This window comes from Otolemur garnettii, unplaced genomic scaffold (genome assembly GCF_000181295.1).
Source record: "Otolemur garnettii isolate 467f Iridium unplaced genomic scaffold, OtoGar3 scaffold00010, whole genome shotgun sequence".
Classification (NCBI taxonomy): domain Eukaryota; kingdom Metazoa; phylum Chordata; class Mammalia; order Primates; family Galagidae; genus Otolemur; species Otolemur garnettii.
This window is the reverse complement of record NW_003852405.1, coordinates 21,770,252-21,834,211: the sequence shown is the minus strand read 5'-3', so window position 1 is coordinate 21,834,211 and position 63,960 is coordinate 21,770,252. Positions and strand designations below refer to the sequence as shown.

General features: G+C 36.2%; 1 protein-coding gene across 3 annotated transcripts; it reads right to left on the bottom strand.

Moving 5' to 3' along the window:
- Positions 1-8,394: 8,394 nt before the first annotated feature.
- Positions 8,395-55,453, bottom strand: ODF2L (outer dense fiber of sperm tails 2 like). 3 transcript variants are annotated; one of them, XM_023509826.1, is made up of 16 exons: positions 55,340-55,453; positions 43,355-43,520; positions 41,183-41,315; positions 40,411-40,539; positions 37,489-37,551; positions 37,276-37,353; positions 36,629-36,745; positions 33,173-33,358; positions 30,296-30,405; positions 29,459-29,594; positions 19,337-19,447; positions 18,012-18,116; positions 14,074-14,159; positions 13,829-13,991; positions 10,819-10,944; positions 8,507-8,648 (listed from the first exon to the last, which is right to left on the bottom strand). In XM_023509826.1, the coding sequence occupies exons 2-16, from the start codon at positions 43,465-43,467 to the stop codon at positions 8,520-8,522; spliced, it is 1,785 nt and encodes a 594-aa protein (XP_023365594.1). In that variant the 5' UTR covers positions 43,468-43,520; positions 55,340-55,453; the 3' UTR covers positions 8,507-8,519. The 3 variants fall into 3 exon arrangements, with proteins under 3 accessions (XP_023365595.1, XP_023365594.1, XP_023365596.1); XM_023509828.1 differs by lacking the exon at positions 55,340-55,453 and adding an exon at positions 15,632-15,790 and having other exon boundaries at positions 43,355-43,518; XM_023509827.1 differs by lacking the exon at positions 10,819-10,944 and having other exon boundaries at positions 8,395-8,648.
- Positions 55,454-63,960: the final 8,507 nt, after the last annotated feature.

Genomic DNA, 63,960 nt, shown 5'->3' with positions numbered 1-63,960 from the left:
TTTTTGGTTGCAGCCGTCATTGTTGTTTGGCGGGTCCGGGCTGGGGATTTGAACCCTCCACCTTAGGTGTACGTGGCTGGCGCCTTAGCCAGCTGAGCTATAGGCGCCAAGCCCAGTTAACAATTCTTAATAGCTATACAAACTCTATCATTGCCTTAAAAATCATTAATCATTTAGTGTTTACCTATTTTACAATACACTTTGATTACTTTCTTACAATCTATTAATCAATAACATGTTTTAGGCAATTAACTATTAGTTTATTTTAGTAAAAAATCCTAAAATCATATACCCAAGTTTACAGAATTGCCTCATTATAAGAAGCTGGAGGATCTTAATTGGATCCTTTTGCCTTTAACGATTTAAGGGATGCTAATTCATTTCTGACTGTTTTGGGTTAGGAAGTTGTTGTAGCCTCATAAAGTTTTATTATGGGGGACACATCCTTTACCATTTCCTATGGCCTCGCATCATTAAACACCATTCTGCTTGGTTAATGCCAATAATGCCCGCTACACTCGCCCCCACCACCTGCAGCATTCTGATGACTGCAAACTAGCCTACATCTTGTTGTTCTGGCTGTTCCAGTTACTCCAAGCTGAGTGTTTATGTGATTATATGGTCTAATTATAATCTAGTCTTAGCAAGAATTAATGTTATAAGCAAGGCCATTGCTCTCTCTATGTATTTCTCATACCATAAAAGGATATCACAGCGAATCAATTAAACTCTCATTTGTGAATATATTCTAATACTCTTCCACACCATCCCTCCGCTAGATATCACAGTTAACCCCCTAATTTATTAGATCAACACTATACAAATTAGTTTAAATAAAACCTTTATTTGTGAACTAGACATGTTTACATTTTTTACAACCCAAAAGATTTTTCAGAGATTTATACAGAGAATTTGCATTCATCACCTGTAAAGACCTTAGAAAATTATCTAGACTTAGAACTGAAAAAATTAATAAATTTTTAAATAAGCAGAAATTCAACTATTACATATAACTTTCTGAAATGCTTACGTATCATTTTGCTTCAGCCATTTTCCCATTGCAGATGATAACTTTATCTGTTATTTCAAAGCCAATCTATACTGAGTTCCATATCATGGAAATCACGTGTTCCCCTGGATGAGGAAAATATGGAATACATGGAAAAAGAACAGAAAAACAAAAACTGAGGCAGAAAACAGGCAAACAAAACCCTAATATCTGCTTCCATGCAAGTTGTGAGTGGTCTGGAAGAATCATGGAATAGAGGCCCAGACTGAGGAAGGCTCTAGGGAACATGGCTCACCTATGTATTATCTCAGCCCTAAAGGTATCTGGAGTTGGTACCTGCTGGGGACAGGAGATGTGCACAGAATTTTTCCACACAAGAAAGGCAAGAACATAAGAGAAACGGCTAGCAAAGGATTTCTTAAGGTGCGAATGGGCCACAAACAAAGAGATATTGATCTCTACTCATAAAGTGGTGTGGCCTGGACAATACCCAGGTTGGCTAGAGCCTTGGGCCAGTAACTTCTAGCTATAAGCAACAACCTCTTCTTACCAGTTTGACATAAAATATTATTTTCTGTTTGTGTCATGGTTTTCAAAAGGGTAGGAAGCACTGCCGTAAGGAAAGAAAAGAGGTCTTCGTATCCAATATGAAGCACAGTACCTAGTACATAATAGATGCCCACCTATAAAGTGGGAATACGAATGTGCTTTGAAAGCTGTAGGAAGTTCTGAAGTCATAAATTCTCCATATTTTGTTTATACTAACATTTTGTACATAATTTTATAAGGGCTACATTTTTATTTCTCACTAATAGTTGCTGACAGTTCAAGTGTTAGTAATACCTGAAGTTGATGTTTATTCCCCTATGCTCAATTATCCATTCATATTAAGATTGTCCTAGGTTGTTAAAAATCAAAAGTTAAGGCCCAGTTAGTATAAAATAAATTCTGGATATGTGTCTTTGCTGGAGATATATAGTCTGTGTGTGTGTGCGTGTATATATGTCATATACAAACACATTATATATCTATATATAGGATGTACACACATAATTTTCTGGAGATATATATACACACACAGATACATGCATACATGTACATATAGCATGTACATACATAACACACACATATATGTATCCCCAATATTTATAGATATTTTTCTACCCCTCTGTGGGTTGTATTTTTACTTTCCTAATTTTAATTTTGATGAATGGAAGCTCTCAGTTTTAATGAAATTCAGTTATTCCCTTTATGATTGGTGCCTTTTGTATCCTGTTTAAGAAGTCTTTGCCTACTACAAGCTATTGAAGATGAGATCCTATATTTTCTTTCTTTTTTTTTTTTTTTGCAGTTTTTGGCTGGGGCTGGGTTTAAATCTGCCACCTCCAGCATATGGAGCTGGCGCCCTACTCCTTTGAGCCACAGGCGCTGCCCTGAGATCCTATATTTTCTTCTAAAAACCTTATTATTTCACTTTTCATATTATATTCTGCAATCCATCTTGAATAGGTTTTGTATATAGTTTGAACTAGGAATTAATTTTTTTCATATTTACCTGGCACCATTTAATGCAAATACAATTCATTCTCAACATACTACATTGTCATCTTTATCAAGACTTATGTAAATTAGGTGTCATAAAGCAAATGAGAGAGTTTTCCTTTGTAGTATTTATTGTTTCATTGTTCTGTTTGTCTATCTTTGCATCACAACTATTCTAAATTAAAAACTAGCTTTATAGTAAGTCTTGATGTCTTACAGTCTAAGTGCTTAACCTTGTTCTTCAAGATTGCCTAGTCATTCTTAAAGTGCCTTTTTTTTGTTTGTTTGTTTGGGGGGTTTTTTTTGCAGTTTTTGGCTGGGGCCAGGTTTGAACTCACCAACTCTGGTATATGGGACCAGTGTCCTACTCCTTTGAGCCACAGGCACCACCCTGCCTAGCCATTCTTAGTCCTTTACATTTCAATGTAAATTTTAGAACTGGGTTTTGTGTCCACCTAAAAAAAATAAAACTGTTGGATCTTTTATTCTCATAGATCTATAAATCAATATGGGTGTGCTAACATCTTTATAATTCATGAATATCGTATGTCCTTCCATTTAGATTTTAAAAAATTTCTCAGTGTTTTGTAATTTTCGGTGTAAATGCCTTGCACGTATTTTGCTAGTCTTAGGTATTTGATATAATATTACTTAAATGTGTTTGGTTGGTCAACTGTTTTAATGCTAATATCAGTAGTATTACTTTTTCAAATTCATTTTCTCTATGCTTATTTCTGTGATACAGAAATAGAATGAATTTTTGGCATACTGACCTATTCAGACATATTTATAAATTCATTTCCAACAGTTTACAAATTCTTTTAGATTTTCTCTATATATAATTATCTCATTGCAAATAATATTTTATTTATTCTTTCTATTTTGCTTTTTTTTTTTTTTTTTGGCAGAATATTACTGGGGTACCTGCGTTTTGGTTTCCTAATTTGCTGTTATACATTTTGAATCAAAATTGTAAGTGTGCCCTTCACCTAGAATGTGTGCATTGTACAACTTAGGTGTGGGTTAACCCAACCCCTGCAAACTCCCCCCAACCTACTTGATTCCTATTGAGTTTTACTTCCATACATGCACATAAGTGTTGATTTATTAGTTCCTAGTTCCAATTTAGCATGGAGTACATGTGGTGTTTATTTTCCCCTGCTTCAGACACTTCACTTAGAAAAATGGTCTCTAGTTCCATTCAGGTTGTTACAAAAGATACCAGATCACCCTGTTCTATGAGGTCTGAGTAGTACTCCATGATATACACACATCCCATTTTATTAACCCATTTCATGATCAAGTGGGCTTCATCCCAGAGATGCAAGGATGGTTTGACATATGCAAATCTCTAAATGTAATCCACCACACAAACAGATGCAAAAACAAAAACCATATGATCCTTTAATAGACATGGAAAACTCATTTGATAAAATTCAGTACTCTTTTATGGTAAGAATGCTTAACAAAACAGGCCTGGGTGGGAGTTACCTCAAAATTATAAAGGCCATATACAACAAACCTATGGCCAAAATCATATTTAATGGGGAAAGACTGAAAGCATTCCAAAGACATATTCTTCTAGAATTCTTATACTTTTGTGTATAAACTTAAGTCTGTTATCCACTGTAGGACATTGATCTAGAGTCTTTTTCCTTTTCATATATTCACAAGAATTTCCCTATAAGCACTCATTAGATTGGGCGTACAAACTACAGCTGGCAGGGAGCATGCTAATTTTGTGAGGACATTTTTTGCTTATCTGTTGTGTTAGATATCATGAAAAGTATGCACAGACTTTTTTTTGCTAATCAGCTTTAGTTAGTGCATGTCATGTGTGGGTCAAGAGAACTCTTATTCTTCCAAAGTAGGGCAGGAAACAAACAAAAAAAGGCTGGACACCCCTGGATTAGATGTATCTTACAAGTCTTAATATGTCATACCTTCATTACCATTCAGTTCAAAATATTTTTAGATTTGTTCCGATTTATAATTTGTACCATGAAATATTTTTAAGTTTATTTTAAATTTCTAGTTAGTTGGGTTTTTTCAAATTTTATCCTCCTAATTTCCAAACATTTGGAAATTTGTTTAGCTATCTTGGACTATCATGTTAGTCCAAGTTTATGGGGGCAATGCCATGAAGAAAATGGCAGAGTATAAATGGATTGAACATATTTCTGAGGGGAGAAAAAGTGTCACTAATGAAGGGAGGTCAGGGGCCAGTAATAAGCAGAACTAACAAAAATGTTGCAAAAATTCATGGAATTGTACATCAAAATCATCAGCGGACTGTGAGAAGCATAGAAGATTATGTAAACATCAGTAGAGAAACAAGAAAAGCTTAACTGAAAATCTTGCATTGAGAAAGGTGTGTGGCCCTTGCGTTTCAACAATGCATCAGCTCACATGGCACTGTCTCTAAGGGACTTTTTAAGACAGTTGGAAATACCCTCCCTATCCACCTGATCTGGGCTCCAATGACTTTTTCTTTACCTAAAGATAAAAGAAATATCAAAAGGAAGACATTTTGATGACATAGGATATCAAGGGTATAGTATGACGACAGTTCTGATGGCCATTCCAGAAAGAAAGTTCCAAAATTGCTTTGTAGGGCAGACTAGGCACTGGCATACAGTGCATAGCTTCCCAAGGGGAGTACTTTGAAGGTGACCATAGTGATATTCAGCAATAGTTTGCAAACTTTACTGTCAGAACTTGTATATGGGAAAATGAGTGGAATTTGGGCAAGAATACGGGAAACAGCATTCCAAGACGAAAAACAGAAAGAAAGAATGAGCTTGGCTTTGAAGGAAGCCAAGTGCAACTTGGTGTGGGGGGTGGTGAGTCATAAGGGAGAAGGTGAGAGGCTGGGCAGGCTTAGATCACCCAGGTCTTGAGGGCTTTGAATTTTATTCTCAGTGCAAACCCAAATTTCAACAGAGTTCATTCTTTATCACTGTCATCTAGTCCTCTGCTCACATTTAACCAGGATGCTTGGTCTTCAGCTTTACCCAAATTCCTGGCTCGTCCCAGAGTGCTTCACCATCCACAGCTCCTCAATTACTAAACATCCGGGACCCCGGGGACTCCATCTCCACCTCTAGAAGGCTGCTCTTCACCTTTTCTTGTCTACAACTACTCCATCTCTGAAACCAAATTCTAGTATTTCATTCTTGGACTAAAATCTCTCACTAATCCCACTCTCCCACTACCTAACATCTATCATGCCTGTCCTCCTTTAGAATTTTGTATTTATCTGATTAGAAAAAAAAATCAAAAGTAATAAAATCTCATTAGAATAGGTGAAACAAAATAAAAGCACACACCAGAAAAGTTGTTACTATTTTCCCCACCCCTACCAGGGCAGGTAGGTTTCCATACCTTTGTCCATGTGTATAACAATGTATGTGAACTCAAATATAAAAACTTTTTAATAACCAAAAATACTAAACATAATTTTATGGCTTTTTCTTAGCTAAAAGTCATGAATAAATGGCAAGCCAACAGAGATAGATCAAATTCACTCTGTAAACTGCTGCTCATTTTCCCAACCACAGACCCTCCAGTGGCTCACCTCCAAAGAGAACTTTACTTGCTGTTTGCTGCAAAGGATCTGTTGGCCTCAGAAAACCTTGATGAGGGCTCTCTAGTGAAGGGCTTCCAATCTTCGTAGTTGGCAAAGAGCTGCTGCTTCCAACTGAAAAAATGTGGGAGCAAAAATAGTTCCTCAAAGAAACTCATCAGATGGTCACAGGTCTCCTAGGCCCATGAGAACTGAGGCCATCACTTCTTTCACCACTTGGTTTGCTACTGCCTTGGAGATGTGGACAACAGGCTGCTGGCAGATGCTGAGGAAACTACAGCTGCGAGTAGGCAAGGAAAATTAAAAATCACTCATGGGGACATGGAAAGAAAGATGGCCAGCAGAACAAAAATAAGAGATGTCTACTGAAGTAGAACCAATGGAAGAGACAGAAGAGAATTTTAATGAAAATAGAAGGAAAATAGAGAACTTAAGAATAGTTTTAAGCATCAAAGAAGCATGACTTCTTAATTAAAAATTCAATGCCCAATAGAAAAAAGTCAGTGACTAACCCTGAAAATCACAATAGTCACAATGATCAGAAAAATCAGTACAAGGAATACCTCACAAGAAACCCAGTGACAGATAACCCTGGAGGAAAGGCCAAGTTGCGTGGAGGTCAGAGCCAGGAGACCAAATAAGAAGCACAGGAAAAAAATCCAGGGCTACAAAAGTTAAGTATGGTTTTTAGCATCTCAAATAACTATGATTTTTTTAAAAGCCAGCACTATTTTTGTTAGCAATTGTTGGATAAAAACTGTGGTCAATTTCTGACATTCTATATTCTGCTATTAAAATACTACAAAACAGTTGAAAGTCTTACCAGGAAGTTAAGACCTTGTGGATGATACGATGGTCTTAGGAATGAGGGACTCCTGGAGGGGGGGTTCCTATTTCTGATCAGAAAAGAGAATGAAACATTTAAGAAAGAGAGAGCTCTGCCCATAGACTCAGACTGCGTAGTACACAACCTGCCTCTGTGAGCAATCTTTTAAGACTTGAGTATTAATTTGAGGCTCAGGGCCCATAGCACAGTGGTCACAGTGCCAGACACATACATGGAGGCTGGCAGGTTCTAACCCAACCCAGGCCAGCTAAACAACAATGACAACTGCAACAAAAAATAGCCATGGGCTGTGGCAGGTGCTTGTAGCCCAGGTGCTCGGGGGGCTGAGGCAAGAGAATCACTTGAGCCCAAGAGTTAGAGGTTGCTGTGAGCTGTGATGCCACAGCTCTTTACTGAGGGCAACATAGTGAGACTCTGTCTCACAAAAAAAACAAAAAAAAACAAAAACAAAACTTGAGTATAAATTTGAATAAGCAGCTTTCAAGTCATTGTCCAAGAGGAATCATGATACCTGATCCTTGGTAAAATATCCATCCCGTTTTAGAGAACCCTGCCTTGGCACACAATAATGGGAGATTACAGGTAGCAAGGCAGCAAGTTCTTTATCAACTTGGACAACTTCATCCCAATAATAAAGACCTTACCCTAAAGCTTCTTTGTATTAAAAGTGCTTATTTTGATCATCCCATGTGAGTTGGCCATGGAAGGAGTGGGACAAGTTGTTCTGCTTTAATCTTTTAGTTAACACAGGGGCTTTAGAATATATCTACAATATTATCAGATGATCACTAACATAAAATGAACAAAAGAGAACACAAATTCAAAGGGCAGCCTGGAGCTCAAGGAGTAGGGCGCTGGCCCCATATAGCAAGGGTGGTAGGTTCAAACCCGGCCCTGGCCCAAAAAAAAAAACAAACCTGCAAAGGGCAGCCCGAATGTCTATTCTTTAAAAAGAAACAATGCAAGACAACATGTTTTCATCTGTCACTGTCAGTTGGCATTTAATAGCTATGACTTAAAATTTTACATTTAAAACCTAATAGAAATTATAATGACAATTCAGCATATATTTGAAGTAGTATTAAATACACAGAGACCTTAGGTATTTTTAGAAAGATATGTTATTATAATATAACCATTATTAACAATATAAAACAATTATATACATTACTTAAAATCATGTATTTGGCTCATAATTGACCTATATTTATTATAAATCCATTTGAATGTTGGCTACAGACATCACAAAGAATCAATCTGACCTCTGTATAAGAAACATATTCTAAAACCCAATATAATTTAAAAAGAAATTAAACTAGAGCTAAATGAGAATTATCTAGCAAAAAAGATTAACAGTTATCTTGTATAAAGTTTCAGTAAGATAATAAATTATATAAAATTTCCTTATATAAAAATTCCAATATTACTACCTATAAATCATAAAATATAACAATAGTGCATTTATTTATTCTTTACTTAATCACATTTTAGACTGATGATAAAGTCTACTGTTTATAGAAAATAAATTTGAGGATTTATCCAAACATTGTTACATAAGAAGTTTTAAGAAACTGTAAATAATTCTTAATACTCTCATTTTGATTTTCCGACTTCTCAAGACTATGTTGTATTTCTTTCAAACACACTTCCTGATGTTGTGCTTTCTAAAGGAAAAAAAAGAGAGAGAAATATAGATAATACTGGCATTCAAATCAAAGAATAAGAGTCATATCTAAAACACACAGCTATACAATAACAAAATAGATGATTTTTAATTTTTAAAAGAAAGAATCCTCATATCCATTACCTTAGTGTTTACTCTTCTTTAAATTAGAACACATACACAGTAGAGCTCTACTGTCACATAGTTTATTGTAATACACATTCACTTAGCCCCAAATTATTACACAATTAACATGATTGATAAATAGGTTTTATTTAAAATTGTCATAATTTTCACTGTATTTAGTATAGTATATTTTCATACTAGTTTCTGCTATTTTCTCTGACTAAAAATTCATATTTTATACTATAAGAATGATCCTTGCTTTTCTAAAAGTGATAGAATTCTAGTTTTGATAATGTGAACATTTTATTAGAATCCTTTAATAATAAAAAGAACTCTTAATATTACAGATGTTCTTTGAGGAAAAAATACAAAACCCTAACTTCAGTTGCATATAAATTCCTAGACAGATCTGTTCCCTGAAAACACTTCAGATCAAACAGTCTGCAAATGCCATCCAGCTTTCACTAAAATGTGAAAGCTGCCCTTTGAGAAGAAAGATCTTTTATGTCTCGCATCAGGTGTTCAATGATAACTGGTATCTTCTGAAACTGAGCAATGCCCACCAGGTAACACGGGTTGGTCCAAGCCAATGTGCCAGACAGGGGTACACAGAGTCCCAGAATGAAAAAACCCAGATCTAAGGAGCATCAGTTTTACTCAACAATTTGAAGGGTAGGGTAGAATGTAAAATGTGAATGCATTTTAGAATAATACATTAGGCTTCAAAGATATTTTAGGCTTCAGGAGGGTGGCCTTGGGTTAAGCTGCTGAGATCATGTGTATCCATTCCATCCCCAATTAGAGTAGCTGGGCAGAAAATACAAAAAGGTCTGCCCCAAATACAGTCAAGTATGAGACACACTCTCTGGGTGCTTACAGTTCAACAGGGGCTAAAGCAGGCATCTGTTAATAAAACAAATACCGAACAGCCCCCTGAACTATCCTTTGGAAGGGACAGAATACAGAAACTCAATTTTCAGCAATGTCTAAATAATGTATACTTAGAATTCTAGATACTTACTAGTGTAAAATTTATCAGGTTTAACAAAACATCAGATCTTGAACCCATTGTAGTAGCTTTAGCCAAATACTAGGCTTAACAAACAAGCTCATCCTAGCTTATTTATTTTTCAGAGATTTCAATCATCACACATACTTTACTATATCAGAAACTCTGATAGTACGTAAAAATAAATTAGAAATAAAGGAACAGTCCATGCTAAATTAAAAGTGATAAATGTTTTGTTCTGATTAAGTTGTCATGAAGCTTTCGACAGCAGTAAGATTAACTGAGCACTTCTCCCTAATCATCTAACTTCTCTTTTCAACTTTTTAGACACTTAGGAATGAAAAGTAGTTTTCATGGAGTCTTTGGCTTCGGAAAAAATAGGTATCATTATTTACTATGTCACTGTTAAGTAGATAGTTATTAGGTAATTTAATTATGACTAATGCTTATTTTCAGAGAATCTTATGTCTACTGACAATTTCATGAATATTCAGGAAGAAAACATTAGAAGACTAATTAAACACAGCCAACTGGGTATTCTTACTTCATGGCTGAGCATCTATCTCGTATGCAGATATAACAATGTTGAATATTTATGTAACTGCAAATTATAATTTTCTGAAATGTAATATTCATTATACAATTCAAATATAAAAATCTAACTCATAATAGTTCAAATTGTGTATTATTTTTAAAAAATAAAAAAAAGTCATACCAAGAAGACATTAAGCATATTATGTCTATAACTTTCATTAAGCAGCTTTCATGTAAAAGTAATATTCAGGGAAAGGGCCTGATGAGATTTGGGAGAAATGCAACATGTTACCCAGGAGGCAGGATAACACATTCTTCGGCATATCCTGACATTTTTATTTTTTATGTATTATATTATTTTTAATGTTAGTTATTTTGAATATCATCAATAAAGCAACAGCCTTGATTTCCCTTGTTTTATACTTTAACTAAACTACACAGCAAGCATGTTAAATGCTAATTTATGTCTTATGATAATACATTAAGCCATACTAATACTTACGCTGTTCATTTTGCAAACAAGCTGATTTTGCTCTTCATTTTTCTTTCTAAGCTCAGATTCCAGATCTAATATTTTAATTTGTAAGGCCCTCTCTCTAGATGACATTTTCTCTATTTCTTCAGAAACCTGCAATTTTTATTAAAAGAGTAAAAAAGCTAAATGTGGTTTCTTTCAAATATGATGGAAAGCCTTGACATGGTTATATTGTACCTCTTTTTTTCCAAAAAGACCAATTAGAAAATGTTTAAAAATGTTCTATCTTTAAGAAACATATCTAAGTATGTACTGTACTTATGTTTGCAGTATAAACATCTGCAAATTAGCTTGAGACAGAAGAGGTGTAAACATTTCACTGCTCAGTTACTTATTAGGGAGGTGTTTTCCCCAATAGTATAATTTTAAAACATACTGAGACCAATTGCCATTTTTCATAGTATTTACATTCACCGTGGTATCTAGAGCAGTGGTAGAACACGGAAAGTTCTCATTAAATGCCAATTACACATTTGGATGGGTAGAATTAGGGGGTGATGTACACACTTCACACATACACACACAGAGACTGGTTTTTCATTCATTCACTTTCCAAGTGGTCTGAATATGAGTTTTCATATTTCTGATTACTTATTTTGGCAGAAAGTCTAGATTTAGCTATGTTTATCCCACTGGTAAGAATGTTGAGTTGGGGCTACAAGAATGAGAGTGGACGTAGGGACTGGTCCTGGAGCAAGGAGCTAGTGGGAAGGACTGTCCCCTAACTTAATGCCTATGGACTCAGTTCTAAGTTATTTACAAAAAATTCTTCTACACAAATTCTAAGGGCAATTATGAGAGAGGAATGCTCATAGGATCTATGAAAAGAGAAGCTATGGAAGGAAAGGCCCTCAGGACAAACATCCATGCCTTGACACCATCCCTCCACGTGGGCAGCAGTACAGGGCAATAACGGCACTCCTCATGTGGGCAGAAACAGCCCCATATTCCACTGCAGCAAGAGAGAAAGGAGAGGGCAGACATCCTCTGGGGACTCTGAACTCTTTCTTTTGGGAAGGAGTCTGAGAACATGTGCCATTTCCAAAGTCCATTTAGGGTGAACCTAAGGTAAAGTCACTGCATATTTTCCTTCTATGGTTGGTAGGACTGAGAAATCTGTATTATATTTCAACTACCAGCAGTATATTTTATTATTTAGCTTTCCTTCAGTTAAATGTCTCTCAAGATCAATTCAAATTGGTTTCCCAGAGTTTAAAATAATTCAAATATATATGACACTCATTGTATAAGAGCCACATTTTAAAGATTATCAGATTTTTTTCTGACTTTTATGGAACTGTCATCAATGGGCTTGAGGAAGACTACAGGTAGACGAGAGTTCAGATGAAATGATTCCTAATTTGGCTTTGAACATGTTAAGTTTGAGATGCTTGTATTACAAGGAGAGGCCAAGTAAACAGTAGAATATGTGAGTTTGGATTTCAGTGAGGAGAGAGGTCTAGGTGAAGAAATACATCTAAGAGTCAAAAATGATTACTTTTTAGCACTACTCGGTCCTTATATGAGGAAACTCATCACCCTCATTTTATTGATTGAGAAACTAAAGTTTGGCCAGGAATGGTGACTCACCCCTATAATCCTAGTGCTCTGAGAAGCTCAGACAGGAGGATCTCTTGGGCTCAGAAGTTCAAGACCAGACTGATCAAGGGTGAGATTCAGTCTCTACTAAAAATAGAAAATTAGGGGCAGCACCTGTGGCTGAAAGGAGTAGGGTGCCGGGTCCATATACCGGAAGTGTCAGGTTCAAACCCAGCCCCGGCCAAAAAACTGCAAATAAATAAATAAATAAAATAAAAATAGAAAATTAGCTGGGCATGGTGGTGCGCACCTGTAGTCCCAAGTACCTGGGAGGGTGAGGCAGAAAGACTGCTTGAGCCCAGGAGTTTGAGGTTGCAGTGAGCTAGGGTGACCTCAAAGCACTCTAGTCTGGGCAATGGAGTGAGGCCCTGTCTCAAAAAAACCCCAAAGAAACTAAAGTTAAGGGAAGTAGCTTGCCCTGATCAGGTATGGTATAATTTATCAGAGCCAGAATTTAAATTCAATTCTTGTTGAACTCCAAAGCCCACCTTACGTCTCTTCAAGGTTAGATTTTCAAATTGACAAATTTACCTCTTGAGATGTTCTAACTCTTGCACATCTCCTCCCCTCACCTCCACCGTGAACCTCCGTCTATTATGGGGTGTACATGCAGGAAGACATTTGTTGTTCACGTGTTCCTCCCTACTACACCAAGTGTCCTGAATGCTAATCTAATGTATTTAACCGGAATTTAATCTTGTATATACATATTTAAGTAACCATATCTGTCAAAAGAAACGATGGTCAGGTGTGTTGGCTCAGGCCTGTAATCCTAGCACTCTGGGAGGCCAAGGCAAGAGGAGTGCTTGAGCTCAGAAGCTTGAGACCAGCCTGAGCAAGAGTAAGATTCCCTTGCCACCAAAAAACAGAAAAATTAGCTTGGTGTTATGGCAAGGCCTGAAGTTCCAGCTGCTGGGGAGGCTGAGGCAGGAGAATCACCTGAACCCAGGCTGAGATTTCTGTGAGCTAGGCTAATGCCAAGACACTCAAGCCTGGGGCAACAGAGTAAGACTCTACATAAGTAAACAAAACTTGAACTTTATAGTTCACCACATCCTGACTCAAACCAAAATTTTCAATTATTTGCATTTTTTAAAAAGTAGGGGAAGAAGAGGGTTATGCCTTCTAAGTGTTCTCCATCTCTGCCCTTTGTCCTACCACATCACCACTTATCTAGTGAAGTAACTCTGGCTTAGCAGATATACACGTTTTGCTTAAAAGGGAAAATAGGTAAAGAACAAAAATGTAATTGCTCTCTCCATCCTGTCACTGAGATAAAAACAATAACTGTAGGTTTGGCAAGATGAGATACTGTCTGCTTAAAAAGACAACGCTTTGGTAAACTCATTAAAAATGTCTGAATAAAGGCCATCCCTACCTTTTGTCTCCCTTCTTCTAAAGCAGCTTCTAGTTGAGTGGACAATGCTGTATATTCTTCAGATTTCTCTTTAAACTTAAGATTGCTGTGCTTGAGACATTCTTCTTGGTTTACCAGCTTCTTTTCAAGCTCTTTATTTTCTGCATCCATCTGTTCTAATTTCCTTTTTACAGAAAACATGTATTTTAAAATTACAGTGTATAGAAGAAAACGTAGCATCAGATTTGAGTCAATTTAATACTTACTGTTTAAGATTTTCACACTTCAACTGAATAAGATAATTTTCCTTTTCCAGAGAAAGCTTCATCAGAAGATTGTGATCTTTATCAACCTAAGAAAAAAATAGTTTTCTTATTTCTTATAATCACTTTCCAAAGAAATCTACATGATGTATTGTTAGAACAGTCTTAAAAAATGAGAAGGTCTAAATGTTATTACTCTCATATAGAAAAACATCAAGAAATATATTTCACTGTCAAAATACAAGTTTTTAAAGTCCTGGTTAGTTTTAGAAAAACTACATTGCCTATGCCAGAAAATCATCAACTGAAAATTCTGTTGGACAATGGATGATACTGATATATTTGAATGATATTCTATTAAAGAAGGGTATTTACTTTGCTAAGTCAAAATATAAAAATTTTAAACAGTATTAATCATGGAATTCTTAGGGTTTCTCTTCAAAGTTTTTATTTCACCTAAAAATATTGATTGATAATTGAGTATCTGTTAAGTTGTAAGTTAAAAAAAAAAACTTTTGTGAGAAGCAATATACAAATATAAAACAGACAAATCAACTAAAAACGCATTTGCCCCAGCCAAATCAGAATATTCTTCTCATTGCTGTAAAGCTCATTTAAACAGCTTAAGAAGCTTTGATAACAGAAAGAATATCTTCTCATCATTTCAATTAGTAATTTAGGTTAATCCACATAATTTGACATTTTCCTAGAAAATGTCAGGAATTTAAATTTACAAAAATTTTGGCAGCATGTTTTTAAAAAGAGGACGTATTTCAAAATTAAAATCCAGATTATATTTGGAAGACAGAGAATCCTTCCTAAAACTGTCTTGCAGTTAAAGAAAAAGTCCACCACCTTTGGACTGCTTATTTTTATTTTTATATTTTATTTTTTCAAGGACTAACTAATTATTCTTTTTTATATATATTTCAGATTGACATTAGGGTACAAATGATTAGGTTACATTGTTTGTGTTAGTTAGGTAAACTCCAAGTTGTAGTTTGGACTGCTTCTTTGGAAAAAGTTCATTAATTCAAAAAATTGTTATTGAGCACTTACTGTGTACTAGGCATTGGGCTAGGGGATGGCTACGTGGTTATTAACAAGACACTCATGATCCCTATTCTCATGGAGGAAAAAAAGTATAAATTGAAAAGTAAAACCTTAAAATAATCCCAATAAACTTGATGTACAATTTGAATTAAAATGAACTTTAATTTTTGTAAGTAAATTACAATAATTTACCTAACCCTGACATTAAGAAACATCTATGAAAGCAGTGTTATTCCTTCCCTCGTGCTCTTACTGTGTCCTCAAATATCTAAATATATATTTGCATGAATAAACTTAATTAGCAATTTTAATACCAATTTTTCACCATAAAATACTAAAAGAATAGCTTGCAAAATAGTATCATATTATCTGCATGAAAATGATGTTTTATCAACCAACACAGACAAGAAAAAACAATCAAACTCTGACATGAGTGCCCTCAACTGGTGAAATCATTCCAAAGCATGCCTTTATACATCTAGTAAAACTCAGAAGGCCCGCAGGACACCTGGCCCTGCAGCTCCCTAATGGTGCGTTCCTGGTCTGCACACTTCCCCTTGCAGCGCTGCAAATTCTCCTGACACTCCTGAAGCCTCCGTTCGGCTGTCGTCAAGGAATCGCGGACAAGCTCTAACTTCTGCAGACCAGACTCCATCTGGCCTCTCATCTGAGTTGTGGCATTAGGGGAAATAAGTGTAAGATCACACATTCAGCATTAATATTTTTACTATCTTAAATACTAGGTATGCTTGCAACATAATAAGTATTTTTGGTATAATAAAGACTTAGCCAAATAAATACAATATTTATTTTTATTTTTTATTCTTATTTATTTATTTTTCAGACAGTCTCACTGTTGCCCAGGCTAGAGTTCTATGGCATCAGCCTACCTCACAGCAACCTCAAACTCCGGGGTTCAAGCAACCCTCCTGCATCAGCCTCCTGAGCAGCAGGAACTACAGGCACCCACTACAATGCCTGGTTCATTTTTCTATTTTTAGTAGAGATAGGGTCTCACTTTTGCTCAGGCTGGTCTCAAATTCCTGAGCTCAAGCAATCCACCCACCTCAGCCACCCAGAATGCTAGGATTCCATGTTTGAGCCATTGAATCCAACTTAATATGAATAAATATTAAACACAGCTAAGTAAGAACATATAACTAAAAACTAGGATCGACTTCAGTTTTCAAATAGTTTGTTGCACACACAAATAGGGTAATATTAGCAGGCAGAGACAATTTTTAACCTATTTAGGAGAGCAAACTTTTTGAATCTTGTCATTACATTCAAGCATAGTATTAATAAACATGGTACAGTGATTTCCTACTATCCGACTATCAGTTCCACAGGAACTGCTTCAGCTGTTCAGTCTTATAACTCAGACCCTTAATTAGAACAGCCTTCCATCACTCATGTTAGCACAGACTGGTGGGATTTACTGTGTAGTACTTCAAATAACTAGTATCATCAGTTCTCACTATACCACAATTTGACCACTCATGTTACTATGAACAAAACTCTTTGATTTAATCTATTTTAATCTCTTTTGGTGGTTGCAGTTCTCACTGTAGCACCTCTGTGAATATGTGACCAGAAGCAACCTAAAGAAATGCTTTTACACTGCTAATTAAGAAAAAATAGTAAGACATGGCCTTTCAGGTCCCAAGGAAGGAAAACAAGAGCCTGGCTCTCCTTGGGACAGAACACCTGTGTTTCTATATCACATTTGGCGTTTTTGATCACAAAAGATAATACCAGAACAAAAGATACCTTTGGGTCCCCAAAACATTTATGAGCTCATGAGAAAAACAGGAGGCTTAAAACTGTAGAAAAAGAAAAATTTCATTTAAAAAAAAATTACTTTTCTGGTTAAATACCAGTAAGTACACATTAACCTCACAGAATAAAAACACCGCAGGCTCTTGTCCACTCTGCCTTTTGACCAGGTTTTAAAAATAGGCTTTGATTTACAGTGACGCTTAGAAGAGAAGACATTTACATTGGTGTGTCTTGTGAGAAAAAGAGACCAAAAAGATATAAAATCGTTTTTTCTTTGGCCTGTTAAAAAGAGGTGAAAAACAATTCTATGACAAGTGGCAAGCTGTGCATTCAGTGGGCTCCGTTTATGTCTGTGAACTGAAGGACGCCTGATCTGGCTGGCCTCTTCCTCACGTGGTACCTCACTCTGCCTTCCCAGTCCCAAGATTCAAAAGCGAGCCAGAAAGAGCAAGCTTGTTATGCTGGGTTGAAACTGACCACTAACACCCCATGACCTTTCCAGCCAGAAGGCATCCTACAACTTTCACTGCTTCCTCACCAAAACAACATGAAAACCCAAAAAGGGAGGTGATTTCATTTAGAAACTTAAAAATATTCACAAAAACACCATATTGTCAACGCTGGCCTTCCTCTTGTTCTGTTTCAACAGGATGAATAAAAGGAAATGATGGGTTTTTTAAAAAAAGATAATTTTTCTTCCAGAAAATGCATTTAGCAGAGAATACTGACTGCTTTCTTAGACATGAAAGATTTACAACCAAGAAAAAAAGGTGATATTAAAAATAAGAGGTACGCAAGTTTGTACACTTATAGTTAATGAAGCTCAGTGACAATCATTTTTTGAGCTATTTAAATTTAAGTCTGTTCTTGTATCAGCAAAATTAAACATTTATGATATTCCCAAATAGTAAGGAAAAAGTGATAAAACACTGACACAAACATTTTAAGCCTGAAAGAAACATTATTTCCTCAGAAAACAAACTTCTACAGAGATTACAAACAGATTTTCCTTGGTATAACTAGAGAAAATAACCACAATGAAAGAATTTGTATAGTATCAAAAGGCAAAAAACATATAAGTATTTTATTATTTGAAATTCCAAACTTACCTTCTCTAACTTTTTATTTTTGTTTTCTGTTATTAGGCTATTTTCACGTAGCACATTTTCATATCGGCTTTTCACTAATTCAGCTGCTTCTTGCAACTTTTGTACCTGAAAATAAAATATGATATTAGAGCAACATGTATTATTTATTAGAACTATAACATAAAATAAAAATTTAAAATCGGAATTTTTCATTTTAAACAAATCATTATTTTCCTATCAATACCCTCAGTAGGTATCTACTATCTACTGTTACTCCTTCTTTAAATACAGGATCACTAAGGCTCTGCTCTTATCCATAATCCTTTTACAGTTTACCTGTCTTCTCCCATCAGTGCTTCTAGACTCTCTATTTGAGCTCTGAAGACTATAGAAATTGTCATTTTCAGGTCAATGTCATTTTAAAGAATCCCATCTCTGATCCAAACTAGCTCCCATTTCAATTATTTTTCCCACCAAATCAAAATTCAACTAAAATATGGTGACTCATCCATAGTATTCCTGCTATAGGATTAAAAGCCAACCAAGCACCTAGAAAACCCTGAGGACATTTTCAATAACTGTCCCACCATCCACTACAGCCTCCACTCTTACCTCCGACCCAGATGACTGAAATATTCTAACTGGATGCCTCAACTCCTTTTCCCATCTAATCCATCCAGATACAGTCCCCTCCTATTTGCCTACACTTTGCCCCACTTAAATTTTTACCCCTAGTTCATTATTCTTTAACTCAAAGTTTCTCTTACTAACCAGTTTGTTACCCACCATGCAAGTACCTGTGTAAGTCCCATCTTTTTCATGGAGTTTTTTCCTGAATACTACATCTCCAATACATAAAGCTCTCCTATAAATGGTACCAACAAATACATGTTCTACTTCATATATCTTGTTATATGCTCTTTTCTAGGTTTTTCATGTGAATAAATCTGAATTATACTTGTTTTAATGAGAAAGGGGGAGTACTGGGTTTTAATGACCCTAGAAGAAAGTCATTTATCTAAATCAGCACCTTTAAATATACAAGATGACAAACAAGTATGACCAAGATTAACAATAATACAGTACATTAAGGTTCACATTATACCTGAGTAATTAATTTTAAATCTACTTTTAGGAATATCCAATATATCCACAGGCAATGTTCAAATCAGGAATTGGCAGCATCATCTATCTATAAAGATATTTAAGATGTTTGGGACATATGATATAACATCACAAAATAATATCCCTACTTCACTTCAGTTCTGTTTATTTAGATTGCAAACAAATACAGTGTTATAAACTATCTACCAATTTTAATAAACACAAATAAATGCAATGGTCACCTCAGTTTTGTATGCTTCCATGAGGGTTTTCTGTTGTTTTTCTACTTCTTGTAATTCTAAGAGTTCATTTTCAACAGAAACAACCTTGTCCTTCAAAGCAGCAAGTGTAGCCTAATAAGGAAGATGTAAATAGATTTTGTAAGACATAAGAATATATTTATACTTCAGTGCTCTTGAATTATGAAAACATAGCTCTCATTTATCAAGTTAATAAAATAACCATTTTTTATTGTATACAATTATCATCTAAAATTTAGGAATTTTAAAAAAGTTAGTTACTAATACCTATAAACTACCTTAATAAGACTTACACAGGGCACATGATTTTTAATACTTTTAAACTTTACTGACCAAAAAAGACTTGGAAAGGAGACCATGTTCCTGGGTAGGAAGAAACAATATTGCTGACATACAAGTTTTTTCCAAAGTTAATGTAAAACTTTACAGTTTCCACCAAAAGTAAAACAAATGGGGAAAGGGGTAGTGGTGGCACCTGTGGTTCAAAGGAGTAAGGCACCAGCCCCATATGCCTGAGGTGGTGGGTTAAAACCCAGCCTTGGACAAAAACTGCAAAAAGAAACATGGGGGAAGGGGCCATAACAAAACTAGCACAAAGACTATATGGAACAAAAAGTAGGAAAGACTGATATACTTTTGAAAGCAATGCTAAGTAGAGAATCTCAGTACTTATAATATATTAAAGTGTATAAAGAATTAAAATTATTAAGATGCTAATATAAAAATATTGAGAAAAAGAAAAATTGACAAAAAATATTTAGTACATGATAAAGGTTGGATTTTTTAAATCAATGGAAAAAACATGTATCACTAAATAAATGGTAATAATACAAGTTTTTAACTATTAGGAAAAATACAGGTTAACTACCTACCTCAACTCTATACTAAAACATCAAACGAATTAAAGATTAAATATAAAAAAGAAACTTTAAAATTTTCAAAGAAAATCAAGATAAAACCCCATTAAGCATAAAATCAAAACACTATATGGAGAATTTTTAAGAGTCTGAGGTTTCATCCTCCTTGCAAGGTTACCGGTTACCATTTCACAGTTTCTTGGATGCTAGCAAAAAGACACAAGACTCCTGGGTCAGAAACAGAGGACCGTGTTACTGAGGAGCAAGACTATCAGCATTTGTGTCAGTTTTCTGAGCCCCAGTTCCCACAGGGCAACATAACAAGGGCCAGAGAATAACCACACATGCAGTAGGAGGCATTACAGAAGAATAAACCTGACTTCAGGGAACCCAGATCTCTTATAATAAGCAGTAAGCTTGCTTACCCTTCCCTCGAAAGGCAAACTTTCCTATCTTCTTCCAAGGATGTTTTCTATGCAAACATCCTTGAAAACCTTCAAAAGTCAGTCTAGATCTATCTTTTTACATCTGGTCAATGTCTCTGCTTACACAGTGTGCGGACCTCTGAGAGCAACCCCAACAGAAGCCACACACAAAATACATATACTTATATAAAACATATTTTATCTCTTAATATATACATTTTATATGTATAAAATATATTTTATATTTTTATATATAAATACCTTTTATCTTTTTCATAGCCTCTCTAAAAAAGTTTGAGGCAAGCAAAATATGAAAATATATAGCAAACCATGACAAATGTGATATATGTAATGTCATTTGACAACTATGACAAATATAATATCCTTAATATAGGAATTATATTTTAATTAATCCAAAGACAAATATAAAGGATAATGAGTATTTCAAAAAGGCAGAAATGTAAACAATCAATGAATACATGAACAACTATGTTCACTGGTTATAAAAAAAAATGCTCTAAAAAAAAGTTCTGGCACTGGAAATTCCAGTAGTAAATAAAACAGGCAAATATCTCTTCCTCCAAGAAGCTTACACATCCCAGGGGGTACACAGACAAACCAGAATAAGCAGTAAAATACAGCACACACAAAAGCAGGACAGGAATGGTGTAGAGAGATAAGCCAGGAAAGGCCTCTTGAGAAAGGGACTTTTGAGTAAAAACTGAAAGGGACTGTTTAAGGGAAGAGTATTTCTGTAGGAAAAGGCAACACTGGATAGCAAGTTACGGGAAAACAGCAAGTAAGCCAGAGTGGAAGGAATAGACAAACTCAGGAGAGTGTGGAAGGAGATGAGATCAGAGAGGTAATGAAAAGCCAGATGGTGTAACTCTACTAAACAAAGTATCATGGTGGGAAGGGGGTGTGAGCAGTGCAGGCACATGTTCCGACTTACATTTTAATAGGATTTTAATAGGAACTACCCTCCTGCTACACTGAATGCTGCCTGCCTGCAGTGACCTGGACAGAAGCACGGAAAATGGTCAGGAAATCATCATAACATTGAGAGATGGTGGTGGCTTGAACCTGGGTAATGGCAGTGGTGCTGGTGAGAAGTGGTCAAATTCTGAATATATTTGAGATAGATTTACTGACAGACTGGAAGCAGGGTTTCCAGAACCCTGAGAGAAAGGACAACTTAAGGATGAATTTGGGGGCATATCAAAAGCTCATTTTAGACATAACTTTAACACAAATTAAATATACAGGTGGAGACTTCAAGTAGGCAGCAAAACATATGCCTAGAATTTAGGAGCAGGGTCTAGGCTAGAGGCATAAATTTGAGAGGCCCTCAGCACATAGATAGTTTTTAAAGCCGTGAGACTACATGAGATAACCTATCAAATTTGGAGAGTTTTATTTTAAAATTATAACTTTTAACTGCCTAATACTGGAACAAGTTTAGGGACCCTTTCACATACAGCACACACATTTATGATGGGTAATTTGGAAATAAATGACAATATTAAAAATGAATCTCTCTTTTGCCCACAAAATTCCACTTTTAGAATTTCATCCTAAGAGAATAGATCTTCAAAAAAACTCAGAAAGAAACTATTTACATGTTTATGTATAATAGCAAAAAACAAAATGATTATATATGCTAAATACTAAGTTTAGTTATCTTTCACTTGTGAGATTACAGATGATTTAAAAAATCTTTCCTTTTGTGCTTTTCAGTTTTGCCAACTTTCTGTAATAAACAAATAAAACTTTATAACCCTCCAAACAAGCTTTTATTGTTTCTACATAGAAGTTTGCCAGGCCTGGGAAGCAATATCAACAGCTTCTTTTTTATTTGAAACTTTAAAATGTAAAATTATTCTAATGTAATTAAAAATGACAAAATCCAAACATCTAGGTAATGCTACACCATAAATAACATATGCCAACATATCTAAATACTTTCCTTAAATAAAAATCCAGAGAACCCTGCATTAAACATATTACATGTTTTTGAATTGTTAATAGAATGTGCTAAGATAAAAACTTAAGTAATTTTTATAGTCCATGTAATTTAAAATTCCTTTATCATGATTCAAAACTAAATTTATAATTAATAAAATATCTCTCTGAAGGATATCAAGAACATTAAGAAAATAAACATAATAAATCTGCTTCCTTTTCCAGGATAAAACAACTTATTCATTCATTTAGAAGGTATTCCCTGAGAGCTAAGTATACGTCACACCCTTCTCGGGCACCCCATGCACACAAAGATGGGAGTTTAAATGGAGAGATTCAGTGAAAAGGCTTTTTGGAGGAAGTGGCATTACACCTGCATTTTAAATGAAAGGTAAAATTTGGATACTGAGAAAAATAACATTCCTAAGTATAAGAATAGGAAAATTACAGGTATAGATGCTGGAAGCATGAAAAAAATTGCAAGAGATAACACGTATTCCTACTTGGTTAGAACCCATGATAATAAGACAGCTGCATTCCCCAGTCTCCCCAGCAGCCAGGTGAGGTCATGGGCCCAAATAAGCAAGAATCAAGTTGTATGGGACTTTGAGGAAGTCTCTTTAACAGGGAGGACATTTATTTAAAGGGGAGATAATGCATCTTTTATTTCTCCATCGTGTTGCTTGAAACTTGGCTATAATGGCCAGAGCTCCAGCAGTCATTCTGGATCATATCAATGAGGGTCATAACCTAGGATGGAAGAAAGCTAAAAAGAGGCTAAGTACTCTGATGCCATATTAGCTCTGAAAGGCCAACGCCGAGTTTCTCTCACATAATAAACACGGGCCTCTATCTTTTTAAGCCACTCAGTTTTTCTGTTACATATTGTGAAACTAAATCCTAACTAACACAAGAGTTACTAAAATATAAAAGATACTTCCCTAGAGTTCATAGTGCGTTTGTTTTCTGGAATTTTCTAATAAAATTTCTGGCAAATTCTACATAATTTAAAAGATGAGACAAATCAAATTTGTAATTATAAAATGTAAACATGATTGTATCCAGCATTTTCTTCTTTTCGTCCTCCAAATTCTAATCCTGGCTCTTCCATTAAACTAGTTCTGTGATCCTATGAAGTTATTAAACTGCTGTGAGCTTCCGTGTCTTCACCCATCATCGAGAACAGTATCTTTTTTATAGATTGATGTGAGAATTAGAAGTAAAAAAGGTAAAGCAGTATCAAATGGCCTCCTATATTAGGGTGACCAGACATCCCGCTTTTTAACAATTTGTCCCGGGTCCTGCAACGTTTTTAAAAAGTCCCAATTTTTGGAAAGAATGCATGAACGGCGGGAGAACAGGAAGGGAATATACGGTTTTCGGCTGCCATGTGGCTACTTCGCCAGAATATGAGTTTTGTGTTATTTTTGTTAATTTTATAATGTTAAACTGTAATAATACAAATAATTATTGAGAAGTGATTATCGAGAACTGCTTATCAAAGTTTTCGTTGTTGTCAGACCCTGCCCTGCCCCGCCCCCTACCCTGCCCCCCCATGTTGTCCCACTTTACAGATGTTAAAATCTGGTCACCCTATCCTATATCAAAGGATAAACAGTAGCGATTATTGTTGTTCTCCACATTTATTTAATTTATATTCCAGGCACAATACCTGAAACTATAAGTAATGAGTATAAAATATAATCCATGACCCTGTTGTGTGGATGGAGGGAAGGACAGCCATCAGGGGAGACAAATTACACAAACAAGCAGCTATACTAAATTACATGTAGAATTAATAAAGAATAAAACAGTGACAAATGGGGGAAATGTTAGTAATATTCTCTATCAAAGAGAACTTCCTAAGTTTAAATAAAATTAAAGCGTCTTCTGCAGGAGGACTAACCACATTTGTTTATGTCCCTTCCTTCTAAAGACCAAACTGATATAAAGGAATAAAAATGTTTATAAGTCCACTTACAGAGAACAGACCAGAGGCCATCAAAGGACAAAGTATTTTTAATGCTTCTGGAAAACTGATAACTGATTAGTGAAGCAGGAATGGACTCAGCTGAGGGGGAAGTTCATCTACCCTGAGAATCTAGAGAGGCACAGAGCTGAGGGCAAGAATCAGACCTGGGGTTGAAAAGGATTAATTCCAAGCCTGTGAAAAGAACAGCCGACCACCATTACCCTCTAGCTCCCCTCTGGGCACGCTCCAAGCACAACACGGGACTGAGAAGTTTACCTCCCAAGAAACATAATAAGGGAGATACTTCTCTAAAGAAACTAAATTACCTGTCTGGGGGAAAAAAACTAGAACCCAGGGATGGTGTTGCTGACTCAGGGCAAAGATGCGCCTACTTTTTGCATTCTTTAGAGGCTGCCGAGTAAACTGCTAGTTTCTCAACAGCTGAGAAAAGTGAAGCAAGACCAGTTAAGTGACAGGGAGCACCCACATATCCAGATTAGTTTCCTATTGTCTCACTGGTTCTTCTACTGTTTCCATTCTTAAATGTCACCACACCTTCAAAGAAAGACAGCAGCATGAAAGAAAAAGACCCAATTTTTTTAACGTAAAAAAAGACGGAAAGAAAGAAAATGAGCCAGGAAGAAACACATACATTGGCAAAGTGAAAAAAAAAAATTTGGAAAAATAATTCTTACAGGTATCTTCAGATATTTTTTAGTAGGAACATTCAGAGAACAAAAAATATTCTTGGAAATTAAAAATTTAGAAGAAAAATTGGAAGGTAAAAACCAAAGAACTCTTCCCAAAAGATGAAACAAAAGCCACCAGAAACTGAAGACAGAGTATTAATCCAGGAGGTCCAATGAATCAACAATTACAAACAGTGTGCCAGACAGACAGGAGAAAATAGAAAAGGGCAGGGGAGAAAGAAAGCATTACCAAAGAAATAATGCAAGAAAATTTTCCAGGGATAAAGGACATAAGTATTTGGAGTTACAAGGTCTATAGAGTCCTCAGCACTGTGGACAAGAAGAGACCCATACACCAAAGGGTAAAGGGGATCTCTTAAACATTTCAAGATAAATTTAAAAATTTCACAGAGGAATAAGGAACAGTCTGGCAACAGATCTTCTTCCACAGCAAGTCTGACTGTTAGAAAAGGGGACAGTGGAACAAAGCTTTCAATGTTCTCACTGAAAATTACTTTTAATCTGAGATACTAAACATATCAATCAAAATGATATTTATTTCCCATTTTCTTTTTTTAAGAGGAGATAATTTGAAGGTTATATTCCAGCAAAATAAGGAATAAGAAAGACAGTGTGGCATCCAGGAAACAGTAGAACCAGGAGAGCAGACGAAGGAAGTTCCAGCATGGCAGCTGGGCAGCAGGCCTGGAGAACAACCTGTTCAGACTCAAAGACAGAGGGCCTCAAGTTGAAGAAATCTGGGAGAACAGGTGCGCCAGAGAACAGAAATAGGATGCAGAGCTTTGAGCAAAAAAAAAAAAAAAAAAAAGCTATCATGATAAGGTCACAGTACAGCAAGAAGGGTACTTGGAAACTATAGCAAAAATTAAAAAGCTGAACAGAAATAAAGTTGTGTGAGTATTTTGCTAAATTTTATTTACAAAAGTCACAGACGTCACTACAGAAAAAGAGCACTTAAGGTAACAGAACAAATTGTCAATGTTAACAACACCAGCAATGGAAAGGGTATTGGGAAGTGAATGTGGAAAGAACAGATAGAAAAGGGAAAAAACAGAAATATCCTTATGTTAAATAAGAAGTCAAGATATATGATCTGCTCTGTTTCCCATTTCCATTAAGTGAAGCTCACCTTGCCTGAGTGTCCAACCTGCAGCCCCTGGGCCACATGCAAATTATCTGAGAACCATTTTGCTCATCTGTGGTGTTAGACATGGCAAAAAATATGAATGGATCTTTTTTTTTTGCTCATCAGCTTTCACTAGTGTTTGTGTATTGGATATGTGGCTCAAGGTAACTCTTATTCTTCCAATATGCAGCAGAAAAAAGCTGGACACCCTACATACATTGCTAATCAAGGGAATGATGCCAATGTATTAACAACAAAGAAGCAACTTTTGTTCAAATGAGTATTTTTCCAGTTTGTTAATCATTAGCACCATGAAAAACTATAGGTTGAGCTGCCCTGGTAATTCTAGCACACTCTAGGAGACTGAGGCAGGAGGATCACCTGAGTTCAGGAGCATGAGACCAGCCTGAGCAAAAGCAAGATCCCCCCATCTCTACTAAAATTAGAAAAATAAGCCAGGTCTTGTGATGGGCACATGTAGCCTGCTTCTGAGACAGGAGGATCACTTGCACCCAGGAGTTTGAGATCACAATGAGTTAAGCTGGTGCCATAGCACTCTAGCCTGGGCAACAAAGTGAAACTCTGTCTAAACACACGCACAGACACACAAGACCTATCAGCTGAATACAAACTGTACAAACAGCTGAACACAGCAAGCCACAGAGGCATACAGCATTCTAATAAGCCCAAATACTCCATGTTCCTCTTCTTCCTTCTCTTTGGTCATGTGCCCTATCTTGGAAGTGCTGATTGTATGTTAGCTATATTTTCATAATCTTGTATCCATAATAATCTTAGTTCTTTAATTTCTTCCATCATACTACTGTCACATATTTTTATTAAAAAGGCAAAGTTACATGTTTGCTATAGTGTTTATAAGAATCTGCTATCTTTTTAGTTGTGTTGGTATTTTTGTTAGTGCCCTATAGCCTAGAAATTCAATACAAATGACTAAATGATAAATCAAGAAACAATGTTACGTGATTTAGAGACATGCAGATAACCATCAGAAGAATCAAAAATAGAAACAGTTTAGAGGTTTAAAACTAGCTCCTCAGAGTGCAAAGTAAAACAGAGATTACTATTTTTACCTGTAAAATTAGCAAACACCATAAATAAACAAATTTCATTTCCAATGCTGACAAAATGTAGAGAGCTAATGACAGCATGGGTAATAAAATACCTTGAAAAGAAATATGGCAAAACATATCAAAAACTTAAAAAATGTTCATCTTCTTTGACTCTAATTCTGTATGAGAATCTAAGCTAAAGACCACACGACAATGTACAAAAAAGTTCATCAGAGCATTATTTATAAATGTTAAAAGACTGGAAATAACCTGAACGTTCAACAGAGAAGGAATAATTAAGTCAATCATCTAACACTTCTATATGGAATATCTACATGGAATATGTATTACAGAGTAATGAAAGATGTTTTTAAAGAGTCTGTATTATTTATTATACACATTCATACATTTTCCCATTTTAAAATAAAGCAAGACATCATTTAATACCAATTGTGAAAAAAATTACAAAACATAGTTATCTCTAAAGGATGTGGGATAAAGGGTTTTTTTCTATATTTCTATAGTCTCCAAGTTTACTGTAATGAGCATAATATTCTTCCTTCCAAAGATAATACTGAATACATGTGTTGGAGGAAATATGCTCATTGAATAATTAGAATTTTTTAATTAAGAAAACACAAATAAGCGGGTGAGGTGATTCACACCTGTAATCCTAGCACTTTGGGAGGTAGAAGCGAGTGGATTGCCTGAGTTCAAAGGTTCAAGACCAGCCTGAGTAAGAGTGAGACCCCATCTCTAAAAACAGCCAGGCACTGTGGCAGGCATCTGTAGTCCCAGCTACTCGGGAGGCTAAAGCAAGAGGATTGCTTAAGCCCAAGAGTATGAGGTTGCTATGAGCTATTACACCATGGCACTCCACCAAGGGTGACAAAGTGAGACTCTGTTTCAAAAAAAAGAAAAAAAACACAAATAGGCCAGGTGTGGTGACTCACACCTGAAATCCTAGCTGAGGCAGGTGGATCACCTGAGCTCAGGAGTTTGAGACCAGCCTAAGCAAAGCGAGACCCTGTCTCTACTAAAAATAGAAAAACGACCCCAGGGCAACTGAGTGAGACTCTATCTCATAAAGGAAAAAAGAAATAAAATACAAATAATAGCCAAGAAAATCAAATCAAGAATTCAATAGTATTTACAACAGCCGCAAAGAAAATAAAATACCTAAGAATATACTTAACCAAGGAGGTGAAAGATCTCTAATAAAAACGTCTTAACATATAGAGTAAATGTACATCTTTTAGTTCTCTCTAATACAGTGACAAAATCAAACTGTTATAAAACAGCAAAACAATGTTAAATATTTATTGTAGAAGTTTCTCTAAAATGTACTCTATGCTACTGATATTATGCTCCTAATAAGTCATTATTTATTTTGTACATACAAACTTCATTTCATGGTTTAAAAATATTGTTTTCTGTCTTCCAAAAGTGGTATTATGTAACTGAAAATGAATGGTGCCATCATCCTTAGTGAAGTCTCATCTGGTTACGAGTATCTCTGGTTAACTGAGAAATTAAATATCTTTTTTCTCAGAAAATATAAAAGCTTCTTCTCTACCTCTTCTGTGGTTACACATGCAAACCAATCACCCCTTGGATTTGACTAAGTTGGAAAATTCTTTCTAGTTATGAAGCAGCCAAGAACATATTTTCTGGTTTCACACAGACCGGCCTGAGGTTATATCCTATCGTAACCATGACACCTAGAAATAATCTTATGCATTAAAGTTAATGTAATTTTGGAACATTCACGTAACTGCAAAAATTGGAGAGTAAATCATTTTTTTTTTAAGTTGAGGCAAAGAGACCGTCAACTTCTGTTGAAAACATATATCCTAAAAAGGAAAAAGTACAAACCAATCCAAAAGCACTATTCTAGACATAGTATCTTCAGGATACTTCTACTAAGTAGACTAAATTGTCATTATACAATACACACCGGCACAGACACACATATATAGTACCTTTAATTTTGTATTCTCAAGATTTAGAGTTTCATTTTCATATTCAATTGAGTGAAGTTTTCTAAGAATTTCTTCACATGAATTTTTTCCATGGTCTTCCATTTTCTGCAGGTCTTCCAGAAGACTATTGATTTGCCTTTATAAAATGAATAGTACATTTTTAAGTGTGTTTCGGAAATCACTTTGGTAGGATGTTTCAAACAGGGAACATACAAAAAGTAATCAGAAATTTATATAACAATGAATAGGAGGAATCTCATTCACACACAGGCATACAATTTTAGGGACAAGGTTAAATAAAAGGATCAACTGAGGAAATAACAACCAATCTTTAAAGCAAATTATACATATGTAGCAGTTTTCAATGACAAAAGTAAAGAGAATATACAGAAGACATTTAAAACAAAATACTCAAGGTTCATTATTGTTCAATTACCAGTAATACATTTCAAATCATAAAATATATTTACTCTTGATTCAAGTCTAAGCTGTTTTATTACACGTTCTTGTTAAAAGAGAAATATCACTTCCATTTAAGACAAAGGTAGTATTAACATTTACTAAAAATAATAAATGACACATATTCAGATATCAAATACTAATCTGTAAGTAAAAAATGTGAAACTAATGCATTTTTAATGAACATTTTCATACTTTTTTATTTTCATAGTCTTTTTATAATGAAGAAAATATTAAAGAATTATAAATAAAAAAATCAAATCATATAGATAGTTCCTTTACCACATATAATTCAAAAGAATTAAAATACAAACAAAAGAGGACAAAACTAAAAAAAGCCTTATTCTAATAGTAAAAATATCCTAAATTTGTTCTTACTTTTTCATTGTTTCAATCTGAACTTCCAATTCAGTTTTTTCCATTACAACTTTCTCATAACGACTTTTCCAGGCATTGGAAACTGAAATTGTTTCAGATAACCTGGCTTCCTAAAAAAAGCATAAAGTACTCATCTTGTAATTTTAAAACATTTTTGTTTTGCTCAGAACCCCAAATACAAATTCATTATAAACAAGGACAAATTCTTCCAAAAAAGTATGGAACTCTTAATATGGAAAATTTCAGTGTATAACTTTGAACAGGAAAGTTTTAAAGTAAACTTTAATGAAATCTCTACATTGCATATTTTATATGCACATGGAAGTTCCATCTTAAACAATATTTCATAAATAATGAAGATAATTTTCTTTCTTTTCACTGAGTTTTTCATTTATCTTCATACCCAAGATAACCACATAAGTATCAGAGGAGAAAGAAGCCCTTTACAGTACACCAGAAACTCTCCCAGTTCCACAACTCCATAACATTTAGTAATGCAATCTCATTTATCTTTGCTGTAATGAATCTTTGCTAGATTCCATCAGCCTTCAAGCACTGCTAATGTTCACAAAGAGATAAAAGTGGTAGCACTGGCACATTCATTCATTTTCTATGTGAGCTCCATGAGGTAGGGATTTTTGTCTACTTTGTTTAAGGCTGTATTTCTAGGCCCTTGAATAGTTCCTGGAGCACAGCAGATAGTCAATAAATAATGCAAAGGACTCCTTATAGATCCTCCTAAAGAGCTGCGGACACTGTGCCCCCTGTCTACAGTCTATAGGAAAACAAACTCACTAGGATGCAACAGTGTCAGGAACACAAATTAAATGCCCAGGTATTTATTAGGTACTTCCTTCTTTCCCACCGTCATCCATTCACTGAACAAGTATTTATTTATTTATTTATTTTTACATTTATGGATATGTGGGGTACAATGTGTTGTTTTTTTTTTTTATACCATCTGACATGGTTATATCAACCCAATCAATGTAGCTTTTGCCTCATTTACTTGATTATTGTGTTAAGACATATATGGTCTACACTTGACAGATTTGACTTGTACCCTTGCAATATGCTCCATAGGTGTGTTCGAACAAGTATTTATTAAGCATCTACTATGTATAAGGCATATTACAAGTTTTCTTCACAGTAATATTTTTGATACACTGAAGAAATAATGGTACTGTGTTTTCATTTTATGTAAAATAGATTTTAATATAACTTATGAAGTATGAGTTGTGCATATGTTATAAAGTGTGAACTTATATAATAACAAAGTAAGACATTTAGAAATTTTACCAATGAAAAAGAAATTCACATATTAGAGAAGAAATTATTAATGACTTACTTAGTATTTCATTCTAGATTTAGGAACCAGTCGATGAAGAAATTACCTTCCCAGAGGAGACTTTTTGAGGTGGCCTACTTTTTCTTTTTATAGAAATGGCACATGTAAGCTATCAGAAGCAAAATGAGGATCTGTCCAAGTTTCAAAGAAGGAATGGGATAATTCTTCAGTGTGAAGAATTACAAGGCATTTAGCATCCTGGCCCTGCGCACTGTCAGAATTAGTTGTCCCCAGCACTTTCAAAATTCTCATTTCTTCTTTGATCTGGTCTTAGAAATATGTAGATATAAAGCAAAAGCCTCCTCACTTTTCCTTTTATCACTGAACTGTGCCTGAATTAGTAATAGTGACCTTCTTATTACCAAAGACCACAGACCCTCCCAAATCTTCATTTTCCTTGATCTCTGTGTAGTACTTAGTAAATTTCAGCCATTGTGTAGATAGGAGATCATGCTTTATTGAACTATTATTTAGCTCCTGTTGGTGAACTGTTCCTATGTTGGACTTAAGATACTGTTCTTAATAATTGTATCCTTAGGTGAAGGGGATCAGCAAGCTCCTGCCTCCCAGGACTGATATTTAAGTAGAGGGAAACAGTTAAAAAAAATCATAGACGCAAACTAAAAAATAAATGAGATAGTTTTAGATTACAATAAATGCTATTTAAAAAAAATTAAAATATTAATATGCTTGTTATAGGACTGTTTTAAAAGGAATAATCCAGAATGGCCTTTCTGAAGAGATGGCAAGAGAAAAGACAACCATATGATTAAAAAAAGAACCAACTCTTCTGTTTCCATTTCTAAAAGCCTCTAATAATTCTACGGGCCTTCACATTCTTAAGAGATAGGATACGAGTAAGACATCAAAAAAATATTAATTCATAACTGAATAAATGTAATAATTTGTCAAAAAAAGCAAAGCACTGAATCCTTTTTTCAACTCTGTACTATATCCACAGATATCTTTTGCATGGTATGTTTACGCAGCACATAGTTTTAAATGCATTACAAAGATTGAAGTAATTACTGAATAAAGTCATATGGTCTAATAACAAATCAGCATTTCCCAAACTAGTGTTCCTCAGAACAAGTTCCAAGAGTTGCTTTGTGTATAAAAGAAGAGGTTTGTGGTTAAGTAAGTATGGGAAACTCTGAGTTCTTACTGTTGATTACACTGTTTTGCTGAAAGCCTTCTCAGGGCCTTTACTTATGTCAACGTGCACTGTAAGTTTCCAAGGGAAAATACATACAGAAGTGTTATCGGCCATAGTGTAGCCATAGTGTGGGGATGTGTGTGGAGGGGGGGACCACTGAACTTTTCCTTTAAGTACAGTTCCCAAGAAAATGGCTGATATGATTCAATCTGCAAATTTGATATTTTACATAACATTCCACAATAAAAATCAAAAGCAAAAAGTATCAGTAAAGTTCTCCCAGTATCAATAATAGCATTCAGAATAAAATTATATTAAGTGTCATGAAGTAGTTTTAACTACTAAACTAAGTATATGAAAAAAGAATGCTTACCTGATCTCTAATTTTGGAAGCAAAGTTTTCAATATCTCCTGTAAAGTGTTCGAGCCTTTGTTGATAAATCTGAGACGCTTTTTTTAGAGCTGTCACTTTTTGCCTGCTTGCTTTCTTCATCGCCACAGCCTCGTGCTTATTCATTCTCAGTTGCAAGTTCCATTTGGCTATCTTGGATTCTAAGCTCTAAAAAATACTAGCAACAATTATTTCAGAACTCCAATGTTTGTGTAAGCATTGTAAAAATGTGTACATAATCTTCCTCACAGATTTTTATCAAAATGATTACTCATAAGATGAATATAAAGTGAAACAGTAAAGAAAGCTGACTTTACCAATGCTTCTCTGTGAACAGTTAAAGAATGCAAACTGAACCAAGCCAACCTCAAACTAATGCTACCGTTACTACTAAAGATACTAAAACTGGTGATTATGGTACAAACACTAAGTTCCTTAAAACTTCTGACATTAACTTGAATTTTTTCCAGTTCACATCTAGAATATTACACAATACTAGCTTAAAAACTACTTTAAAAAATGTCATTGAGATAGAAGCAATAATGGATACCAAAATGCAAAGGAATTGGTAGCTCCCCAAATATATTAGCACTCTTTAGTCCAAAAGATAAAGGCTTAAAGAAGATATGAATACACTCTATAGATCATAAAGAGTAGAGATGAAATAAACATAAGATTTATTTATCCGATTTTAATTTACTAGCATTAGGGGGCATGCCTGGACATTAGAAAGTGTACATTAAAGACAATAAAAGTATTGTTTTATGTGATGAGTAGCAAAGTTGTGGAAGTGGCTCATTATTCTAAGAACAAACACAGGTTTAGATAAATTAATGACTATCAAATTCATAAGATTAGGGAGGGCAAAAGATGTTTGAGGACAGCCTTCTACCCTTGCAGGTGATGGTGGTCATTAGCGTGACCATCTCCTTCACATAGCTCTTGGGCACATAATGACAGACGGAACATTAGGCTGGGTGAATGAGGGATGTAGTAACTCTCATCTGTCTATTTCAAATTCTTTCAAGACTCTGTATTTAAAGTATTTGAATATTAAGTATATAAGAATTTAAAGGCAAGAGTTTAATGCCTTCACATGTTGAAAGTTCTGTAGTCTTGAAAAGAATGTGAGATTATTACAGAATTTAGTTTGGTCTCCCATTGCTTGGCTGTTTTAATTTAAAAAATTTTTCAAAGCAGTTGCAGCAAAGTCTGGGGCTTTTCACTTAACTTTAGAATCAACAAAAACTATGCTTTTTCCACTAAAATTGAAATTAAGAAGTACATCTTAGGTTTTAGACTTGATCTCTTTGAAGAGTGACAAAGAAGCAACACATTCTTAAATTATCTTTAAAAATATATCTTAAACTAAAGAAAAAATTCCTATGAAACTTAATAAGTAGCTACAGAAAAACAAAGAGCAATGCAGCAGTAAGTCTAGTTATGAGAAAGGGACAACTCCCCACCCCACCCCGAATACCAATGTCATTCCTCTAAGTATCCACAGGGTGTCAGCATCACACTATGAATAGTTGTTACACTCAAGTAAAAACCTTTTAAAATATGAAAGGTGAGGTAAATTTTTTTTTCAACATTGTTCTGGGCAAGATTTATCAAATTCCAAATTTAAGCACTGTCAGGGAGCATACTGAAACTATCAAATTATTTTTATAGTTTCAAAATAACCTTTCAGTGATTTGTCAAAGGTATAAACACATAAAATGGATTATTTGCTTTTCTTATTTCCAAAGAACTACACACATGTTGCATGTTATATAGATAATTTTCTCTTCTAAATATACGAAAATCTTGTAATTACAACTGCTACCATCTAGAAAGAAAAATTGGTTCAATCTTTGAGATAATTCTCAGAAAATTACAATATAAATTAAAATGTTTAAAAGATCCAGAAAGATGAGGTGACTCAGCAACAGTAATAAAAAAGAAATATCTCATATTTATGTTGCCAAACCAAGTTCAGGGTGTTAAAAAAAAAAATTCTGTAAAATGTAAGTCACAGAACTAAATTCTGATACCCAATTACTTAATACCTTACAATCCAAAAGTCTGTGAGAGGGAATGAAGGAAAATCAGTAACGGATGGCAGCTTCCTTTAATCGCTTAACAGTAGTATTTGTGAAAAGGAATTTAAACTCAGAAGTATTAAACAGGAGAATTTCATAGCAAAATCTTAGGTTTTTAGCCTTACGTTCCTTTTTATAATTTATCAAAGATTAAAAAAGAACGTATTTTAAAAAAACTATTTAATATTTTGTTTTTAATGGAAGAAAGTATTTTCCAAAACTTTCCCAAATGTTGTTTGAGGACTTAATTAAAAACTGTGCAAAATAAATTGTAATCATTCATGTGGTAATACGTGAAATCATGTATCAGACATGTTAAATCATATGCACCCTCTTGTATTTACCAAAACAATGAATGCACTGTAATACCAACTAGTTCATCTGTAGCGCCCTAGGATATGAACCCACAGGGAACCTAGGAGGGAAAACACTTAAAATAACTAGGAGGAACAAAGGACAAAATTTACATCCTCCATAAGGCTGCTAATATCCCTTTAATGGGCAAAAGTTTTTTGTCACCAAAGGAAAAAAAAAAAATTACAGGTGCAGTTTTGAAACTTGCCACAGGTTACAAATATCTACTCTAATTCAGGAATACACAAGCAAACAGAAATCTGACTCAGAAGTCCTCCTACTCAACGGTGTTTGAGTCTGTGCGCACTTCTCTGAAGGTGGGAATATTGCTCCTTTTCCTTTGACAAAAATAAATGACCGTAGAAATTCTTACCTCAAAGTAACTTTGACTCTAACAGAATAATTAAACCATAAAATTCCTTTCAATTAAAGTGCTACAAAGTTATATGTAATATCAAAAGGATTACTCAACTCTCTGAAAAGTAAAGCTAGTTTAACTGATTTTAAAATTATTCTGATGTGTAACAAAGAAACATTTATTGACTATACATTTTAAACGTGTAAGAGTACATATGCATGTATATATAAATGCAGAAAGGAGACTGAAATAATATACATTAAAATGTTAACAATGATTTGGTGTTTTTAAGTTTCTATTTCCTCCTTTATATTTTCCATATTTTATAAATTTTCCACAACAGACATAAGTTAATTATGTAACAAGAAAGATTTCTACAGTTATTCAATCTCTATACATCCTTCCTAGTTTGGCAATAAAAAGTGATAGAAATTTTATACTGGGATTTGAACCCAAATCTTTAGGTAGGCCAAAAGATTTACCTTTAAACATGTATTTCCCATGGCAACACTTAAAATACTCACTTTAAAACCACCAAATTCTAGAATTAAGAAATGGATTCATAGCTTTTCAATTAATTTTATCATTTAAACTATAAAAACAGGTAATATATCTATGCGAATATAGATAAATATTTATAACCTTTATGTATTCTTTTAGCTTATCATTCTCTGCTTCCTTTTTATGAATTTGGAACTGTAGTCGATCATGTACTACTTTTACTGATTGAGAAAAACGGTTTGCTTTCAAAGCATTTGCCTGTAACAAAGAGAAAAAAAATGTGTTGATATACTTCTCCAATAACTTCAGTTTTACCCCAACTTAGACAAACTAAAATGCTAATAAAAAAGCAAAGCACTGCTTTACATAAACTCCCATCTGTACAAATGTATTTCATGTAAGTTGGCGGGGATTCTGATAATTTTCTATTTTAAAAATTCTCATCTATCCTCCTCAGTAAAATTACAGGTATGTATAAAATGCTCCTAAAAATACCAAGATTCCTTAGTTTGTCCCCAAATTGAAATATAAATTACTAGGAGTTCCTTGTTTAGAGTGATTTATGCCAAGTAATCTAACTGAAACACCATAAAACTCAAAACAACAACTTAATAAAGTTAAGATGTTATATTCGACAACGTAAAACTTGTAAAATACCCAAATGATCTAGAATTTAAAGAAAAAAATTTCTGTATTTATTTCTGAAGACTTGGGCCAAGATAGGAAGAAAGGGAAGAGGGTGTCAAAAAATAAGAACATATGATGAATTAAGCTCAAAATTTGCTTACCTTTTCATTCTGAAACAAACAAGAAAGTTCTTGGATATAGGTTTCCTTCTCAAGTACCCTCTTCTTAAGACTCGTTAGCTAATATAATTTAAGATTGAGAAATTTCACAACTTAGTTTATAATAGTTGATAGTGGTTAATTTCATAAAGCAACGTCATATACAACCAAAAAAGTCAGAAAGAATGGACACAAAGTAAATGTGAAAAGACTTACAGTATTTTCACTTCCATCCTCAGTTAGAATCTTTAACAACAGGCTAGGTAAATCGTCTCCTGTCTGTAAAAGAGAGGATATCATAAATCAGTGCTCACTAATTACAATTTTCTAGATAAATGCAGAAAGTAAAATAAGCACCTTTCAAGAAATTGATATGGTGGGCAGTGCTCATAGCTCAGCAGGTAAGGCCCTGGCCCATATACAGAAGCTGGCAGGTTTGAACCCAGCCAAGGCCCACCAAAATACAATGACAACAATAACAACTGCAACAACAAAAAAATAGCCAGGTGTTGTGGTGGGAGCCTGTGGTCCCAGCTACTTGGGAGGCTGAGGCAAAAAAATCACTTGAGCCCAGGAGCTTGAGGTTGCTGTGAGCTGTGACACCACAGCACTCTACCCAGAGTGACAGCTTGAGACTGTTTCAAAAAAAAGAAAAGAGAAAGAAATTTGTATGCACAACTACTATGCACAGTTAAGATTTGTAAAGGAGTTAATCACTGAAAAGATTTTTGCCTAAGTACTCTAAATCAGTTTTTGCCCAAAATTTATAAAATTAATTTACTAAATTAATCTCAAAAGAATCTCTCAGAAAGTATAGGCCAATGTACAGAAAAATTGCAAAAATCCTGTATACAAAAGAACCTCAGCACATCACTGTTTATAAATAGGCAAGAATTATAAATGACCAAAATTCTAGCAATAGGAAATTTCTTTTTTTTTTTTTTTGAGACAAAGTCTCAAGCTGTCCCCCTGGGTAGAGTGCCATGGCATCACAGCTCACAGGAACCTCTAACTCCTGGGCTCAAGTGAGTCTCCTGCCTCAGCCTCCCAAGTAGCTGGGACCAAAGGCACTCACCACAATGCCTGGCTATTTTTGGTTACAGCCGTCATTGTTGTCAGGTGGGCCCAGGCTGGATTCAAACCCACCACCTTAGGTGTACGTGGCTGGCACCTTAGCCACTTGAGCCACAGGCGCAGAGCCAAGAAATTTCTTAAAGAATTACAGCGAATTGGCTCGGCGCCTGTGGCTCAAGTGGCTAAGGCACCAGCCGCATACACCAAAGGTGGCGGGTTCAAATCCAGCCCCAGCCCACCAAACAACAACGACAGCTGCAACCATAAAATAGCCGGGCATTGTGGTGGGCGCCTGTGGTCCCAGCTACTTGGGAGGCTGAGGCAGGAGACTTGCTTAAGCCCAGGAGTTAGAGGTTGCTGTGAGCTGTGATGTCACAGCACTCTACCCAGGGGGACAGCTTGAGGCTCTGTCTCAAAAAAAAAAGAATTACAGCAAATCAATAACAGAATTCTATGTGGCCATAGAACAAAAGACTGAAGAAGATATCCAACACCAAATTAACACTGCTTGACAGCGACATTTCACTGAATACTGAAATTGAGAAAGTTATTAGAATTTCTCTGCATATGTCAATTTTCTATAATGAACATGAAACTTTTTAATTACCAAAACTGCTACCTAATATTAAGTCGCTTTTATAATTCTTAAAAAATGCTATGACAGGAAAAACCAGAAAGGAGTCAGAAGAATTTAGGTGATTTTTGTCATTAGCTCAAGATTTTTAAACCTATCACAAAAGTTAATTTCTTCAACTATATTTGTTCTAAAATTCAACAGAATAAACACCGAGAAATAAAAATTATTGATGTAGAGTTCTTCTCTCCAGTCAACATACACAACATTTTACATAATATTTCAGAGGATTCACAAACCCTAGTTAGAATTAACAGAGCCTATCAGGTTAAAAATTTTGATCTTGTTATCCTATCAATGACAAGTAGTAATGGAGAAGAAAAATACTAATTTATTCTTTTAAATACTTTTAACTTAACAATTATACCATACCTGACCACATGTCTATAAAGTTAGGCTTCAGTTTTCTTTACCTGATTTAGCAAAAGTTCTAAGTCAGTTTTTCCTAATAAAGAAGTGACATCCTCTCATCTTACTCCCACTCTCCCTATGTTTGATAAGATGGGCTCTAATTGTGTTATGCATATGAGCCGTGCAGAGATAAGAAAAAAATGTGGAGAAGGACAATCCTAAGTCAAAAGAAAACCCTGGGCTAGATCAAAGGAAAAGCAGGTCTGCATGTGTGTGTATAAAAAATATAAGTCAGTCAAGAAGTTCCACTCCTAGGTACAGATAGAAGAGGAACAAAAATATCTATTATCTACACCACAATTTGTAAATAAACGTTAATAGCAGTATTCTTCACAGCAGCCAAAAAGTGGAAACAACCCAAACGTCCATCAACTGATGAATAAATAAAAGTGGTCTATTCACAGAACGGAATGCTATTCAGCAACAAAGAGGAATTCAGTAGTGCTGCATGCTACAGCATGGGTGAACCTTGAAGACATCTTGCTGAGTGAAAGGAGGAGTCACAAACTACCACGTATTGATCCCATTATATGAATTACAATAGGCATCCATAGAGGCAGACACAGGGAAAAGCTGCCTGCCGAGGGCTCCTTTGAGGAGGAGTGGGTGAGATGACAGGTGAACTACTAAAGGGTAGAAGGTTTCTTTCTGGCGTAATGAAAATGTCCTAAAATTGAGTGTGGCAATGGCTGCACAACACTGAATGCATTAAGAAAACACTGAATTTTATACTTTAATGGCAGAACTGTATAGTATGTGAATTGTATCTCAATAAAGTTGTTACAAACGTGCTATTTTCCTATAGAGCTATTTACAAAAGATTAAAATGGTTAACTTAATAATTTCTATATCAAAAAAATTCAATTAATTCAAAAATTCAATTAAAAATATTTAATAATATTAAAATATTATTTTCATTTCAAGTATATCAATATTTTAATTTCTACAGTTTGAGAAATAATGTACCCTTCAAATGAGAATTATCACTATTAAATGAACGCTTAGTATTGATGCCTTACTTGTTTATAGTCCGAATTTCTAAGAAGATGTTCTAAAGCTAGTTTTACACGCTTAAAAGTGTCTAATTCGTTTGTTAATATTTCCTTCTGTTCAGAAATCTTCTTCAAACTGGATGCAGAAAGATTAGCCTGACAAAATATAAGAGCCACAGACACATTTTAAGACACAGCATTAAGTACAATGCTATAAAATTTAAGACTAGTATCAAACCAAAATTTTTCTAACAAAATAATTCTTTTGTGCATAGTAACAGTAAATTTTGCAAAGTTTATTAATAGTGAATTGGATTTGTTACACAGTACATGAAAGTGAAATGAAACCAAAATAAGGGCTTAAGTTCTAAAAGTATCAGGCATTTACTCTAATAAAAGTTATAGAATATAATCTGACTTTTGTCTCTAATTCAAACTTTAGTATACTAAAATTTAAAAATCGTTTTCTATTCCAAGTAATACTATAGAAAATAGAGAGATTTCATCTTTCAGAAGATTTTAGTTTTAAATTCATACTTGAGAGAAGCTAATTCTCTAATTTAACTCCAGGTACACAGTTTCTAGTTTGACCTCTTACCAGGTACGTGCCTGAGATTTATCTTTTAGGAAAAGAATTGCAGTTGGTGACAGAGGACTAAAAGATACTAAAAAACCCTCATTTGGGGTATCAAATACCTGCATCTGAGCATACCTACTTAACACATGAAAACCTCAGTTAATACACTGAGTATTATACCAGTTTTTTATTTTATTAGATATTCACAAGTCACATACTCACATTTTCAAAACTAATCTCTTCAATGGTATCCTTAAATAATGGCAAAAGTAATTCTACAGAATGGGCTGCCAACTCGGCTTCCTTAAGTGTTGCTTCCAGTTCATTCTTTTCATTCAGGATGTCCTGCTTCAGGCTATTACAAGTGGACAAATAAAATTTAAGTTAAATATACTCCAATTTATAAATTAGTTACATTTTTTATGCAACTATAGCTAGGCCTAACTAAATATTTCAGTTTCGTAAAATGCTTTGCAAAATGTAGCAGTAAATTGTCACTGAAAATGTGTACATCTTTTGCCTATTTGTACTTCCATAATTTTTATACATCTTCTATACGTGGAAACACAGTTTTTAAAATGCTGAGATATGTAAAACACAGTGGCTACTAACAGTAATGCTTAACTGTGCTATATTTGGGTTATTCACTTTCCCCTTCCTGCTTTATAAAGCAATTTATGTGAATGTACATATGTCTTTCTTCTTCCATTCCTACCCCTCCTCCAGACCTCAACGATTTGTCTTTCTAGACCTCATTTCACAATCTTTTCTTGAAACTTACTGTTTTTCACAAATAGTGAAACTTCCATAGGAAGTTTCCTAAATTAATGGAAAAGAAAAAAATTAAAGTTCTCTAGATATCTAAAATATCCTTCACATTTGGCTATAAAATACATCATCATTTTAAACAAAACTGGTATCTGCCTTCTTGATTTTGTTTTACCTAGATACTACTATTATTGTAAGATACATTTTTCTGCCATTTTTACATACTGAAATCAGAACACTTCTTATAATCTTTATCAGCCAAGAAATAGTCTTTATCTATTTTTGCACATACTCAAAATTTATAAAAAGGGTTATAGACAGGGATTGGGGGAGTTAGCAAAGTAGAAATGTTTAGCAACATTAAGCACCCAGCACCAAAAATTTCACTTCATTTAAAAATGCTCCCAAAGTATGCCATATCACCAAGACAGTACTCTTAACATAATAGCAAGGACAACAAAGTGGCTCAAAAGAGTTGGATTTTACGTATAAACAAATTTTGAGAATGCCTTAACTTACTACACCTACATTTTACTTTTAAGCAAAAACAAGTTATTTGGATTAAAAATCTACATACCTGGGGGTGACACCTATGGCTCAAAAGGGTAGGTTGGTGGCCCCATATGCTAGAGGTGTTGGGTACAAACCCAGCCCCGGCCAAAAAAAATAAAAAAAAAATCTACATACCGTAGAACCTCTGTACGTTGACCACCCCAGAGACTGTAACAAATGGGACAACATATGGAGACAGTCACCACAAGGAACTAAGCCTACTGTACTGATATGTACATGTGGTACATGTCCAGTCTGTGAAAATTAGGTCAACTTAAGGAGGTGGTCAACTATGGAGGTTCTCCTGTACAATTAAGTCGAAAGGCACATTTTCAATATTTATAAATAAAATTCCAAATGATATAAAAAAATGTGCCTTTCTTTAATTGGCAGCTTCTTTCTTTATAGTAATAATGGGATGGCTCATTAACAATTGATGACATCTTAGAGGCTACATCAAAAAGTAGCTTATGTTCTTAAGCACTACCAGCTTTAAGTAACGGGCCTAAGAAGATTCCAGCCATAAGTGACACCTGTCCCTTATCAAAAACCATGGGCAGAAATTCGAGAATGATAATGTATGACAAAATTTCATTTTAATTTATAAAAAACTAAACCCGAAGCTGCAGCGACAGTACTACCCATAGCACCGGTAATGGTATTTTAAGATTGCCAAGTGGGGGGATAAATATAAATAGTAAGTGATTTCCCTTTCCAAAGAAGTAAAACATGACAAGTATTTGTTATATAGTAATATACCAAATGATAGTAAATTAATACTCATTAACTACATTTCGAATATCACATATTATTTATAGTTTCATTTAACTAAAAAGCTTTACTTTATAAATTCTTAAGGTTTTCATTTTTAATTACTTTCACTAAGATTCAAAAAAGCTAGCAAATTCTGAGCATATTTGTAATCAGATTAAACAAATATATTTTAATAAATACTAAATTTGAAGAAGATATTCTTGAAACGATGCTGTATTTGCTTCGAACGATTTACATAATACACAAGAATGAAATCTAGAAATCAGAAAATTAGATTTCCCCTGATATTGATGAGAATACCAGCAGAGATGACTTTCACTGGCACAAGGTAGTAAATCTTCTTTCTCTGATCTACATTTAACATGGGAAAAGTGTTCTTCTGAACGACTTCCATTACTTAGAGGCTCCGCCATAAATTCTGTGAACAGATGTATAGGTGGTTTCCACAACAACTTCTCCACATAAGCTGAAAGATAGGAAATAAACTTATTATTAACTTATTAAACTTATTATTTCAATATTCTTTTTTTCTGTCATTACCCTCTAACAATAAGATAAATATCTAAGAATGTGCAAAAGAGTAACATTTCCAAGATACAATCAAATTTAGAACTGCTCCTCATTGTTACACTAATTCAAAATAGTATCAAAATAGCACAGCACAACCATTCAACAACTGTCAATTTCTACATAGTTTCCAAAAGGCCTGATAGTTTCTACATAATTACAATAGTACAGAAATCTTTATTAGTCTATCTCTTAAAGTATTACAATAATATTTAAATCCAGTTAAGACTAGACAATGGATATAAATACCACAGGTTAACCATGGTCCTCAGTTCCACTGAACCCGTCCAATAAGAAATTTATTTTATTTATGCCTAGAGATAACAGAAACCACAGAAATTCAAGGTACTTTTGAAAGTATTTGGCAACAATAGCTACAGACAGGATATTCTTTTAAAAGTAGGCTTTCAAAGTTAAATTCCTGTATTCCTATTCCCACCTCAATCTAGGATATTCTTTTGTGATAATGATTTGACAGATGACATTACTTCCAAATTTTACTGATGGATCTAATTATTTTCACTGAAGCTTCCAGATGTTATTTTAAAAACATGACTATTTATGAATTTCTTCATAAATTTTAAACAATACAAGGGTATCCAACCTGACGCCTGTGGGCTGCATGCTGATTTTGTGAGGACTTTTTTTATTTATCTATAGTGTCCTCAAATAATCACAAGTATAAACAGACCTTTTTTTTTTTTTTTTTTGCTATCAGTGTCGTTAGTGTCTGTGTATTTAATGTGTGGCCCAAGAAACTTTTATTCTTCCAATGTCTGACAGAGGGAAAAAAACAAGGTTGGACACTCCTGAGTTAGAGCTTTAGCCCCACTAAAGTTGTGTTTTCACAACTCTAACAATACATGATAATATCTTTCCCTGCCTTCATTTTATATTTACATAAAATAAAAAATTATAAAGTTTTTAGCATTTTTATCAGATATTTACCTCTTTGTGACTTAATTTCATTTTCTATATTACATTTGTTCAGTTTTTGTTTTTTTTTTTTTGAGACGGAGCCTCAAGCTATACCCCTGGGTAGAGTGCCGTGGCATTACACTCACAGCAACCTCCAACTCCTGGGCTCAAGCGAGTCTCCTGTCTCAGCCTCCCAAGTAGCTGGGACCACAGGCGCCCGCCACAACGCCTTGCCATTTTTTGGTTGCAGCCATCATTGTTGTTTGGTGGGCCCGGGCTGGGGATTCGAACCCACCACCTTAGGTGTATGTGGCTGGCGCCTTAGCCACTTGAGCCACAGGCGCTGAGCCACATTTGTTCAGTTTTTAATACTTGAGGTAGCAATGAATTATAGGTTGAAAATGACTCACAATATTTAATTAGCAATTCAGAAGCCTTCCAAAGTATTTTTTTGGTCTGAATATTCTATATTCTGCAGAGATAAATATCTAGGATACAAGCCAATGAAACATGCTCACATTTTTGAAATATCAGCAACTAAAATCCAAAAAGAAATGCCAAATAACCTACATACAGTCTAAGACGATCCACTTGAATGTGGCAAATATGCATCATCTATTACTAGGGCATAACAATATTCTGAGCTATAAATAGACTAGAAGAATTAAAAATATATAGATACACAAAATCAAATTAAAAACCAAACCTAAAGGGTTAAAAAGCATATGCTCTGGATAAATCACCGCAATCAAGAGAACCATCACCTACTGATTGTTCAGCTGGAACAACCACCCCTACTCGGAGAGGACCTAGAATTTACCTGACATCCATTCACTTGTCTAAATATTTGTCTTTCTATAGACTGGAATCTCACGAAGGAACATCATGTTTATATTGGAATCCTCAGCACGTACAAGCCTTGCAAAAGCTAGGCAATAATTAAAGGAAAGGACTCTATTCATTAATAGAGCCCTTAATGAATATGATAATTAAAAACTATGTTTCTTTTCATTTATTCACCCCTTGACTTACCTTCAGGGGAATCATCTTAAAAAAAACTGTTCCTATATTTGGAATAAAAAATTCAAAAGTAACGTAAGATGATAGAGATCTTCAATGTGTAGAAACTATTTTATGAGATAAGACTGAGTTTGTCATCAGTATTTTAAATGAGTGCTCTCTGAGCTTCACAAGCACTGGCAACTATATTTTCAACTTTTCTAAAAGTTTTATCACTAGATAAAGTCACAAAACAAAACATTTCTGCTTCCTCAACTATAACTGGTCACTATGTTTTATCTTAAATAGTAAATAAATAAAATTAGCACATTGTAAAATTAGAGGTTTTAGATTTAGTTCAACATACTAAAATTTATCTTAAAAGCAGAGAACCATATTTTTATTTTCTTTTTTGGCAGTTTTTGGCCGGGGCCAGGTTTGAACCTGCCATCTCTGGCATATGGGGCTGGTGCCCGACTCCTTTGAGCCACAGGCGCCACCCGAGAACCATATTTTTCTGATATTTACATAGAAATTATCAACAATTATCTTCTCCAAGTTAATAAAGACTTACATCCAGAGAAGATTTCAAGGTACTCCATTATTTTTGTGTTGTGACTATTATATATATATACACACACATATACATGTGCTGTGTGCTGAACAAGAACATAATTGTTTTCTTTAGCATAAAAAGCCCTATCTTTACAAAAAAAAAATGCTAGCATTTTAGTGGACCTGTACAGGAAATGTATTCCTGTACAGAAAACAGGTATTTCACAATAAAATATTTTTGGTTATGCAGAATGTACTGCCAACTGACAAACGTACTTTTGTACAACTTGTCACACATTCTGCACGCACTTAATGATCATACCCTTATTAAACATTAGCAATTTTGAAATATTTTAACATGTTTAAAGAATTAAATTTCCTATATAGAGACTATTTTGCCAGTCTCCTGCCAAAAAGGCATGTATTCAAAGCTTTTTCCAGGAGTGCTCCTGGGTTATACTGACCCAGCTACACTCACTAAACTATGTTCCATTTTGGCCAACAATAAGTGTTTGAGGGATGGCTGTTTAGGGACAATGACACAGGCCATGGCACAGAAAAGAAAGATCATCTAGATCAGACTAAGTAAACTAAACCAGCTTCACATGAATATGTATTTAAAGCTAAGCTTTCTAAAGAGAAAAGCATATGAATCCTGCAGATTTTAATTTCTTTTGCCAAATACTAATTCTTGGAAAAGTAACTCACATTGGCTTTGAACATAGCTTCTTTCGAAAATTTTACCATGAAATATTCAATAAGGAACACAAAGTAGGTGTAGGAATGCTGCTTTTTTTCTCCCACTATTCTGGACACTGCAGATCAAAAGTTAACCAGAGAAGTAACTGTATGGCATTTTAAGACTCAATAATGAAAGGAAAAATGTACTGGAAACTTTAACATAGGCAAAGAGGAGAATAACCAGAGCTAGAAAACAGACCTTTGTTTTTTTTTGAGACAGAGCCTCAAGCTGTCCCCCTGGGTAGAGTGCCGTGGCATCACAGCTCACAGCAACCTCCAACTCCTGGGCTCAAGCGAGTCTCCCGCCTCCACCTCCCAAGCAGCTGGGACCACAGGCGCCTGCTACAATGCCTGGTCATTTTTTTTTGGTTGCAGCCATCATTGTTGCCTGGCAGGCCCAGGCTGGACTCAAATCCGCCACCCTAGGTGTATGTGGCTGGCGCCCCAGCCACTTGAGCCACAGGCTCCGAACCGAAAACAAATCTTGTAAGTAAAAGCTACCAAAATTGGGAAGCATGTTCTGATACACAGAATACCTTAGATAACTATTTATCTAATGCCCCTCTCCAATGAATAGAGTATAAAGGAATTTATATCTAAAAGATGGGCATCACACAAAAAGGAAAAAATTCTTCCATGTGAAACAACATGGATAAGAACATTGTTAAGTGAAATAAGCCAAGTAAAGAATGACAAATGTGAAATGTTTTCACTTGTATGGGGGAGCTAAATATTAAAAATAATTGATTTCATGGAGACAAAGGAGTATAATGATGGTTAACAGAGGCTGGGAAAGGCAGTGGGAGGAGAATAAAGCAGAGACAGTGAATGGGTACAATAATATAGTTAGATGGATAGAATGAATGATATATGATAACACAACAAAGTGACTATAATCAGTAAGTTAGAGTACACTTTAACTAAAAAAACAGAACCTAATGATTCCTAACAGAAAGAAATGCTATATGCCAAAGGTGATGGATACCCCAATTACTCTGGATCAATTCACATCGTAGGCTTATACTGAAACATCACATGTACACTATAAAGATATATAACCACTAGGTATCCATAATTAAAAATGTTTTAAAACTACAAAAATAAATAAATAAATTGGGCTTCAGACTGGATAATGAGGAGAAAAGGTAACAGCAAGAATAACGGACCTGTATACATAGGACATGTACTTCAAGGCCCAAATTCCCCTCTTATCAATTCCACCAAGAACTCTACACTAACAGTATTTTTAGGATCATATAGTTTAGAATTTAATTGTTCAATAAATGCTCATATTTTAGTTTTTAAAAAAACTCACTACTAACCCTGTGAAGATAAGTATCACACCCATCACTCTCTACCCTCAAAAATTACCTAACAGTTGGGGGGCATAGATTAGGTTCTCAAATAATTGTAAGTTAGGGTGACTAAATCACTTATTGTTCACACCAGGACACTCTTGAGATGACGGAGGCCCCATATAGACCCCACTTACCCAGGAAACACTAGACCAAAGTGTTCAAAAAGCATTTTCCTTTCCTTCAACATCAGGACAACTGCTGCAGTTTATTGAGCAGGGCAATGACTGACCTTGTAAACATTATTTCACAAAAAGCTTGAGAAGGTCCCTATTAAATATCCAAAAGCTAAGCACCAGACAAATGTAAATCAAAACCACAATAAGGTATCACCTACTCCAGTGAGAATGGTGTTTATCAAAAAGTTCCAAAACAACAGATGTTGGCACGGATACAGAAAGGAACACTCATATACTAATGGTGGGACTGCAAACTAGTACAACTTTTTTGGAAAACAACATGAAGACACCTCAGGGAGCTACAAGTAGACCTACCATTTGATCCAGCAAACTCTCTATTGGGAATTTATCCAAAGGAAAAAGGGTCATTTTATTAAAAGACACTTGCCCTCCAACATTTACTGCAATACAATTCACAATTGCAAAGATGTGGAATCATCCCAAGCCCATCAGCACACAAGTGGATTAATATTATGTACACCATGGAGTACTACTACTCAGACATAAGAAAAATGGTGAACACACACATCCTGTGACAACCTGGATGGAACTGGAGAGAGACCATTCTTCTAATTGAAGTATCCCAAGAATGGAAAAACTGCACATACCCACTACTAAACTGGAACCACTCGTTCAACAATCATGGACACAGGTGGAAGTGAAACTCAGTGGAAAAGAAGCAGGTGGGAGCGGGGAACAGGGGACAGGTGAAGTCCCACCTAACAGGTATAATACACACCACCTATGTAACAGGTACCCTTGTAAGTTTGACTCAAACTATAAAAAAGCAATGCAGGTAGTGCCAACATGATATTTTGAAATTTTTAAAATAAAGTGTTAGGAAAAAATATCCAAAAGCTATCGCTAAGAAAACCAAGTCTTAGAAAGGTTAAATATGATTACAAGTAAGGAGGGTTGGTGGAACTCAGTTTTGAACTAAAAGCTGTAAGATACTAAAATGTAAATATATATAAAAAATATACAAAGCAAAAGTAACACGCAAATTTGTCTGAATTTGTTGGGTTTTAACTGTACTCATAAATTAAATTTAGATTCAGAAGTTGAAAACTGTTCTGTACAAGGAAATGAGGAATGAATAAGGTGGAGCTACTTGAAGGCACAGACTACAAGTCTAAAGAGAGTGCAGACAGATCTTGACCAGACCACTAAAATCCACTGTGCTAAAGGCCGTGACAGGGGACTCTGGGGGTACCACCAAAGCATGCAAAGGACACCCAGGGCTCATTGGCAGGTTCCTGGGAGGCTTCCCAGCAGAAGTGGAAATTCAGGCGAGTCCTACACAACACATTTGAGCTACACAAAAAGGAAGCGAAAAGACACTGGGACAGATGGTCCTGAACTGGCAGGGGCAGGGAATCACGAGGAGACATGATTCACAAAAGTGGTAAGAGGAAGCTAGACATTCTGACTGTATGCCACGCTCAAGAGCTTGGATTTTTTCCCCCAAGGTTACAACAGAACATTAAATAATTTGAACATGGCAATGATAAATCACAAGTGCATTTTTGGTTTTGTTTGTTTGTTTTGTTTTTTTTGAGACAGAGTCTCACTTTGTGGCCCTCGGTAGAGAACTGTTGATATCACAGCAAGCTCAAACTCCAAAGCGATTCTCTTGCCTCAGCCTCCGAAGTAGCTGGGACTACAGGTGCCCACAACAATGCTCAGCTATTTTTTTAGAAACAAGGTCTCACTCTGGCTCAGGCTGGTCTCCAACTCTTGAGCTCAGGCAATCCACATGCCTCCGCCTCCCAGAGTGCTAGGATTACAGGCGTGAGCCACCGCACCTGACCCACTGATAGAGGACAGGTGTCTCTGTAGCCAGCTGAGCTGAGCTGAGCTGAGCTGAGCTAGAGGGCCTGCCACCTCAACCCTGGCAGTACTGATCCAGCAGTAGCTGACAGAGCAACCAGCAGGCTGGAGCCTTTCCTAGGCCTGGTCAATTTCATGTAAGTTTCCTAGGCCTGAATGAAAGGATTGTAGCCATTTAGTTGCTACTGAGTTCTGGCTAAATGTAACTATAGCAGATATCATGGGATTATACATATATATATATGTACACACACACACACACATACACACCCCTGGACAAAGAGCCCAGAGAGACAGAGAGCCAGAGAGCTGCCCCATACACACCTGGGTTCTCTCTGCAGAAGCTTTGGTGTTTTTGTATTCTTTTCTTTTCTGTAAATAAACCCTGTCTGACCACTGACCTGTGGTCTGTGGATTCATTCTTCGAATCTCCGAGACCAAGAACCTACTGAAGATGAAATTCCAGTATCACCACAAGTGCATTTTTAAAAGATCAATCCAGTGGTTATTTGAAGAATGGACTAGGCAGGTGGAAATGAGGAAAGTGGAAGCAATGAAACTGGTCACCAGGGTGCCGGGGAGCTAAAATTTAAATATTCTTCTCCTATTAACAAAGTGTGAAGACACCAAATAAAAATTGCTTCCACTTATGACAGAAACATGAAAAACAATGAAGGAATCAGAAAATGACAGGAAAACAAGATCAGCACAGAAAGAAATGATCACATACATATGAATACAACCCTCTATCTACCCATTGCTCCACATGTAAGCAATTTCTAGATAATTCTATATTATCCATTGAAATACCAAAATTAATTTAGATCATTTTGAAGAATATCTTTTTAATATTTCCTCCTTTCCTTCCTTCCCAGCATACAGGCAGAATGAACACAACATAACTATTCTTTGATGACCCAGAAGCAGCACATTAAAATAACAGAATACTGAGCCAGACTCATAAAATGTCAGTTCTTAATCCCTACTAGCCATTTGATATGGACAATAGTTAGCCATACTGGGGGCCTTGCTTTTCCCTTCTATAAAATGAGAATATCCTCTGCTAGCCAACACTATGATGAAATTAAAACAGAATGAAGTAATACCTGCACTTGCAGGTATTTGGGGGCTGTGTTAACTTGGGACCCCTTTGATTCACTGTTAGGGCTGCTTCCTCGCCAGATGTTTTCTTTAAAATTTTTCATGGTTTTTTGTTTTGTTCTGAGATGGAGTCTCACTGTCACACTGGTAGAGTGATATGGTATCAGCTCACAGCAACCTCAAACTCTAGGGTTCAAGTGATCCTCTTGCCTCAGCCTCCCAAGTAACTGGGATTACAGGTACCCACCACAACACCTGGCTAGTTTTCCTATTTTTAGTAGAGACAGTCTCATTCTTGATCAGGCTGGTATGGATCCCTTGAGCTCAAGCAATCCACCCACCACAGCCTCCTGGAGAAAATTTTTCATCTTAAAAAAAAAAAAAAAAAAGCATAAAGTCATTTTCCAGGCTGATATCTTCCAGTGTTTTCCCCACACTTTCTTTGAGGATTTTAATTGTTTCATGCCTTAGATTTAGGTCTTTTATCCATCGTGAATCAATTTTTATGCATAGAGAAAGGTGCAGGTCCAGTTTTAGTCTTTTACATGTGGATATCCAGTTCTCCCAGTACCATTTATTGAATAGGGATTCTTTCCCCCAGTGTATGTTCTTGTTTGGTTTATCAAAGATTAGGTGGCTGTAAGACGGTTTGTTTCATCTCCTGGTTTTCTATTTGGTTCCAAATGTATAAGTCTCTATGTTTGTGTCAATACCATGCTGTTTTGATCACTGTGGCCTTGTAGTACAGTCTAAAGTCTGGTAGGCCAATGCCCCCAGCTTTGTTTTTATTTCTAAGAACTGTCTCGGATATTCGGGTTTTTTTCTGGTTCCACACAAAACACAGAATTATTTTTTCCAAGTCTTGAAAGTATGATGTTGGTATTTTAATAGAGATAGCACTGAATCTGTAGATTACTTTGGGAAGTATGGACATTTTAACAATGTTGATTCTTCCCAGCGATAAGCATGATGTACTCTTCCATTTGCTAATATCTTCTACTATTTCTTTTCCTAGGGGTTCGTTTCCTTTATAAAGGTCCTTCACCTCTTTTGTGAGATGTATTTCTAGGTATTTCATTTTCTTTGAAGCTACTGAGAAGGGTATTGTGTCCTTGATTTCCTTCTCAGCTTGGCAGTTATTGGCATATATAAAGGCTATTGATTTTATATCCTGAGATGTTACTGAATTTTTTGAACTCTTCCAGGAGTCTTGTGGTTGAGTCTTTGAGTTTCTCTAAGTATAAGATCATATCATCAGCAAAAAGAGAGAGTTGCACTTCCTCTGCCCCCATTTGGATGGACGGCTTCCACGGCAATTGCAATAGCAAAAACAAAGGGGACTTAATGAAACTGAAAAGCTTCTGTACAGCTAAGGCGACAACCAAAGCAAAAAAGCAACCTACACATTGGGAAAGGATATCTGCGTATTTTGAATCAGACAAAAGCTTGACAACTAGGATCTACAGAGAACTCAAATTAATAAACATAAAAAGAGCCAACAACCCCTTAGATCACTAGACAAGAGAGATGAATAGAACCTTCTCTAAATACAGAAAAATGGCTGACAAACATATGAAAAATGCTCAATGTCCTAATTATTATAAAAATGCAAATCAAAACCACCTTGAGATATCATCTAACCCTCGTAAGAATGGCCCACATCACAAAGGCTCAAAACTGCAGATGCTGGCGTGGATGTGGAGAGAAGGGAACACTTTTACTGCTAGTGGGATTGCAAACTAATATAACCCTTTTAGAAGGCAGTATGGAGAACCCTCAAAGAATTCAAGCTAGACCTCCCATTTGATACTACAATCCCATGACTGGGCATCAACCCAGAAGAAAAAAATTCTTTTTACCCCAGGGACACTTGAACTAGACTGTTTACTACAGCCAAAATGTGGAAGCAGACTAAATGCCCACCAACCCAGGAATGGATTAACAAGCCATGGTATATGTATACCATGGAATACTATACAGACACTAAAAAAGATGGAGACTTTACATCTTTTGTATTAACCTGCATGGATGTGGAACACATTTTTCTTAGTAAAGCATCACAAGAATGGAGAAGCAAGAATCCTATGAACTCAATTCTGACTTGAGGACAATTAGTGCCCTACTACACAGCGGGGGATAGGGAGAGCTGAGAAAGGAAAAGAGGGAGGGGCTGGGTGGACAAGGGGTGTGGTACACCTTTTGGGGACAGGGCACAATTATAACAGGGTCCTTATCTAACAAAAGCAATCAATGTAACCTATTTCTGTGTACCCTCAATGAATCCCCAACAATAAAAAAAAAAAAAAAATCCTAAATTAATCACCATTCCTGAAACTAACTGCAAGGCTCAGTTATTTGTGCAAAACAACTTCACAAAACATTTTGCAGTATCTATTTATTTCTTTTATAATTATTGCAAATCATCATCAATGTAGTCCTAAATTGACTGAGAACTACTAAACCTGAGACCAGGGCAAAACCATCACTGACTTCCAACATGCTGGGGGAGGGCGGGACCTGATGTTACTTCAATGTTACTGCTATACTCAACCCCCTTGAGTCTAATTCATTTGCACAAAGCAAACACAATGAATAATAAAATTTACAAAGCCATTTTCTCATATCTTTGGGTGCTTGAGATACAAAAACTATACTATTAATACACATCAATTGTAAAACTAACAGTAAAAATAAGCAAAAAAATGAATTACAGACATGATCATGATATTCTTACTATAAACAGAACAATGTCAAGCTAATTTGAAAATAGGCTTTCTGCCTATTTGAAGATAGGCTTTCTGCAGTTTTTTCCTTTAACCATAACTAGTGAAGTGGTGCTTAAAACGACTCCAAGAACCTCATGCATTCAAATACACTTGAAACCTTACTATGCATTAGGAGAGGGGAAAACTGCCTTCAAATTCAACTTTATCTCCAACAGCAGCCACAGTCTGGTTATAGCTTTCACAGTAAGCAAGTACCATCATCACTCACTAACCACTTATATTCAGTACCATATATATGGTACTGCGTTCACTTAATATTTTACTATTTATAGTGATTATTACTGTCCTATTATACAGATAGGTAAACTGAAGCCAGAAATAAAGTTAAATGACCCGCACAAGAACACACCACTGGCTGGGCGCGGTGGCTCACACCTGTAATCCTAACACTGGGAGGTGGAGGCAGGTGGATCGCCTGAGCTCATGAGTTCGAGACCAGCCTGAGCAAGAGTTGAGAACTCGTCTCTACTAAATACAGAAAAAATAGGCGGGCGTTGTGGAGGGCGCCTGTAGTCCCAGCTACCTGGGAGGCTGAGGGAAGAGAATCTCTTGAGCCCAGGAGCTTGAAGTTGCTGTGACGCCACAGCACTCCACCCAGGGAGACAAAGTGAGACTGTCTCCAAACAAACAAAAAACACTGCTGAGCCAGTGGCAGGGCTGGGACTAAAGGCAAGTCAGCATCCAGCGCTTCCCGGGGCCCTAAGCCAATCGCGCACTAAAGGGGTTTTAGAGAGGAGCTGGATACTAGAGGGATCCTGCAGAAGAAATTATTTTCCGAGGCTTTCTGGAATACGCCTCATTTATGCAGCCTCAAGGCTCCATGATCTAGGATAGACAGCCGAAGGACTGAGAGAGCACTATTTCAGAAAGAAACGCTGCCACACCTGGGAACCGCCCGGTCAGGGCTTCCTTCCGGACAAGCCCACCTCACTCTAAGGGCTGCCCTGAGGGGTGTCAAGGTCTCGCTGGCTCTTTGCCGACCAGGGAATGGGTCTGGGGAAGCCGAGGGGATGCAGGCGGCGGGGAGGGCCCTTCACTTTCGGGCCCATCACCGTCCACGCGCGATAAAGGCAGCCGGCCGGTACACGCTGCTTTGCAACCAACCTTTCCACAGAAGCCCCCACCCAAAAGGCGCCCCAACGCGCCCGCCGCTGCGTCAGCACGTCTCCGTGACGTCATCCCGCCGCCGCCGAGATTACAGAAAAAGGGCCGGAGGCGCCATCAAGGCGGTAGTGGAAACCCCGGGAAGCGTACCTGTGCTTTACAGCCCTGAGTCTGCTAGGAGGAAGCGGGACACAGGGGCTGGGCAGTGGGTTAAGACTAGGCAGGAAAGCCACGGACGCGAGGCGGGAAGCCGGCGAAATCCAAGAAAAGTGCCCGGCACGAAGCCAGCGGAAGAATAGCGGCGGTAACAACCGGCAAGTGGCTTCTCTGGCAACGGCCGCCCCGCCCACCCGTCGACTTGCGCAGCCAATTGGGAAAGCGCGCGCAGCGCCTGTTACTATTGGCGGGAGTGAGGGGGCGGGACACGGGCCAGGAGCTGGGTGTCCGTTGTAGTTTTTCCGATAAACTTTTTAGTTTTTTAAAGATTTTTGCTTACAAAAAGGACGGCACTGTGACTAGTTACCGAAAACCATATCTGAACTTAACAAGAAGGGAAATACGGCTATTTCTTCTGATTTCTCTGACGCTTGACTGGAAGTCCCCTGCTTTTGCTTTCTGAAGGAGAGATCTGAAAAAGTGAAGGCAACTGGGACTGGAAGAAACCTGGTTTTGAATGTATGGTATTAAAGTTTTAGCTGAGATCCCTCCCACGGCCTCGGGTTTTCCCGTGCTAAATGAGGGAATCGGAAAGGTGTTCTCCAAGATCCTTTTCAGACCTCAAGTTCTTTCATATCTGCGTTACAGCCAGCTAGTTTATGGCTTGTAAATTCCTGAACAACCAAGTCAAGATTTTATTTGGAAAAACAAAACACTTTGTTCTGCGGCTCAACTTTATGTTAAAAATCGTAGACGAACGCGTTAAGTTCACAAATAGAGCCACCATCAACTGAGTATTTAAACCGCACCATGCTGCTACCTAATTATTGGTTTAGCTAAAAAATGTTTCCTGTTGATGATTTCACTTTTTTTCCCTCCAGTACTGTGATGCCTCAGTGAAAAGTTAGAGTTACAAGTGTATTCAAAATTGCTCCATATATGCCAGTGCTGAAAAGTGCTGCTGTCACTGATGGACTGTGGCCTTCGGCAAGTCAGTTAACTTCTCTGGGCCAGGTTTCTCATCTCAGAAGAAAACTGAGGAGGGACACAAGTGGAGTTGGGACAAGGAAAACGAACAATTTCCAGGGCCTTTCCAGCACTAACCTAGGATTCTAGCTAACTATACTAATTTGTCATGGTTAAGAAATAACTCTACAGGAATTATGCCCGTTTTATGAAAACGGCCTAATTAAATTGTATTGGTATTAGTTGTAACCACCTTTCTAAGACATTCAAGGGAAGTTTCGCAAAATCTCAAAGTCAGATTTCTTAAAAATATATAAGATTCTTTCAAATTGATTATTTTAACTTAATTGTCCCAGTAAAGAAAATACGACATCCAGCACAATCTAAATCTAATCTGTTCCTAAAATCTGGTTGGTTAATAAATTTTGGGATAGAAGGATTCCTTATTTCACCTTTCACATGCATGTTTAAGTCGTTTAAATGAGTAGTTAAATCTACTAAAAATGCTAAATCTGTAAGCCAGTTCTCATTGTCAAGATCTGGCACAAATTTGGGTTTTGATACCATAAATGACTTGATAAGGTTGCAAATCATAAAAATCTTTTCAACATTCCAAAAAGTAAATAACATCACCATAGTCAGCATCAATATTTTTAAGGAATTCTTGGAATTGCTGATGATTCAATCCCTTGTCTTTTTTTTTTTTTTGAGACAGAGCCTCAAGCTATTCCCCTGGGTAGAGTGCCATGGCATCACAGCTCACAGCAACCTCCAACTCCTGGGCTCAAGCGAGTCTCCTGCCTCAGCCTCCCAAGTAGCTGGGATTACAGGCGCCTGCCACAACGCCCGGCCATTTTTTTGGTTGCAGCCATCATTGTTGTTTGGCGGGCCAGGGCTGGGGATTTGAACCCACCACCTTAGGTGTATGTGGCTGGCGCCTTAGCCGCTTGAGCCACAGGCACCGAGCCCAATCCCTTGTCTTTATGAAATGCACAGCCTTGATGATTGCATGATGTTAACCAAAGCTTTTGATCATAAATTCTCTTGAAGTACTGTGCAATGATACTTCATCAAATGTGAGTTGGGGGCAGCAATTGCATTGTCTTCTATTTTACAAGTCACTTTGTTACCTATCATTGCCAGAGGTAACTATGCCAGATATGTTGAAAGTGGATGAAGAAAATTGCTTTCCCACATTTTTTTACTGCTTTTTATAAATCTCTTGATTTTCTTGTGTCTTTTAACAGTACTAAAGAAGCCACTTCTACAGTGATATTATATTCATCATCAGTATCTCTAATAAAAATGGCAAGTTGAGCCTTATTAGTATCATCCATGCTGTCTTATATCAGTAAACATACTATTTTAACTTAGCAACTTAACTCTCCAAACTTATTTGGATAGATTTTCCTATTTCTTCAATTCGCCTGTATATAGACTGGTGAGACAAACTGCTTTTAGAATACCCCCCTTTTTTTCCAGGACAAATTATATCTGCCTTGATTTCCATACATTGTTTAATAAATTCACAGTAAATGGTTTTCATTTTTTTTGCTATTAAATATGCTACAACAGAACTACATTTTATGATGAAATCTGAGTTGTAATTCTTTAAATAAAATTTTGTTGAATAAGACATTTTTTCCCAGTTCCCCTATTTTGTCCTTATTACACAATCCTTCATATGCATCAAATTTGTCAGCATGTTTTTGCATATAATGCCTGTCCAAATTACAGTCTTTGAAACTTGCATGCATTCCCTACAAATTAAGCAGAGTGCCTTACTATCTCAACAAAAAAGTAGTCATCTGTCTACTTTTCATTGAATAAATTCTTTATCTATAATTTGTCTTTTATGGAGTTCTGTTTTCTTTTGAATCATAGAAGACATGCTGGGATTAAAAAACAATAATGGATAATATTTACTTTTATTATAAAAATTAATTGACAGGAAAATAGAAAGCAAGGTTTGGGCCCTTCCACATCTTAGCTACTGATACAGGGCAAGGCAAAGAGCCGATTATAAAGTAGCAAGGTGAGTTCTGTGTGAGTCATTACCAAGGTGTGGAAGTACTCCTAATAAGTAAGAATGCTTGGCTCGGTGCCAGTAGCTCAATGACTAGGGCGCCAGCCACATACACCGAAGCTAGAAGGTTCCAGCTCAGGCAGAGCCTCCTAAACGACAATGACAACTGCAACCCCAAAGTAGCCAGGCGTTGTGGTGGGTGCCTGTAGTCCCAGCTACTGGGGGTTTGAGGCAAGGGAATCACTTAAGCCCAAGAGTTTGAGGTTGCTGTGAGCTGTAACACCATGGCACTCTACCAAAGGCAACACAGTGAGAGTCTATCTCAAAAGAAAAAAAACAACAACAGGTGTATAAATAACATTATACACCTAACATTGCACTAGTAAGTTGAAATATTATTGATAATCACTGGCCTTGCCAAATCACTGTAAACACATGTAATGTCTGTCAGTGACATTCGACTGTGCTTAGAAGAATTTTCAAGGAAGACAACGCCAGCTTCATAAGACAGGAGTTCTTCAGAAAGCAAAAAGCTTGGTAGGGCCTATGTATTAAGATGAACGAACTATCCAAACACACTCAAACTTCTCCAGTATTGAGAGAGGATACCTGAGAAGGGTGAAGTCTAGGAGAACAAGTCTTCTCAAGGAAACCACAAGGATACACCTGCAGGGTCCTCTCAAAGGTGACTCAGCTCTTGGGAATCTGCAAACTTAACTTCCTGAAACTTGGAAATTTCCAAGTTCTGTGAGATCCTGTAGTTCTGTAGGGGCTGGAATAGCATCTCCTGCTTGATTCAAACTGGCCAGTGAGAAGGGTGACTGTAAGATGGAACTTTTTGATGGTCAATAAAAAGGGAAAGACCAAGCCAGTCTGGGAATGCGGTCATTTGGAATTCTTCTATGTTGTAAGCTCCTGGCTGGTGAATAAAGCCCTTCCACTTATAAGCATGGTGTTTGGCTGCTCTTTCTCTCCACTGGGCCTCGTCTTCCTGCAACAGTATAATTCTCAAGACCTAATGCCTGCCCAATTGATGCCTTAATTTTTTACATTAACGATCTAATGTGTCTATTTATTAGACTTACCTTATTAGTTGACTCTTCACAACATTAATACTTTATTTGGATATGTCATCCCAGCATCTAATAAAGTTTTAAAGCAACCATAGGAGCTCCGGACCTCAGAATTTATCACACTTTTCTACAAGCCCCCTTCTGCAATCATAAATAGCAAGCTCATTCCAGTCATTCCCACCAAAGGGAAGCAATTCCATTGCCTTCCATGGCTACTTAGTTCCTGATGACTGTAGGCTACTTTTAAATTGAGGTATCATTGATATTCAATGAAGTCCACAGATGTTAAATATTCACAATGTGAGTTTTTACAATTATATACGTCCATAAAAATGCTACCTGAAACAGGATTTAAAATATTGGCATCAGCCCAGAAAGTTTATGTCCAAATCCTGTCAATTACCCAAATCTATACCCCTGCCCCATGCACATCACCCTCTCAAGACAACTACTTTATAATTTCTATTCCTAGAGGTTAATTTGGACTATTCTTAGTCTTTGTATAAATGATATCATAAAATATATATGCTTTCCTGTTTGGCTCCTTTCATTCTCTCTCCATATCTAGTTGTACTCATCCATATTGTTGCATATTTTCATAGTTTGGTCCTTTTTATTGCTATTACTCCATTATGAATATACCACAATTTGCCTATCAATTCTTCTGCCAATAGACATTTAGGTTGTTTGCAGTTTTTAGTTACTATGCATAAGACTGCTCCAGAATTTTTTTTTTTTTGAACCAGAGTCTCATTGTGTTGCCTAGGCTTCAGCCTAGCTCACAGCAACCCACTCTTTTTTAAATACAAATATATGCTTATCTACTTTAGATGGACATTTTTCAATAAGTCCTTCCCCCCAGCTTATTAAACTAAACACAACCCTTTTGTATGGAAGAGAACAATCATTGTTAGGAGCTAAAAATGATATGAATGTGTTCATCAAAATATTATATAATTTACAGATTAAAACATTATTTGGACATGTTTTCAAACATAGATTGGCACTTTTTAGACATGTTGATGCTATTTTCTTTTTTCTTTTTATTTTTTTGAGACAGAGCCTCAAGCTGTCACCCACTCCTGGGCTAAAGCTATTCTCTTGCCTCAGCCTCCCAAGTAGCTGGGACTACAGGTGCCTGCCACAACACCGGGCTATTTTTTGGTTGTAGTTGTCGTTGTTTGGCAGACTGGCTGGATTTGAACCCACTAGCTCTGGTGTTTGTGACTGACGCCTTAACTGCTTCAGCTACAGGTGCCGAGCCTATTTTTTTAAGTGCTTTTATCAGTTGTTAACAGTTTGGACTGGAAGTAACAGGATAGGACTTCTTTTAGCCAACTAAAGATGGCTTAAAGAATAGGAGTTTTCATGACTTCACCCAGTAAGAATTCTAGAGCTGAGCACTCCCAGGGTGGCCCAGCTGGCACCAGTGCCAGCAGGAAATGCAGGCTCTTTCTGCCTGTCAGCTCTACTACCCTTCAGTTTTTGTCTGCCCTCCTCCCTCTTCACCTGCCAGTCACAGAACATCCTTCAGCTTCCGGCATCATTATAAGAAAGAAGGATGGGGTATTCCCAAACATTCTTAGTCTTTTCAGGGATGAAATATTTTTCTATAAACAATCCCAACACCACCTCTTTCTGCACATCCCTCCTTCTAGCAGACTTCTCCTTGGGTTGTATTTTCTGGGGTCAGGTCACACACATATATGCCCCAATATAAGGGAGGACTGGAAAAATGAGCATCAGACATTTGACCTCTGCCATGGAAGATGAGTTCTGCCGGCAAGAAAGGAGGGAGGGGGATGGCTATTGGGTAAGAGACTAGCAGTAGCCTAGCAGATTCCACTTGCATGGAAGACTGACTGCAAATTAATAGAGATAAATGTCTATTTAACTCTTACTTTGGCCTAGATATAATTTTAATCACTAGAGGTACTGGTTATTATATCAACTTTACAGATGTAGAAACTGAGGCATGAAGATGTTTAATAACTTACCCAAGTTCACACAGCTAGTAAGAGGCAGCCCAGGGATTTCAATCCAGGAAAACCATCTTCAAAGCCAAATCGCTTAACCATTTAACCCTGGCTTCCACATGAAGATGGCATTAGCAGATCAATGCCAATAGAAGTTAATATAACTGAAAACAGAAATGGCAGAAAATTTTAATATAGTCTTATACTCTGGAATTTTAATATTTTAGCTTTGTCTTCTGCTTAATAAGTATACTGTATAGTAGATATATATTGCCATAATCTATATTAGGATAACTCATCCAAGTGGAGAGAAAGCATGTGTGTGATATAATGACATTTAGTGTAAATTATGATATTAAAACAAATGTATCCTTTTATCCTAGGTTAAAAAAGGCAAAATGCTCCTTGAAAAGTTTCCTTTCAAATATGTGCCAGTTACTTATAACCATTGTTTTTAAAATACTCCTAAAGCTTTATGTAATATTAGTATTTGATCTTGGATAAAATATATTACCCATTGTCCTTTTTTGTTTTTAAAACTGTCATATTTTTAGTAACCAACTGTGGCATTGCATCAAAGAATTGATTTTTCTATTCTTTTTCCTAGTTATGTGACTCTAAAGAATACCCACTCAAAAAGTATCCCATTACTTCCTAGTGGAGAAAATATAAAAACATCTATGTTGTGAAAAAATGCATACTGATCATTTTTTTAACATTGCTCCCTGGCCTTTTTGGAAGAGAATTTTAAAAGGCAAAGAAGGTACTTATATAGGAGACACAAGAAGAATTGGTGAGTAATAAGAAATTAAGAAATATCAGAGATAATTTCGGTTTAAGTGAGACCTTCATTGGAATCTTCAAGCAAGTCACAACCAAAATTCTTGAAATAAACACAAAACTCTGAAAAGAATAGGTATTCCAAAAAACTGGGATCAAGGTAGAAAGCTAGGCACTGTGGGTTATGGCAAGGACAGTGACTTTGGCTATGCCCAGGTAGTTAAAAGGAAAATCGCAACTTCAGAGAACAGAACCAACGTGTTGAAATAAAGGGAAGGAATGGTAGAAGAGAAAATATTTTGACTTTGAATTGAGAGAAATTGAGACGAGCTGGAGCGCCATCTGCAGGACGCATGAAGACAAGCACCTACACCAAAGTAGACCTAGTACCACAGCTCCTGCTAAGACTCCCTCTTGTCCGGCCTGGTTTGGGGGTGAGTGGTACCCAGGATTCAGAGAAGCCAGGCCAGGCAGAGATTCTGTGGTTGGTTAATTGGTTTGTTTTGCTCTTCAAATTAAGGAAAAGAGAGAAAGGGAGGAGAGAGAGAAAAAGAGAGAGAGAGAGAATGAGAATGAGAGGTAAAGATCTCTCAAGGTAGAAAGAGGCCAACCAAGGGAGCTTCCACTTTTGCAGAGATTTATTTAAAGAATTCAGCGCTTTCAGTGACTGATAAAAGTTTTATTTTTTTTCTGCAACACAAATATCTTTCAGGCCTTCTCGATGAACTCCTCAAGCAAGTCTAAATTGCTCACAAACACAATTTGGAAAACTCCAAACACTGCACTTCAAACAACATAGTAAAGCACCAGGTCAGCAGGTGTGGATCTACGAGGCAGGAGTTTCAAGAAAGTCAAGAGTTCAGGACGTTGAGGAAATCTAGGAGAGGGCTTGGTCTTCCACAGGCCACAGCACTGACACAGATAAAAGCCAATTATACCTGCCTCTGAGGAGCCAGGGAACCCCAGCTGACAATGCTGAGAATTACATGATTAATAATAACCACAGTTACCATTCATGGAGCATGAATGGATGAAGTCCTGAGAAGTGCAGGCAGCCCTGTTAAGAGCTTAAACTTGGACTCTATTTTTATATCATTTAACTAAAGGTGACTACAGAACTCAGGTTATTTTCATGTCACTGTTTTTTTTTTTAATCTCTTCTCTTGTTAGTCAGCAGTATGTTAGGCCCTTCTGGGCAACAAACATATGACCTGGGTCCCCCCTTAATAACTGTACAAGCTGAAAGGCTTTTATTTCACACACAGCAAAAATAGTCAATGCAGAAGGGAAAGAAAATTCCTCGGGAGCTGGGCGGGGGGCGGGGGGGAGCGGAATAAAAGAAAACAGCTCAAACTGTGGTCTGAGCTCTGTCTGTCTCCGTGCCTCATGGCAACACAGCAACACACCCCAGCTGCCCTCCCTACCCTTGGCCTCCTCCCATCAATTTTCCACACAGCAAAGTGATCCTTACAAAAACATCTGAAAGTCGGATTGTGTCACTTCTCCAAATCCACCACTGAGTTCCCATTTTTCAGAGTAAACTCCAGCGTTTCCCATGAGCTACAAACTGCATGATCTCACCCTGGCTGCCCAGGCCTCAGCACCTCCAGGCCCAGGGCCCTCTCCCCACAAGAACTCACCACACTCTCCGGGGCCCACTGTGCTCCAGTAGCAGCCAGCCACAGGCGCTTCCAATTTACTTTCTGTCTGTCCATTCAATTTTTCTCTCAAGTAGTTGCACAATTCCTTCCCTCACGCCTGATAATCTTATTTGTGAGGCCTCCCCAGACAGTC

Excerpts from the sequence above, each read along its gene's own strand:
- ODF2L (XM_023509828.1), bottom strand. The coding sequence starts at position 43,467 with ATGGCGGAGCCTCTAAGTAATGGAAGTCGTTCAGAAGAACACTTTTCC. Across the intron at positions 37,354-37,488 it reads AGGATGGAAGTGAAAATACT|CTAACGAGTCTTAAGAAGAG; the intron begins GTAAGTCTTTTC and ends AAATTATATTAG. Across the intron at positions 10,945-13,828 it reads TAGAAGAAGGGAGACAAAAG|GTTTCTGAAGAAATAGAGAA; the intron begins GTAGGGATGGCC and ends TAAAAATTGCAG.